This window comes from Sceloporus occidentalis, unplaced genomic scaffold (genome assembly GCF_023333645.1).
Source record: "Sceloporus occidentalis isolate IW3139 unplaced genomic scaffold, rSceOcc1.0.p SCAF_49, whole genome shotgun sequence".
Taxonomy (NCBI): domain Eukaryota; kingdom Metazoa; phylum Chordata; class Lepidosauria; order Squamata; family Phrynosomatidae; genus Sceloporus; species Sceloporus occidentalis.
This window is the reverse complement of record NW_028317029.1, coordinates 4,404,570-4,476,658: the sequence shown is the minus strand read 5'-3', so window position 1 is coordinate 4,476,658 and position 72,089 is coordinate 4,404,570. Positions and strand designations below refer to the sequence as shown.

At 40.6% G+C, this 72,089-nt stretch overlaps 2 protein-coding genes across 2 annotated transcripts in view; one reads left to right on the top strand and one right to left on the bottom strand.

The window, feature by feature from the left end:
• The window catches only part of LOC149288933 (centrosomal P4.1-associated protein-like), a 14,884-nt gene extending 13,651 nt beyond the window's left edge, over positions 1–1,233 (top strand). The window contains exon 14 of the mRNA XM_089491190.1: positions 1,041–1,233. Within this exon, the coding sequence (XP_089347316.1) occupies positions 1,041–1,233 (193 nt within the window). The remainder of the gene's footprint in view (positions 1–1,040) is intronic.
• Positions 1,234–19,191: 17,958 nt separating this feature from the next.
• LOC149288932 (RING finger protein 17-like) lies at positions 19,192–60,241 on the bottom strand. The gene is made up of 21 exons (XM_089491189.1): positions 60,168–60,241; positions 59,315–59,486; positions 56,289–56,365; positions 50,044–50,115; positions 49,618–49,898; positions 49,276–49,350; positions 48,050–48,208; positions 41,037–41,226; positions 36,272–36,437; positions 35,771–35,961; positions 33,646–33,784; positions 33,104–33,257; positions 32,657–32,746; positions 29,089–29,200; positions 26,476–26,682; positions 26,125–26,269; positions 25,175–25,293; positions 21,558–21,844; positions 20,780–20,946; positions 19,799–19,929; positions 19,192–19,276 (listed from the first exon to the last, which is right to left on the bottom strand). The coding sequence occupies exons 1-21, from the start codon at positions 60,239–60,241 to the stop codon at positions 19,192–19,194; spliced, it is 3,093 nt and encodes a 1,030-aa protein (XP_089347315.1).
• Positions 60,242–72,089: the final 11,848 nt, after the last annotated feature.

Below are 72,089 nucleotides of genomic sequence, written 5' to 3'. Positions count from 1 at the left end.
TAGATGCAATCAATTCCCCCCCCCTCCACATAAAGTTCCTTACTACTAGTGTGGGCGATAAACTAAATCCATGTTCTTGGCATTACCCTAGCCATGAATTAAAATCTTTAATTTATAGCATCTTCTATAAAATAAGGCCTGCAACCATAGGGCAGGGCGGCATGAGGTTGTGGGGGCAAATAAAGGTCACTGTTATAATAGCTAAGTATAGGCTGTGGGGTCATTGAAGGGTCAGGTAATTCAATAAAAAAAAAATAAAAAAAAATGTGAAGCTTATATAATTTTGTTTGCGCATGCGCTAGCGCTTTGCCACGTTTTTTAAGTGTCGCGTGCGGCCGCGTGCCTGCCTCGCGGGTGCTTTGCGCGGCGCAATGGGCGGGAAAATCACCTATAAATAGGTGGTTTTTGACGGACTAATTTCACTTACCTGGCTTTCAGCGGAGCCGATACTGCACTGACCTCTGAGTCTGGTGAGCAGTGGCCAAGCTGAAGAAGCGATGGAGCAATTAATGAAGATGCGCCCTCCCACACTCCCTGTATTTTATCCTCTTCTTTGTCGTGGCTTTTGTCGGGGTATAGTTATCCTATAGCTTTAGGGTGAACTGTAAGTTTGTTATGCCGGCTGGCTTTTATGGCGGTTGGCAAGATTAAGTGATTTAAGTAGGATGCTCTGGGCTTGTGCCAAGGGCTTATTATGTTGTTACAATGGTTGCAAATCAGTTCGCTACATTTGAAGTTGTATGTTTGTTAAACTAAATAAAAGCCACGGCCTGTTTCATCCAAGCATGGTGTTTGTGTTTTATTTATATAGGAATAGTTTATTTTTGGTTATATATATATGGTTAATGTCCCTTACAACCTCATGTAACACAAACAAAATACCCATTAATCTCGATATGCACTCCAGTACTATAATCAATCCAGTTTGCCCAGGTGCGCCCTTAATAGTGGGATGATGTAGAATTCCAAATATGTTGCCTCTTATTGGATACATTTAAATAACTACTTTATATAAACTTTTTTTTCTTTATTTCTTGTAGTGATGGAACCAAAATTATAGTATTTGACAACGGGCAGCGTGAACTGCATACGCCACAGTTTAAAAAGCGCGAATATCCGGATGGAACAGTCAAAACCGTATATAGCAATGGTCAGCAAGAGACCAAATATGCTTCTGGCAGAGTGAGGGTTAAAGACAAGGATGGCAATGTTCTAATGGATACTAAAATGTGACCCATGTTTTCTAAACACTCATTTTATGGTTTGGTGTCAAGTAATCTGGTTACTTATTAACTTAATTTTATATCTGCCTGTGTATATACTTTGTATTTAATGTAAATATGAAATGTAGATATGTGTTTTGAATCTAAGAATGTGTCTAAGTGTATTTTTTCATTTGTTTTATATGGTGTAGCTTGCATAAAAAAAATAAACAGAACCTAAAGGTTTAAATGAACATTTTATAACTGTAGATGAAACCATCTACAGCTTCCAATAGTGCTCCCTTATGGCGGTAAAGAGGGCGACCACAGGGAAACTGAATTGAAGGGCAGCTAAACTAACAAGCGGCACTGGCATAGCTACAGGGGTACTGCGACTGTTAAATAGTTTAGAATGGGGCCTTCCGACCTTGAGCGCACAGATCGGAGGTAGTCTGCACGCGTAGCACAGATGTTCTCTGGCTGCTAGAGAGGAGGATCTGCAGCGCTGCGGGGATCTGGATTGAAGTCAGACCTTTTTGGGGTTGGATTATAAGACTACCTCGAATATGAGACAATGTGTATTTTATATTGGAGCACATACAGTACTTTGGCTTTTGAATATGGCTTCAAAAGAAAGCCCTACTTGTGCTGGGAAAAAAATTTTCTGTGGGTACATTAAAAGGGACATCGTGGACAATGTAACATGAAAATCGATCCAGTCCTGTAAAAAGCCCTGGTCCCTAAAGTGTCAAATAGGGGAATATGTGAATCTTGATAGGATATATTATAAAACCTGAGGTTTCATAATGCATTGTCCCTACACTAAGGATTTGGATCAGAAAACCATTGACGATACACTGTACAGCGCCTACCCAAGCTGTTCTTGCAATACACTTATTGGTGTATCGTAACTAAGGAACCAGAACTGCAACTTTAATGTTCAGTAACTATGCTATACTATATGGGTGCAAAGAACCAAAATGTTACATTATACTTAGAGCCAGGAGATTCCATAGTACTATTGTAATAAGGGGAACATGAAAAGCACAGTAACCAAGGGTGTTGGGTGCTTACAATTATTTAAGGGGAAAGAAGAGGGACTACTTTGGTAAGAATAGTAGGAATTCAGTGGTATGGAGTTCTTAAAGGTGGTGAGAATAGATGGTTTCTTTCAGAAGTTGGTTAGGGGTATAAGGAGCGTTGGTGGGATGCCTCTGATTAGGTGGAGTTTTTTTAGCATGGCTTGTACAGCTAGTATGAAGTTTTGGACAAACTGATGCATGTGAGCACACATGGTAGTTGAATGTATATATTTACTACAATTTATATATATATTTTTTTTAAAATAAAACATTCACATAGTATTTGATATTTACTAAAGGTGAACATTTCAGCTTTGATATCACTAGGGATGCAACTATTTTAATAATCGATTAGTTGGCCGATTTTTTTGATCAGATAAAAAAAAATGCATTTTTATTTAAAATAATGTAAAACTTACAATTTCTCAAACTAGGTTTTAATACAAAGTTATTAGAAAATAATTCATATGTTAACTATTTTTCATATTTAATATATTTACCAAACTGCCCCAGTTATGCACATCTGACCCTCAGATATGCCTTATACCTCCTACATGCCAGAGATTCCACTGTGCCCCCTATATGCCTTATAAGCCAGTGATATGCAACTGAGCCCCCTGATATGCCTTATACCCCCTATATGCCACTGTGCCCCCTGATATGCCTTATAACTTTCAATATGCCACTCGCCCCATTTGTGCCTTATACCTCCCTATATGCCACTCCGCCCCCCCATAAATGCCCTGCACCACCCTGTAATTCATTATACTCCCTGATTCACCACTTTGCCTCCCCAGCTATGCCATTCTGAAATTCATTATACCCCCCCATACACCACTAACGCCACCAGATATGCCACTCTGCCTCCCTGAAATTCATTACACTCCCATACACCACTCTGCCTCTCCCCCCTCCCATACACCACTCTGCCTTCTGTCAGCAATGGAGGTTCACAAGACACCAGGGGTCAGGTAGAGGCAGAGTGGTGTATGGGAGGGTGGCTCCCATACACCACTCTGCCTCCTCCCCCTCCCATACTCCACTCTGCCTCTCTCCCGACTCCCTGGTGTTTTGTGAACCTCCGTTACCGACAGGCACTTTCACTGGAGCTCGTAGGAGCTATGCAGATCTATTGTACTTCGGCACTGAAGTGCAGCGTAAGTGAAGGGGAGGGGAGTAATGGAGGCTGTCTGTGCGCATCGCGCAGACACCCACCAGCTGACAGAGGATCATCCTCTTCAGGAGACCTCGATTCTCTGTCAGCCGGTGGGGGTCAGCACAATGTGCACAGACAGCCTCCGTTACTCCCCTTCGCTTCTGCTGGGGCTTCTACGTCATGTGATGCTGGCGCTGCATCGTAAGAGCCCCAGCGGAAGTGGAGGGGAGAGGCGGAAGTTGTCTGTGCGCATCGCACGGACACCCACCGGCTGACAGTGAGGGGAATCCAGGTCCCCCTGCAGTGTTACGGGGGATCTGAATTCTAGTGTTATAATCCGATCTCTGTTTGAGGTCGGATTATATAAGGAGAGGAGTTTTTCAGAGCATTTGCTCTCAAAAAAAACGATAATATCGATTCGACTAATCGATAATGAAAATCGTCAACTATTTTCGTTATCGATTAGTTGTTGCAGCCCTAGATATCACTATAAATAAAGGGTGATCCCTAGTGCAAGTAGGGTTCAGCTGGCCCTGTGTAACACATACCTACCTCACTTAAGCATTTTAAGAAACTCCCATTACCTATGCATTATACAGGGCCAACTCTGACCTTGTTCCAGGTAAAGCTCATAGGTGTTTGCCCATGATAATTCTGTCAGTTCTTCCTATGATAGTTTTTTTTTTTGTTACATGAAAGCAAAACACCCCAAAAATACCTCAATACCTTTCATACCCTTATGGTTAAATGGAGCTCAGCCTTGGTAGTCTCCTTCTACTCACTGCTCTCACCCTCAAAGTTGAGCAGTACTGCAAGAGGGAAGAAGCACGCAAGTAATGCGACAATGAGAGGACAGATCTTGCACTTCTTCCGCAGGTGCTGTTCCAGCTTTGTATATGCGCACACACGAGCTGGAGTCAATCATGTACTGTGTGTCCTGCATGTGTCAGAAATGTCCATATCTTAGCACAATTATTTTACTTTGCTTAAAATGCACAATACATACCTTTTTCCCTAAATGCTGTTATTTTGGATGAAGTATTTTAAAGTTTTATTAAACAAACAAGGTTGAACTTGAAAAACACTTCAAGCATATTTTTTTATTTCAATACAATCTGTAAACACATTTAGTTTAAGGAACACTTTGAACATGTAGCAATTTGCAGTATCTTCAGTATATTTGTCAGGCAACAAAAAGGAATCATAAAAATGAACTTCTAATGATCCAAAAACAAGCAGGAATGGCTGTTATCTTCACAGCGATCAAGTTCTAAATGCTCCTACAGGGAAACAGATTAGAGCTCAATTATATACACACACACAAATAAGAATTTTTATTTACCATCTTAACCCAATTCAAATGCATATACAGGAATAATGAAATATCCTCATTAAAACACTGTGCAGTTGCTTGACCCACTATGGCTTGATGGCCTGTAAGAGGAACAAACACAACTGTGAGCCGATCTTGAATCCTGCTGCCAGGCAAGAAAGCACCAGCATGGGGGGCGCTTGAGTTCCCCCTGCCAATCTGGCAACAGATTTTAATTAAATTCTCTTTAGTTTGAGCAGTTCAAGGGGTTACCAAAGCCGCCTTCGGTATTATTAAAACCTTAAAAAGGACTTGGTAGTGGCAGCGAATAAACGTTTGGGGGTTGTGAGGTGAAGTTGCTCTGGGACCTGCAGGGAGTGCAGCAGGTGAGACTATGGGCTGGTTTTCACCATTAACAATTTTCACGTCCATGTCCCCCTTAACTTCACGGTGAGAGCCTGTTGTGTTATTTTTGGGGCATCTGTGACATCAGGGACTAGTGAAAGCATTCAGAAACTGGGCAGACTGGACACGCCGAATGGGTCTTATCTTCTGACACATTCTATGTTTATCCAAAACCATGGCTAAGCATAACATTAATAAAGTTAAACACTTCAGTGTTATTCTTCACACTAATATGCAAAGAAAAAAAACTAAAACATTTCATGCTGATTTGCCTTAGACCTCCCTCGTACAGTTTGAAATGAAGTTTAGAATACATACAAACCAACAATTACACACTGTACTTATTTTTGCAAGAGAACTCACTGCCATTTTAAAGCCTATAACAAAATATTATGAAAAGAAAAAAGGGAAATTTTCTACTTACATTTTTAACATATATCTGCCAAGCCCACTGATATTAATGGCTTGTAAACTAGTTGCTGATTTTCATCATACAAAAACACAGTGACTTCTGGTGAAGTAGTAGCCTATAAAATATAATATCACAAAATTGTTTTCTTAAATAGGCCTTGTGGGAACATTAAGAAGGCAACAAAAGGAACAATATACTATACAACAGACGAGTTACTGGAGCTCAAATTGCTGAAAAAGTTAATGCTGGTTCTGATAGAAAGGTGTCGGATCACACAGTGCATCGCAGTTTGTTGTGTATGGGGCTGTGTAGCCGCAGACCAGTCTGGGTGCCCATGAGCATAAGAACTGGAGCACGGAGCAATGGAAGAAGGGGGCCCAGTCTGATGAATCACGTTTTCTTTTACATCACGTGGATTGCCAGGAGAACACATGGCACCCGGATGCATCCATAAACGCGGCACCCAACTCAACAGACAGAATACATACACTATTTTCAAACAACATGTAAAATGGCTAGAAAAAAAAAATCATACTCACTATTAAGACCATTAGGGGTCAAGGTTTTTAAATCGTATACAAGATTCATTCATTGTACTTTGTTTTTTCCTAAAAACTAAAAGCTTAGGGTCACAATTATAACAAATGCGCCGATACAATATTCTTATTATATTTCATGTGTGTTTTTAATATGTAGGGATCTGGTGATTCAACCCACATTTTGAATGAGACGATTAAAACTTTTTTTGTTTTTAGAATGGCATGTTATGATATTTCTTATAGTGTACTGTTGACCTGTTGTAAAAAAAAATGTCTGGTGAAACTGAGCCAATTATCAATTCGATTTGGTTAATTGGTTGATTTAGTAATAAAGGGGGCCATTACTTTTCACATAGGGTCAAGTAGGGTTGGATAGCTTTTTTCCCCTTCTATACACAATATCATTATAAAAACTGCATTTCTGTTTACCCAGGTTATCTTTGTCTAATATTAAAATGAGTTTGTTGATCTTTAACATTTATCAAGTGTGACAAATAAGCAAATATACAAGAGGATCTGTCATGCATATCAGCGCATGTACACAGAGTGCTTCTGTCAGAAGCCCAATTTTCCAACTCTTATAAATAAATAAAAAAACAAAAAAAAGGCCTCAGGGATTAATTAGCATAAAACAAAATGCACTGGAATTCATGCAGAATAAATTGGACTCTCTCTTTAATATAAGCTCGAGTTTAGAGCTGGGTGAGTTTATGTGGGCTAGAGCCTTATGCCTGCCTCAGCTTCTGAGTAGTAGGTATCCAATCCAGATGGAAGGACCATTTGTCTCCGGTGACAGTGGCCCCAGCTCATACGCAGACTCTGTGATAATAGTTTTACTTGCCCTTGTTTGTGCTGCTTGCTTGCCCCTTTACAAATGTAGAGTCACACAAGACTCCAACATGAACTTTACTAGCTTTGATTACTGGAGTATGTTATGTCTTCAGAATAGTAATGACTACAAATATATAAGACGCTGTCTGTAGATAAAGGCAAATATAAAGAAGATATCCTTACGGTATGGGACGCAAACAGTTTCGACTTGTCATGAAGGAGATCCATCATCATATAAAGGGCTTTCAAGCTCCATTCATGGCAGTAGGGAATTCTATCCATTTCAAAATCCTTAACGGGTGGCTTAAATCCAGCCATTCTTACTTTTACCACTTTTGCAGGATACTTAATGAGATAAACTGGAATCTGGAATAAACTGAAAGCAAAGCAATTATATTTGTGATACAGGAAATAAATTAGACCATAAAAAAAGTAATGCAAACTGCTATTTGTGATGAGATCTATCCATCTATATCGATATCTATCTATCTATATAGATATATATTCATCTACCCATGATCATCTTCTTGTCATTCTTGCAACATAAGAACCTAAGATCATGGCTAATTACATCTTTGAACCTTAGACGGGCTTATAAGACTGTTGCAGCCAGTTTATTACACAAAAACAGAAGTAAATGTGGTTTAAGATTTCATACCTTTTAGTATCCACTTTTGCTGTAGACCCATAATCCACAAATTCCACTACAAAGCTTACTGGGTCATAACCTCCTACAGACTGAAGTTTTGCTCTGTATAACTGGCCATCAGAGTACCTTGCAAGACATGGCATTTCTGCAAAATCACACACACAAAATATTGTTAAATAACAGCAACATCAAAAGCATAATGTTCACACCAAATAAAATGCTTTCTGTATGAAGACACATTAAGGAATACCTAGACCGTTTTGCACACCTTTACAGTTGTAAAGTTTTATCCCCTTAGAGCCTTAGCTTATGAGCTCTAGGGCTGCAACAACTAATCGATAAAATCGATAATAATCTATAATGAAATTCGTTGCCGACGAATTTCATTATCGATTAGTTGAATCGATTATTATCGATTATAAAATGAGAGTTTTTTCAGAGCAAACGCTCTGAAAAATACCCCTCATTATATAATCCGTTTAGTCTGACTCACAGCAGCAGCTCCTACTTACCAGCCCCTCCCTGTAATCACTGTGACAACTTGCCCCGCCCCCTTCCTTCTCCCAGAAGGCCAGAACCACATGGCTGTGACACTCATCTAACTGTAAGTATAAAATTAATATTTGGGCTGCTGAAAGTTAGGGTAGGTGGGAGTTAATTTAGGGGCAGTTATGGTTAATGGGGTGTTTAGGGTTAATTTAGGGGAAGTTATGGTTAATGGGGTGTTTAGGGGCAGCTATGGTTAATGGGGTGTTTAGGGTTAATTTAGGAGCAGCTGTGGTTAATGGGGTGTTTGGGGTTAATTTGAGGCAGTTGTGGTTAATGGTATGTTTAGGGTTAATTTAGGGGCTGTTGTGGTTGACAGGGTCTTTAGGGTTAATTTAGGGGATGCTGTGGTTAATGGGGTGTTTAGGGTTAACTTAGGGGCAGTTATGGTTAATGGGGTGTTTAGGGTTAATTTAGGGGCAGTTATGGTTAATGGGGTGTTTAGGGTTAATTTAGGGGTAGTTATGGTTAATGGGGTGTTTAGGGTTGATTTAATGATGAGGACTGAGGGTTAATTTGATTAATTTAATAAAGTTAACTTAAGGTGCAGTTAGAGATAAAGGGGGGCCAAACTAAGGGGAATCTAAATCCTGGGGCAGTGAAGATTAACCCAGTACTTATTTAAAAAAGTATGATGTCAGTGTGATGTGAACGGGTCTGTGACTCTATGAGGGCACCATGAGATATCTGGGGGGTATAAGGCATATCAGGGGAGGACGGAGAGACATATCCGGGGGTATAAGGCATATACGGTATATAAGGCATATGTGGGGAGGGCAGTGTGGCATGTCTGGGGAGGACGGAGTGGTGTATCAGGGTGTATAAGGCAGATCTGGGGCCACAGTGGCATATCTGGGGGTAGAGTGGAGTGGCTTATCTGGGGGTAGACTGGAGTGGCATATGTGGGGAGGGCAGCGTGGCATGTCTGGGAGGTAGTGTGGCATGTCTGGGGAGGATGGAGTGGTGTATCAGGGGGTATAAGGCGTATCAGGCACAGTGGCATATGTGGGGGTGGAGTGGCATATGTGGGAGGCAGCGTGCAGTGGCATATGTGGGATGCAGCGTGGAATGGCATATGTGGGAGGCAGTGTGGAGTGGCATATGTGGGAGGCAGCGTGGAATGGTATATGTGGGAGGCAGCGTAGCATATGTGGGAGGCAGAGTGGAGTGGTATATGTGGGAGGCAGCGTGGAGTGGCACATGTGGGAGGCAGCGTGGCATATGTGGGAGGCAGCATGGCATATGTGGGAGGCAGCGTGGCGTGGCATATGTGGGAGGCAGCGTGGAGTGGCATATGTGGGAGGCAGCGTGGAGTGGCATATGTGGGAGGCAGCGTGGCGTGGCATATGTGGGAGGCAGCGTGGAGTGGTATATGTGGGAGGCAGCGTGGAGTGGTATATGTGGGGGGCAGCGTGGAGTGGAATATGTGGGAGGCAGCGTGGAGTGGCATATGTGGGAGGCAGCGTGGCGTGGCATATGTGGGAGGCAGCGTGGCAAGCCTGGGCTCAAACGTGCATAAATTGGGGGGGGCTGGTTGGGAAATAAAGACAAGAAATGTATTTTATCAAAGTTTTTTTTTATTCTGATGTTTGTATTTAACAATTTGTTTATTAAATTATTTTAAATAAATGAAAAATTTACATTCATTTTTTTATCCGATTAATCGAAAAAATAATCGGCCAACTAATCGATTATGAAAATAATCGTTAGTTGCAGCCCTAATGAGCTCCATTGAGCCTATAGCGGTATGGGACATCCCGACCCTCAGTTGAGATCACAACTGGATCACAGAGCAGGTAATGTTTATAAGCCACAAACCTGAAACTTGGGCAACAGGTTCATGGTTATGTACACAGGCAAATCTTTTTAATGCCAATAAAATGAGAATATTCTATATGTGCTGGAATGTGCCTTGTGTATATGCTCAGCAGACTCTGGAGCCTCCACATGAGATTCATCATGTTAGATCCCAGGTTTAGTAGTATGTATATTTATAAGAACATATTTAAGAATATTATTTATAAGAAATTAAAGGTGCCAAATATTCAACATATTAAAAATAACTGTAAAATTGTAATATTCACATGGTGTTTAATAAGCTACAGCCTTCTAAATATTTAAACAGAATATCAGAGTTTTTTGTTTTTTTTTTTAAATTAAAGTACCTGATCTAAAATCTGTCAAGGGTAGGAGTTCATCTGTATGAAGATTGATCATTTGAAGGCAAGACTCGAGTGTCACTCCACTGCCATGCTCACGATTCTCTGAGTCAACATTAACTGAAATAAACATCTAATAAAAAATAAAAACAACAACAAAGGTTGTGTGTCAATCGATAAGAACCTTAGTGCATTAACTTGGCCATCATGGTTTGGACCACAAAAACTTATTGAACGATGATCTCATACTTTGGTGGAAATAAAAAATGTTTAAGATAAGAAAGATTTCTTGTGAAAAAATACGAAGGAATCTATTAGAAGGATTTACTGATCCATGACAAGCAAAAATTGTGTATTCCTTTTCATTTTATAATTGTGTGTTGGAATTATGGATGCATTTTTTTATGCTGCTTTAATCTGAATGACATTGGAGGAGTTTCCCAAGAAAATAAATGTGCATCTTGATGGAAAAATAATTAAGGCCCCTCCAACAACAACACTAAAGAGCATGAAGTTGAACTGGACTTACTGTGTAAATACTTACTATGTTAGGTGTCTGTATGTGAGTTACAGATACCGGAAAAAGCTCTCCAGGGTGAGGGAGTGACGGCATGGTGTATGCTGGTAGTAATGGTGTTACACCAGTAGACAAAACCAAATCCTAACAAATGAAGAAAACCATTACAAACTAAGTGCATGCCGATCAAATAAAGTTAATGCACTACAATATTTCTGTAATCCCCACATAAGGATCAATTTTCTAGTATTTTCTTACTGTGACCCCCCGAAAATTATTTCAGACACCATAAACTGTTTATTTGTACTCTAAATTGACAGTTTTCATAATTACTCCATTGCCATTCATAAGAAAGAGTAATATTTTACAAAGCTGGGTATGTTTGATTAATTCTGTTCCTGCCTTCTGTGTGAAAAACATTCACAAAACCTATTTGAAATAAAGGAAATTGACACTTTAACAGATACAATCTTGCAATCGTAATAAGCAATTACGATAATTAAGAGCATATATTGTGCATATTCCTTGCTTGCAGAATTCAAAGCAAACAGTGAGGAAAAATGACTTATTCTGCCACTGCCCTCTTGTGAGATTAGACAAATAAAATACTGTATTTGCTTGATTATAAAACGACCCCCAACATTATTATATTAACCCCTTCGTGACAAAGGCTGATTTTACTTTTTGTACCCTTCGTGACAATGGCCGTTTTAACATTTCTGCGCTGCTCGTGTTTAGCTGTAATTTTCTTCTTTCCCGTTTACTGAACCCACACACATTAGATATTGTTTTTTTCAGGACAAGAAGGGCTTTCTTTAGATGACATTGTTTTGATTGTATCATATTATTTACTATTAAAAAAAGTATAAAATATAGTGAAAAATTTAGAAAAAAATGACTGTTTCTAACTTTTAGTTGAAAAATCTTTTACTCATCTATAAAAGGTAATAAAAAAACCTGCTAAATAGATTCTACTATTTGTCCTGAGTTTAGAAATACCCAATGTTTTTATGTTTTTTTGCTTTTTTCTGCACGTTATGGAGCAATAAGTACAGGTACCGTTTTGCTATTTCAAAGCCATTTTTTCCAAATCTGGTAATTCTTCCCCCCATGTGCCATTTCGGGTATCTTTGAAGCCGGCCAATGCAATTTACCCAATCAAGTCATATATTTTTGAAAACTAGACAGCCCAGGGTATTCCAAATGCTGGTATTTTAACCCTTTCCAAGCACTTATTCTACCATCAGCCTTTGTCAAACTTTATGGTAGTAATTTTTTTGCATTTGTTTTTACACACACATTTTACTTTAGGTATAAATAAACAGGTTCTGGTATATGTCACTATCAAAAAACACCCCAATATGTGTTTAGCAACATCTCCTGAGTACAGCGATACCTCACATGAATGATTTTGCCTGGCTGTTTGGGGGCAAAAGGGCCACATTTGGGGCATGCACATTTTTCAATGTTGCACTTTGGCGTATTGGGGGATCCACTGCCCATGCCCTATTTGGTACATCTTTGAGCCAAGCCATTTCAGTGTGCCCAATAAAGCTATATATTTTTGAAAACTAGACATCCCAGGGTATTTCAAATGCTAGTATTTTAACTCTTTCCATGCACCATATCTACCACCAGTCTTTGTCAAACTTTGTGATAGTCATTTTTTTCCATTTGTTTTGTCACACACATTTTACTTCAGGTATGAATTAAAAAGTTCTCGTATATGTCACTATCACAAAACACCCCAATATGTGTTCAGCAACATCTCCTGAGCGCAGTGATACCCCACATGAATGATTTTGCCTGGCTGTTCGGGGGCAAAAGAGCCACATTTGGGGCATGCACATTTTTCAATGTTGAACTTTGGCATTTGGGGATCCACTGCCCGTGCCCTATTTGGTACATCTTTGAGCCGGGCCATTTCAGTATGCCCAACAAAACCATATATTTTTGAAAACTAGACACCCCAGGGTATTTTAACTCTTTGCATGCACACATTTTACCACCAGCATTTTTTCAAAGTTTGCAGTAGTATTTTTGTGTGTGTATTTTTCCCACACACACCTACTTTATGTATGAATTTACAGCTCCTGGTATATGCCGCTGTCACACGACACCCCAATGTGTTCAGCAACATCTCCTGAGTATAGTGATACCCCACATGCATGGGTTTGTCATTTTTGGGGGGAACTAGAAGGCCACATTTGGTACGTGTGCATTTTTCTAATTGGAAATTAGATGTGTGGCCATCCTTCCCCCCGTGTTAATTGGGACCTTGTTGAACCCGGCCAATTCAATTTACCCCATCAAATCATACATTTTTTAAAAGTAGACACCCCATGGGCATTTAATATGCCAGTATTTTAACTCTTTCCATGCGAGAATTGTTTTAAGCTAATATGCTAATTTTAGGACTTGCTCACAAAAATATATTTTTTATATATATATATATTTTTTTTTGCCTTTTTTTTTATTTTTTTAACATTTTTTTTCAACTTGAAGGTTCCCCTGATAGTGAAATCAGTGGGAAATTATTTTTACATTTTACTGGTTTTTTACTATTTTTTTTCTAATTATTATTAATTTTATTTTATTTTTAATTTATTTTTTCTAATCACACTGTGATTAGAAAGCTGAGCTCCATTGACTTGCATGGTTGAATGCAGTACCTATATTCAACCTGCAAGTGGAGCCAGAGTTCTCTAGAGGGTCTGGAGACCGTCTAGCGAACTTTTTAGACTTTATTGTTTCTTTATTGAATTTTCCCGGACCGCCGCCATCTTGCAGATGGCGAAGATCACCAGCAGCTGCGCCTGTGACCGCTCTCCGGAGCGGTCACAGCCCATCCAAAGGTAAGTGTTTGGTGTCGCTGGATGCCTCCTGATCGAGGCATTCCAGCGACACCATTTAAGTTTAGGGAGGCGATCGTTGATCGCCTCCTAAACGCTTTTAAAACGGGCGTCCGCCGCCATACAAAGTATGGCGGATGTTGACGCCCCGGGGAGGGGCCAGAGATGGCCCCTTTGTGCCGATAATGGCGTTGCTAGAGGTCGAGGCATTACAGCAACGCCGTTTCGGTGCAGAAAGCGAAAATAGATCGCTTTCTGCACCCGTTTAATGACGTGCCGGTCCTGGCACGTCATTTGACGTTATCGACATGAATTTCCGTGACGTGCCCGGACCGGCAATTGTCATCAAGGGGTTAATTTAGGAAAAAAAGAAAAAGCCTAAATATAAGACTACCCTATGGTTTTACCAGTAAATATGAATTCACTTGCAAACTATTTTTCTTATTTAATCAAAACTATGATTGAGAATTTTTTTTTGTTTGTTTTTACTTCCTTTTATTTGCCAACCTGCCCTCAAGTTATGCACATCTGCCCCACGGCTTGCTACTCTGCCCCCCAGATATGCCTTATACCTGCCTCATTGATATGCCTTTTAACACCATTATGCCATTCTACCCCCCAGAGATGCCTTTTAACCCACTATATGCCACTCTGCCCTACCCCCAGAAATGCCTTTTAACATGGCATACAGCAGGTATAAGGCATATCTGGGGGGCACTCTGCCTCCATATGCCTTTTAACCCCCATTATGCCACTCTGCCCCCCAGAAATGCCCTTTAATCCCCTATATGCCACTCTGCCCCAGATATGCCACTCTGCCCCAGATATGCCTTATACCTGCCTATATGCCACTCTGCCTCCATGATATGCCTTCTAACCCCCATTATGCCACTCTGGCCCTGAGAAATGCCTTTTAACGTCCCATATGCCACTCTGCCTACAGGAATTCCTTATATCCCCCCCGTATATAATTCAGACTCCCTAGTGTCTAATAAGGGCAGCCGGGGCTTCTATGCTGGAGCACCGGAAGGTCATGTGAGCCAGCGTTCCTTCATAGAAGCCCCCAGAGGAAGTGCCAGCAGCAGCAGAGGTTACCAGAAAGGAGGATCCAGGTTTCCATTTGCTCTGAAAAAAACCTTGTTTTATAATCTAGCAAATACGGTAGACCAAAGCAATATACATTTGGATGGAATTCTGACAGAAATTACAATAATAAATGCTGATATCATCATAGCATTATAGTAATTAGATTCAGAACACAGGAGCATTTGCTCCGGGAGCAATATTGTACTGCGATCATTCATGGGTTGGCTCATCAAGTGGAGGTAAATGGTAAGCAAGAGAAGAGACAAAGCCTGTTTGGATCACAGTTGTCTTGGTATGCAAGATGTCTGATGGTTTGAAACATTTTAAACATCAGTCTCTCACTTTCTCAATGTCTGTTCTGGCTGTTGGCGCCAAAACAAACTTGGGGTTCGGAAATTTGTGGCTTGTCCTCCACTGCCACTAATCCAGGCATTATATTCATTTGAAAGTTACTTTATTCAAACAGAGGTACACAACCCAAATAAAACAAAAATACCAAAGACATATATATACACATTATATATATATATATATATATATATATATATATATATATATATACACATACACACACATATACATATATACACACATACACACTTTAAGTAGGTAAAAGCTGCAATAAAAAATTAAGATACAATATTTCCTAATAAAAAAAACTCTTGCCTGGAAACAGTTGGGGAAAATGTTATCTAGAGAGATCTTAATAACATCCTTCATTTCCTGAAAGAGATTTAAGAAGAGTGATTAGTTTTTCATAAAAAGGACAAACATATAAACATATCTACATTTACATAACCCATCATCAACTCAATCTCTCATGCATCACTTTCACAGATTTAAGCCTGAATTTTGAGTTTCACTTGTACTTTATATTTAAATGTAAGGGGATAGCTTATCTCAGCAAGGCTACCAGCCCTGGGAAATGTAGCATCATAATTAGTTTCCTGTTCTGAAGACTTCAAGAAATGTCAGCTCAGAATATACAAAGTGGAAAACTAAACTAAACCATCAGGATTATACTGTGGATTTTAACAGGCAAAACACAATTAGCAAGTGTTTCTATACCTTTTCTCTATTTTGTGCTTACATAGTAGTATTGCATTTTGGTGCAGATCCTGTATCAAGGTGCTAGGTTATTGACAAAAGATGTATTTGATTCAAAAATAAAACAATGCAACTCATACTGTACCCCTGCTTTCATATGGTAAAAAGTACCTTACAGTCAATTAAATATAAGATAATCTATATTTTATAAATTTTAGTATCTATAATAAACCTGTGTAATGATAATTGAGCATACTGAACTGTACAATATAAAGTGCGCTGGAACCACAGAGTTTCTCATGATTTGATTTTCTGATAATATATACTATATGTACGAGATGTAAGCAAGACCCTGATCATACTTACACAATCACTGCTATTTTCTTCTGAATCCTTAAAGATACACATCCTTTCCTGAAGGAAAAACATTTACATCTATTGTGAGCTGCAAAATCTAAAAAAATATTTCACTAAAAATGGTGGTAGGCAAAGCAAAGTATAATTACAAGCTGCAGCAAGAGAATTCATCACTAGAGGGTTTCTATTATGCTTGAGGAAACTGCTTTTGAGTGAGGATTTGTGCAAGTCTCTGGCACATTATTTTCAGTGTATTATCCTGAAGGACCTCTGTTTAATCTTGGCCACCCCATGGTAGTTGAGGATTACTACTGTGTCATTGTTGTAAAGGGTATCATCCCAACATAACAAATTTGCACATTTTGGTTCAACTGGCTGCCTGAAATTAATGGTAACAGTAGATGCAGAGGTCTAAACCAACCACCCAGAGTGCCAGATGGTCTTAGCCCCCCAGACGACCCTCCCCACACACCAACGGAATTTCCTCTTCTACTGGTGTTTTTTGGTGGCAAAGATGTTACAGACTAACCATTTGAGCCCAAAGATGGATCAGACGAGACGTTTTGTTCACATGCACGTAAAATACATTTTATATTATGGAAATTATTAGGAAGCCTAGGTAACCATGCTGATTTCAGATTTAATAATATACTTATATTATAATATACATACATTAATATTACCAAACCTGAGCAGTCTCTCCATTACCAGACATGATCAGTCGTAGAGATGTAACCCCTCTATTACCATAGTGAGCAGATTTTTCTTTTTTTTTTTTAAACAGAGGGAGGTTTCGGCTCCTTGAGGACAGCTGGGACCCTTACAATTGTAATGGTTTTACACCCCACCCTCCCTGATGCCGGCCCCGCAGACCACCACCTGCAGTATTTGCAGAGCCAGCGTTGGGGACAACTGGAAGTATTATGTTCAGTGAGATGTGTTTCATTTAGATGTTAAAAGCCGACTAGAGTGAGCTTATGCAACAGAAAAGGCTTAAGTGGCCCTTTCTAACACACAATTTCTTCAAAGCTTCCTTTTCGTTAAAGTTTCTTCAAACCTCTAAATTTAAAATAAGGTAATTACTTGTATTACTCTCTTGGTAAAGCACCTTTACAATATAATGCGTACCCTCAACATACGTCATTGTATCACAATATGTCTAAATCCATTTTGACTCTTGCACAAAAACCAGAGTCAGCTGCGGACTTCACTTACAAACCAAAAAAACAGTTCCTGATAAAATGTTGTAGTAGACGCTTATTATCCAATTAAACAAAAGATCTATATAAACCATCAATAATAGATACTTGTTAGGTATTATGAATAGGGAAGTTATGAGTCCATTGTCATACAGTACATACTATTTTGGACCTTTTTTCATTGTCTTCAGGAACGCAATGTGCATATTGTTCCAGAATTGCAGATACTGATGCTTTATCACAGTAGAGATACACTGAAGCAACAGCCCCAGGAAACTTAGGGGGATCCTATATTAAAAAAAACCCAAAAAACTGCGGTTAATGATTGTTTGAAAAAAATTAAATAAAATAAAGGAAACAAAATGTGCACAATAACATGTAAAACATTTCCTACCATTAAGTGTGCTGGGGTAGAAAAAAGTAAAACCGACAAAAAAAAAAAAAAAAAAAAGAATCATGGATGCAAATGGTACTTGCAGACTGGGACATACCAGGTACATCATCCCCCAAAAATGCCCCCACAATTGTGGTGATCGCGGGGATGCTGCTGCTGTCTCCCCCCCCCCGAGCCTTCGATCACTCCCACGGAGTGATTCTGTAGGCTCAAAACGCAATCAGCAGTACACCGGCAATCGCGTTTTCAGCTGCCACAGGGAATGGGGTTGTTTGTTAATTGGATACCCATTTTGTACGGGGCTCTGCTGCTGCTGGTCTGCCTGGAAGCCCAGCAACACCAAAAAAAGAGCCCTCACAAGCAGGGCCGGCCCAAGGCAAAATGCCGCCTGGGGCGAATTTTAAAATGCCGCCCCCCCTTATTTACCCTTCCTCTCCCTCCGTCCCTGCCGCCCCCCCCTTATCTACCCTTCCTCCCCCCCCCCCGCCACCCCCCCTTCTTGCACTTACCTTTCAGCAGTCCTGCGGCGAGTCTCCCTGTTCGGTCTCGGTGCCGGCTTGTAATGCTGAGCCCCCGGAAATCTTCCGGCACTCAGCATTACAAGCCAGCACCGAGACCGAACAGGGAGACTCGCTGCAGAGGAGAGAGAGAGAGGGGCGCCGAGCGGGTACTGACAGCGGCGCCCCTCTCTCTTTCGCTTAAAAAAAAATAAAAATAAAAAAAAATAAAAAGGGCTTGGGGCGGCGAAGTGCCGCCTGGAACGGTTGCCCCACTCGGCTCCATTGTCGGGCCGGCCCTGCTCACAAGCCTTTTGATCCCTCCTACAGGAGTGATCAAAGAGACTCCTCCCTGCAATCGCCAGTGTACTGGTGATTGTGTCCCAGGGGCAGCTGCAAGGACAGGGAGAAAGGGTTCTTCGGCCTCCACATGAGTTAACACAATGTATATACTATGTGTTTTACTTACCTGCAGTGGACCCTGCCAGCAACACTTTTGTTTGGATGACAAGGCCACTTTCATCAATGTAGCTATATACTGTACATCAACAATACAGAAAGAGCTTGCACTCATACCATTGCTTAACATATATTGTATTCAGCAAGTAAAAAACAATACAATGTAGATTACAACATTTGGGAGGGTAACTGCCTTGCATTAGTTTTCTTGTTTGTTTTGTATAGTGGTTCTTTACACAAGAACCTACTTGAGTATGTTACTGAAACCTTTTATAGGTTTCATGGGGCCAGTTGTAATGTTTATTTTTTTATGCTTTATTGTGTGATGTATATATATACTCTCTCGGACATACAAGAGCGTTAGTAAGACATATTGTTCTGACGTAAATATCCAGGGTTCTGACCTGCTGACCTTTTAGTGACATGCCCTGGGAAGACCAACCTAAATTGGGAAATATATATATATATATATGTGACATAATAAAAACGGTTACCACAAGTTGGACATCAACATGTCTATCTGTAAGAAGTTCTCTAAGTAGTTGTATGGCATCCGACTGCCACACTTCACCCACCTGATGAAGAAAAAACACAATATTCAAAACTTGCACAGAGCCCGTCACATATTACACATAAAAATGGATACATTTTACACCATTAAAACCGATAATTTAATTAATGGGCCTGCTATGCAGCAACTTTTCCTCCTTGCTCACTAATGTCACAGGGCCACAAAGGTCAAAAACTGATAAGCACATACACACACTGTATTGAACACGAGTAGATATGGCACTGACAACACTTTAGTAGTCCTTGTCTTTTAATATTAAATTTACCTGGGGAAATCCCCACCATCTAGTCAACACTGTTACCTGCTAAAACATTTTCTTTCACTTCTGTGATTACAAAAGGACATGATGTAAAGAAGCACTTACCTAGTATGTCATGAAGAAGAAAGTTATATTTAGAGATGATGGAAACTCTTCTAAATAAATCTCATAAATCCAAAGCTATACAATAAAACGTAACTAATTTACCACTTATGATACACACTGTAGAACGGTAGAATAATGTAGAACACACAAACCTTAATATACCTACTACGTACAGGAAGAATATTATGAAGCTGACATGGTATGCAAAAGCGTGGAATGTTTGGGTTGAACACAGTTGGGTAAAGATGGCACTTTGGAATTTTTTCAGTGTATCCAAAATCTTCATACCGTACCTGCCCACACAGGGGTTACATAGATTTTACTATAACATTACAGACAAAAGTAACTTTCCAAACTATATAAATATTATATACAATGTTACAGATAGCTTCAAAGAGGCCAGACAAGCAACATCCTTCCCTCTCATTAGGCAGCATGCTCTGTAAAAGGATTGTTGAGCCAGAATCATAAGGGGCCATTGTAAACAAAGTTCCATATTGCACAATGCTTGAAGTTTTTCCACAAAAGTTATTGGCGCAACATCCAACCAGGCACGCAAGCATATTAATGGTTGTCGCTTCATTGATTTCAATGGCAATGCTTTAAGCAATACGTTTGCATACTGTTTTCATTTATTATCTCCAACTAAAGAATACCTGTACCCATTTGCATGGAGTAAAATGCACTGAAGCGCATGCAAAATGTAGTCAACATATTAAACAATACAAATATATTTTGTTCATTAAAAAAATGCTATAGGATTGAACAAACTATTTGTTCCTTTATGCAACTAGCTAATTCTCATACCATGAAAACTACAGATGTTTCTTGCCTCCTGGAGACATATAGAACAACTAACCTGGAACAGGGGATGAAATCTGTGAGCAAACTTCTGAACTACAGGTATGTCAGTAGTTATCAACCTTGTCACTAGGACCTACCTATTCCACACGATCGAGATGATTGCAAACACTAACCATAATGTGGGCCACCAAGATAACAGAAATTATACTCCCTGACAGAGTTAACTTTTACTACCGTTCTGATTAATAGAATTATAAATGCAAAATAAATAACATCAATATAAAACGCATATTTTACAAAAATGTTTAACTTAACACTTTTGTATGCACAGCTACTTACCATCATCGTATCACCTCCAATAATTTTAAGAACTTTCCCCCGGTAAGACATGCCATCAGATCCTTTAATGAAACAACCTTCTCCTGTCTTCCAACAATAAGGCGCCAGTAGCCCCAGACCTCTGAAGGACTTTTGAATATCTTTCATAAGTTTATCCAGATCATTTTCTAGAAAGTAATTATAGTAAGGAGTTAAAAGTGTTTTAAGCATGAAACAGTTTACATTTAGTTAAAAAGTTACTTTGCAATAATCAACCCTCCCCAAAATCAATTTTACCGACTTTTTATTGAAGGACATTCAAATGCGGGAATCACTTACTTTAATTTACTATGTATCTTAGAAGTATTCCATGTGATGATTAAGACTGGAGGATATCACCTGCCGTTTACAGACCTACATTTTCTTTTTTGTTTTTACAATTAAGACCCTTTGAGTAGAGAGAGCAGTACATAAATAAAAAAGGGGAAAAGATGCTAAGATTGGGAAGCATAACCCAGATTCTTGGGGTACCCCCCTTGGGTGCATAAGCAGTGGGATGAATTAACACTACTTTCTATTTGGCCTGAGCAAGAAAAGGACTGGGTCCTAAAATCAAGATGATTAAATGAAAGAAAAACTACTTTAGCGAGAGGGGAGTGGACAGTTGGAACAGCCTTCTGGGAAAAATGGCAAAGGCTAATAAAATGAGAGATGTTAAAACACACAGGATAGGCGTGAGGCTAAGGTGCATGCCGACTTCAAAACCAAACCAAAAAATACATTCCACACTAATAGGTACCTAATGATTTCGGGATAACATAAATAATCCCATCTTCTGCCACATGGCTGACTTTTGCACTAAACAGCTTTGCATCAGGAATGAGGGGTGGTAAATACGGTTCATTAATATGTTGGTCAGCCAAAGGCTCACAGGTTTCAGGGTTGTCAATTATATCAGCACTCAAAGTATGTTCTTGAGTAAGCTCTGCAACACCTTCGGGTATAGGTTCATTTATAGATTGTTCTACCCTTATTAAGGTCTGTGTATCTTCACTGGCTTCACTCACAGCCTCTGGTTTATTTGGACTATAAAAGAAAATCATGGAAATTACATTTCAAAACGCAAAACTACACACACTATATAAATACACAGATGCATTAGAACAGTTATTGAAATGCAAAGAAATTTCTAGTATTCTTTGGCGGAACTGTGTAAACATGCACAAACAGCAATTCTTGTTACTGTATAAACCATAAGATGCCATTTGAGTATTCTGTTACACTGCTTCAAAATATAAAAACTCAAAATCAAGAAATTGCAACAAACCCAAACTTTCTTTCTTTAAGCGCTAAACCCTTTTTTATAAGGAAATCAGAAATGTCAACTAGATGGCCAACTTCATCTTTACACTCCATTTTAACAGGCAGCGGCCACTTCGATGCATTCTCCTAAGGGAAGACGAGAGGAAGTTGAACATTTAGATTACAAATGCAAAGGTAAACTGAATTCAGACCTTAAAAATAATAATTCTAACAGCCTAAAGTGTAATACTACGCACTTGGATACGATGCTCAGTTAATTTAGAGACATATATCAGATGGATATAATCTAATTGGAGAAATTAACATTTCTGTGAACCAGAAAGTACTCTGTACTATGTAAACTGCAACACACAGGAAAACATTAACCATGATCTCCATGCAAGATTCGTTTGACATACTTTTTGATCAGAAAACGTTGTGAAGAATGTTACAAATACGCAAACAGTACAGCTATGCTACTGAATGTTTTACTAACTCCCTACTAGAGAAAGAGAGAAAAATAAGCACATAGCCAAAACATACTCTGATAATGCAAGAAATTCAGTTTGACTTATGTAATTATTTTCTTTGTTTTTATGTATGCACATAAACACATCAACCAACTATTGCTAATGCCACAGAATAATGTAGTGTTTAGGGGAAATACTATCCTTCATATACTTAAAAGGGACAATGCAGTCCTCATCTGCACTTAAATACAAATATACCCACTTAGCCACCTCCAGAGCTGGCTCAACAAACACCGCAGGTGGGCTTCTGTTTAGACCTCATTGGCCATGTCTGAAAAGATCACCCAATTGTTTCAATTGGAATCACTATCCTGCTACTGACTGCTGCAAGAAGCAAATCAGCAGCAAGAAAAGTAAGACTACTGAGGAGGGCAGCCTCTTCTGGGTGAGGTAAGTCATTTAAATTCTTATTTAAAACATTAAAATTCCAGGAAACTTTTACCGTCCCAACTATATGAACTTTTTTTGCAGGCTAAAAAACATGTATGAACAATGATACAGTAGATACATAACACATGTAATAAAATAAATACATTCTTTTCCTCCGTAAAGTATATTGACTAAAACCAGGTTACTGTCCAACCACTCCAAGCTATTTACAAATGGAAATCTACAGAAATATTATCAGATTATGACCGTACTAACTTTGATGACCATTGTAACAACAGCTCCAGTAAGATAATACGAAAGGACATCACATGCTGTTGCTGTCCAGTTCTGGCTTCCTCCTGCTGGTCTAAAAGCAGAAAACAATGCAAGAAAGTAGAGAGGGGCTGATAAAGAACACTTGTAAAGGTATAAAAATCAATGACAACATGGAAAAGCTGTCTCATAGGTATAACTAGAGATATTAAAACTATAAGACTAGACCTATTTACCTGGCATAAACACTATAACGGAACCAACGCAACCTTCCCTGCCACTTTACAAATGAGAGACATGAACTCAGACCATTAAACCAAAGAGTGACTTAATTTGGGTTTAGTTGCCCTCTCTCATTACTGTTGGTGAAGTACTGGTACTCAAAAATAAATTTTCTATATCCATAAAGTAAACTGAATATGAATTAGATTGATTCTATTGAATATTTAAAAAGAAAGCTTGAATAAACCAATTAAAAAAATAGACACCAGACTAGGGTTAAAAATATGTATCGTTATAGACACACACTATAAAATCAAAATGAAAAAACAAATATGTGCACCCTCCCAAATTGAATTTTCAGGCTTCAAATGTGTCCCAAATAGGACATAGGGACAGGATTACCACATCTGAAAAAAATGGTTTTGAAATAGGAAAACACTACTTGTAATCTTTGTTTGCCTCCTAAGCTCTTTTAAATCAGGCTTCCACCACCATATTGTATATGGCAGACATTGACGACCCAGGGAGGGAACACGCAGGGCCCCTGCTGCAGTTTTCGGTGTTACTGAATGCCTCCACATGGAGGCATTACAGCAACATTATTTAAGTGAAGAAAGCTACATTCTCTAAGCTTATTTAATGGCATGAAATGCCAGGCACAACATCGGTCATTAGGGGGTTAAGTCATTAATAAATACAATTTGGAATATTTAAAGTTGGATTTAATAAGAAGATTTATTTTCCTCTGCCACATCAAACCTATCTTAAAATATCCATCACAGTTCACTTTATTATGTACTGCTTGGATGGCAAATTCTTCAATATCAACCAACAAACTAAGTTTTTGTTTCAATTCAACTTCATTATGCAGGCCAATCCAGGGTTCACCCTTCGTAACAGGGCCAGACTGGGAATTAAAACCAGCCCTGGAAATAATTGAATACCAGACCAATACTTCATGGTACTATTTTTGGGCAGACTGCACATGTATTCTGGCCCCAAAGTTTTTTTTATTCTGCCGTTTGTTTTTAACATCCTACGTTGCTTTATTAAATTATTTTAAATAAATGAAAAATTTTAATTTTTTATCCGATTAATCGAAAAAATCATCATCATTAGTTGCAGCCCTATATTAATCCCTTCTCATCCTTTATTTCCCCATCATATTAATACCCTTCTCTCAGCATACTCCTCGTTCATATTCATACAATATTCAACAATAGTGTTTATTAATTCATACCATTTAAGGCATGGGGCCTAACTAGAATCCACACAGCCCTGGAGCCTCCCTGACTTCCCAAGCAACATTTCCCACAGCACCACTTCTGCCCAAACAGTTGTGAGTGCCGCTCCTGTCCCCCAAATAGCTTGTCTGTGCCACAAGCAGCTTACCAGTGTAATCTTTGCAACAAGTCTCCCTGTGCCCCCAGTTTGTCCAGGCCTCCAAGCATAAATCATATACATCAATTGTGATGTATGTCCTTGATTTAATTACTATATATATATATACTATATATATTAACTCAAGGCAAATCCATGGCATTGACATTGATTGGTTAGGTGAGTGCTCAATCTAGAAACTAAATACAAAGTAAGTATTGAATGAACAATACAACTGCAGCCAGGAAATATACAAACCAAAACAAAAAGTGGTTGTAAACAAAATATACCAGTAATAACAAATCAAAGTTTTGTGCAATTTAATTTATGAATAACATACTGTATATCCATCAGTGAGCATTCAAGACACATTGTTCCATATGTCTTCACACTTTCATCAAGCAGTCTAATATTGTTGATATCAGTCACTTCTCGATTCCCAAAATCATAAAAGAAAACCTGAGGGTGAGAGCAATCTGTCATGAGGCATACTATTTTGGCATTTTTCTAAGCATGACTATTCATTTTTAATGTGTATAATGTAGTCACTTGTGTCATTCTCCACATAAAGGTAGGCCAGATACAATTCAGATAACTAACAATTTACACTACAAAGGGATAACAATAGCTTTATACAAAACGTCCGACATTAGGATGAGAAACATTGTTTTAAGCAGAACACAACAAAGGGTAGTTGAAATGAAGCAAGAAAATTAATCAGATTATTAGTGTTCTGAACACCCCCTCAAGAACTGATGGAATATAGCGATCTGTTTGGAAGCATTTACAACAAACGGCACTCAAGTAGCCTCTTTGTCTACAAGAAAAAAATCCCTTTTATAAACCATACTGTGCAGGACAAGTTTTGCAATTATGATGCAAAAGAGTAGTTAATAATGTGAGGGAAAACATTAATTTAGGGGTTAATTGTTGAAGAAAGGATTAAGTTATTATACATTTCAGTTATTTTCTGTATAAAAAGAGAAGGGGTGGTCAACTTTGTTAAAGGCTGCAGAGAGGTCGAAGTGAATGAGTAGTGAGAAGTGGCCTTTTGCTTTAGTGGCGAGTGCAGTCTCTGATGAATGCTGTGGATGGAAGCCAGATTGTAGAGGGATATTTTAAAATACTGAGGCATCATTCATATAAAACATAAGGTTGAAAAATTTCAACATGACCTGCAAACCTTCTACTTAGAATGGACAAATGTGTTATTGTTTGCAGGTAATATGCATACATATTTTATCAATGGATGGCCTGGCACTTAAATCTCTAAATAAGACATGTATTTACCTCCACAAGTGTTTCAGAAATAATGTTTTTTATTATTCCACGCTTCCATTCTTTTAATGGTTTAACTGCAACATACATTTCAACACACCACTGAATCTTTTCTGGCTGGGTATTTTCATATTTCTGGCACATGGTCACCTGCAAGCTGAAAGTAATAATATACACGAAACATTTATTAAATTGACACAACATATTATAAATTATTTTTAGGAAAAAAGATACAATTTAGAGACTAAATAAATCTCACTGTATGATGCACACTATCAAAGAGTCTTATTTCTTTTTTTTACATTTGAGGCAGAGGAATACATTTCTCTTTCAGGAAATTTAGCTTCTCATAACAAAAAATACCTTTTAAGTAGGTGCTCGGTGGACAACCACTGCACAAATATTCTGCTGGGAGATTCAACATAACTGACACGTACATCCAGTTCTCTTTGTTTCAGCAGAGCGATTGCATTCATTCTTTCCTCAAACTGATTAGGGCCAGACAGTGTATCACTAACTGGATCCCACACTTCCCTATCACAGGAGCGATACTTGCGAGATCCATGTTCGCTAAAAAGTTATAAAAATAAATATTTTAAAAACGATGTTAAAGACCAAAATATTCCACAGCACTGTAAAATGGCCAGATACACAACTATTCCAGGTTTAGGAAACCTTTAGAGCTGAAAGAATGTAACATTAAAATAACTTGATAACTAGTTATGCAAACATCAAACCTTAAATGTAAAGGAAATCAGTCAGGGCTTAGTTACAACAATGATTATTGCACATTTACCACTTTGCCCCTGGAACCCCTCTTTATAAATTAGGGTCAGGGTTTTAAGGATAGAGAAGAAGTGGCCACTTAGCACGCGTTGCTACTTTAGATTTTCCACACAAGAGTAAATTCTACTTTTTTTAACATGCTATAGTCTCTATTTTAATTCCGTTCAGTCAATGCTCCAATGACTAACAAAAGGTGAAACTGGTCACATGTTTCTCTAACCATCTGACTGAAAATGATTTAGATATGTGATCTATGATTTAGATATCTTCTTTATCTATCGTAACATTTCTACAAACAGTAAAGATTTTGTGTTAAAAAAAGTATCAGTTTTATACCGCCCAGAAAGAAAGCCTATCTCCATGTACCGTTTGAGGGCTAACATGTCCTTATGTTGTTTGACCCTACTGCATTTGTTTAGCATCCACATTGGTGGTGTGGCACATTATGTCTAGCCTCCCAATGATTTTTTATGTTGTCCACATGCACCCTGATAAGGTGCATCAAAACTGAAACTGTATTATGGGGGGGGTTAACCAATAGGCTGGCTTAATGTCAGAAGGAGGCGTGGCATTGAGGATTTAAATTCATGAGCTACCTGCATGTTTGCCACTGACAAAGCGAATGACAATGGAGTTATATGGTTTGTTTTTTACGCAAACCTGAATAAAGTGGATATTCCTATCATGCTTTTCTTAGTTCAAAGACATTATCTAAGGGTTATCCCCTAGTCCAGGGGCGTCCAACATGCGGCCCGCGGGCCAAATGCGGCCCGCGTGACCTCGAGGTGCGGCCCGCGTGAGATCGGCAGCCAGGATCACATAATCACAAGCCCTGCCGCGTACTTGTGGGAGGGGCTATTCTCAGTCCTGCTTCCTCTGTGGAGAGAACGAGGGAGGCCGCGCCCCCTGCTGAAGTCTGTGAGCGGCATCGAGAGCTCTAGTAGGTAAGGGGGTGGGGGAGGTTGTTTGAATGAGAGCCTGTGAGGGAATGAATGTGTGTGTGATAGCATGGATGTGTAAGTGCTGGAACCTAAGCATGATGGGACTGTGATTGCTGTTAGCAATCACACTCCTATCATGCTAAGTCAGCCAGTACATGCTGAAACCTGGCTAGCTGCCCCCCTTGTGTATTGATGCTGCCAGCAGTATGGGGTCTGCACTTACAGCCACCCTGTACCAGCATGTACTGGCTGACTTGGCAATCACACTCCTATCATGCCAACAGCAATCACAGTCCCATCATCAGGTTCCAGCATTTACTGGTTGCCTGGGTATAAAAAGAGTGTGTTTGCTGTTAGCAATCACACTCCTATCATACCAAGTCAGCCAGTACATGCTGAAACCTGGCTAGCTGCCCCCCTTGTGTATTGATGCTGCCAGCAGTATGGGGTCTGCACTTACAGCCACCCTGTACCAGCATGTACTAGCTGACTTGGCATGATAGGAGTGCGATTGCCAACAGCAATCACAGTCCCATTATGCCTAGGTTCCAGCATTTACTGGTTGCTTGGGTATTAAAAGAGTGTGTTTGCTGTTAGCAATCACACTCCTATCATACCAAGTCATATTGTTGATTTTTTTTGTCCAATTGTGGTGTGTTACTTTTAATAAAAGTGTGGTTACACACTAAAATTGGACAAAAATTACTGGTACAATGCCCAGCCAACCAGTACATACTGGAATCTGGGTATGCCGAAGATTGCTGTTGATCATAATATATCATTTTTTTGTACAATTTTGGTGTGCAACTTACTTTTATTAAAAGTATGTGGGGGGGTCATTTTCAGTTTTGGCTAAGTGAACCCTGAATTTTCGGTTTTGGTCCAGAATTTTCATTTAGGTGCATCCCTAGGATAAATAGAACTTTTTCATTTTAACTTATCCAGAATTCTGAATTTGTAGTCACAAAACTTTCTAGGCCCAGAAATCAGTGAGAGGAAAAGTAAAGGTTTTGTGTCATTTACTTTATTTTAATCTGCATATCTTATTAAAGGCCATATTTTCACACAGTGAAAAATGAGTGCGGCCCTCGCACGTATACAATTCTGGTGAAGTGGCCCACTGCAGAAAAAACTTGGGACACCCCTGCCCTAGTCAGTGACTGGATGACATTATGTAAATAGCTTCATCTACATTGAGATTCAATTGTTAGTTGCCCCCCCCTTAATGCAGTGATTTAGTTGCACTTACCCAGATATGAAGGAGGCAACTTTTTCTTCCACCAACTTAGCATTTATGCTAACGGGATTTCCGTTGTCAACTTCAAAAAGTTCAACAGACAATTTATCATCTAACAAAATGCCTAAATGAAAATGGGAAAAAGTTAAAATATTAACCGTAAAATATTTCCACAGCACAAACTATAGCTCAAAATTGTATTAAAATGAAGCCACTCACAACTATGCAAGTTGAACTCCCTCATTTTCGATATGGAGACGACCAGCTACAATTTAACCCTAAGACGTTCCATGCCTCCATAAAAAAAAAAAATGTGCATGAATAAAGCAGCTGGTTCCTACTATGGTTCACGGGGCTTGGATACAAGACACTTTCACTTTTACTGCTTGTGGTCCAATGTCTGATTTAATAGTTGACCACTAGGTGTCGCTATTATAGAAAAACTATTTTACAGCTTGTGGTTCAATGGTGGATTTTCTAGTGACCACGCTATTATAAGGAAGAATTAGCCATATTAGTACACAGTGATTCTGAAACTGTGGAAACCATCCAATCCAGATCCCTTATCAATGTGTCCAGTGGGTTATCCCAGTCTCGAGGTTAATCGTGTGTCGGGGTAAAGGTTGTGTATGTCAGCAACACCGATTATGCTTAGGAAGCAATTGCTAAGCTGTTTTAGCCGGGCTCCGCTGCGATCGTTGATGGCGGACATTTTTCTTTGTGGGGAGGGCTTTCCTCCCCTGATCCATGGTCAGCCTCACTTGTGAGGCTTCCGTGGATGCTGCAAGCCCGTCGATCGCGGCTGCACTGCAAGCACGTCCATTTATGGGTTTTGTCGTTAAGGTGTTAAGCTATTTTGTGAATTTTGCCACTTAGGGGGAAACATTTTCTACCTCTACTCCAAAAGGTAATCCGATTTCTCCTTGGATCAAGAAGCTCCTAAAAATTAATGTTATAGCCTATCATTTATAGCCCTGCATGATAGGGCTCTCCCTCACCTATTGTTTTACACTCTTATTTTATTTGTCGGATTTTTCATCGTCTCATGGATAATTGGAATTTTATGGCAATCACCTAATTTTAACAACATTAACAATATATAACAATATTTCCATCTATTAAATCTCACCAGTAATATGTTGTAGTTGCTAATGTGCAGATACATTGGAGTACTTGTCTTTTAAATTGTTATTAGTACTAATACAACCACATATGCACTAATTCTACCACCAGCCTTTGTCAAAGTTTGTGGTAGTGACTTTCTTTGTATTCCTGATAATCAGGGGATGTTGCTGAACACATATTTGTGGTGGTGTTTGACAGTGACATATACCAGGTGCTGTACATTAAGTGTGTGTGGGGGGAGCCACACACAAAAAATAATTACTACCACAAACTTGGTAGTAGAATTAGTTCATGCAAATTGATAAAATACCATTTTCAGAAATATCTGGTTTGATGGGGTAAACTGAATTGGCCGGCTTGAAAAATTGAAATGGACACAAGAAGTTAATTTAAAAAAAAAAAAGTAAATATGTTGCAGCAACATCTGGTCCTTAACTGTATATTTTTTTCTGTGACCTGCCTAGCACGTCATTGGTCAGTAACTCCATCTTTACATTTCCACTACGTAAACATGAACGGACCACAATTGAGATCTCCAGAAAATAAAATCCGAGCAGTGCCTGGGAATTTAATGCACTTAGCTTAACATGTAATAACAGGCCAAACGTGCATTATAAAAGGACCATCTAGTGTCCCATGCAGCTTCACCAGAGAATGTACATTTTACATTAAAATGCATTCTTTCACCAGTAACACCAATTCAGTGGACCTGTTTTTCACACCGCTGATATTGGCAGAAAAGATGTCCAATTGAAATCAACATGATTTCAGTGTTTGTTTTTTTAAACCCATTTGCTGCACAAATTATCAATTTAACTGTTGCCAATACAGAACAGCACTTAAAGAATAACATTACATTTGCAGCGTTTACCTATAGCAGTGCATTTCAGACGTTTGTCGGCAACCATGCTTTCAAAGAGAACACGCGCTTCACAACTCCACTCTTGTGTGTTACAGGGTTGAATAAAAGCAAGTCTGCAGCAAATGGCCTGTAAATTATTAAAATGAAAAAGAAATATCAAAATGGAAAGATTAATACAGGATAAATGTTTGACCTATCAATTTATCAGACATGCTGACCACTGTGGAACCAGCTGGGTCAGGAAGACATACGTTCTGAGGGGTCAGTATTAGAAAAATAAAAATGTTAGAAACCGACAGGCAGGTATCTTGGAATATCCCATCCTTGTCGGGTGTTTGAAGAGAGATCTGCATTTAGCTATGGCATGTATATCTGACTTTTGTAATGATGACAAGCTTGGTGGAATTGTATGCTGCTTTTAATGTATGTTTGACAGAAGTAATTGCCTACACAAGACAGTTAAACAGGTAAAAACAGATTGAACTGTTGTAGGGCTGCAGCAACTAATCGATAAAATCGATAATGAAAATCTTTGCCAACGAATTTCGTTATCGATTAGTGGAATCGATTTTATCGAATATAAGATGAGGGTTTTTGCAGATGAGGGTAGTGCATAACACTAAGATCCAGATCCCCTGCAGCGCACCTAGATCCTCCTCTGACAGCCGGCGGGCGTCTGTGCAATGCGCGCAGACAACCTCCGCTGCTACCGGCACTTCCACTGAGGCTTCTATGTGATGCCGGCGCTCAGTCATAGAAGCTCCAGCGTAAACGCCAGCCAGCAGCAGAGGCACATGGGGGCAAGTCGGGGGGGGGGGGGGGGTATATAAGGGGCACAGTGGCATATCTGGGTGGTATAAAGCATATAAGGCCTATCTGGGGTGGTCGGAGTGGCATATCTGGGAGTATAAGGCTGAGATGTGCATAACGGGGGGGGGGGGGGGGCAGGTTGGAAAAGAAAAACAAGAAATTCATTTTTCTCAATGTTTTTATTCTGATGTTTCTTTTTAACAACCAGTTATTTTAAATAAAAGAAAAATGTACATCACCGACTGCACACTCTCCCACGCTCTCTTAATGTTTCCCTAACTTCTCTGCCGACGGTTTCAATGTCCCCGTCTCCTTTTCTGCAACTCTGCTTCTCTTGTCTCTTCTTGTTCTGTCTTCATTCTTCATCCACTTCTCCCCCAGTATCAGTTCTGGTGGCCAGGCATTCCCAGAGCCCTTTCACAAAAGGGTAGAGCTTCTACGCATACCCTTCCCCCAATCAGAGGAGAGTGCGTGTGAGAGCGAGTGGGCAAGTGTCAGAGTGTGAGTTAAGAGTGAGCTTCTAAACTACATATGAAAAAGCATTACATACATGTATTTCTTACCACCTCTGGTATATAACATTGGCTCAAAATATTTAATTACTCTAAAACACACAGTCTGGAAGTTATTACAGATAAATTAGATCTGCTGAATTTGCTTCGGTACTCACGGCAGAAGATAAATATGGACAAAAGCAGAAAAAAGGTGTATTACATTAGTGTTACACAGTGATAACTAATTAAATTTAAGTATTTACCTGACATGGTAACCTTAAAAATTCACCTTTGACTTTCCTTAATTTTCTTATACTGACTCTGGCAACATTGCCAAAGTCAACATATTTGACATCTACTTCTTGATTACCAGGTAGCCCTGAAAGGAAGAAAGGCAAATACAAAACAAAATGTAAGTACACACCAACTAATACCACTATTCTTTTGAAAACGTAATACTAAAATAAGCTGACATGTTCTAAAACTTAAAATACAGTGTATTTATATGTATATATTACATTAGGTAGAAAACGAAGGAAGGAAAACGAGCATCAAATGACACACAAATGTCATAATTAGTATTTATGTATTGTTAGCTTTAAATTAAATAGGTTAATGTTATTCATGACTAGAATTATAACCATAGGTTTGCCACAATTATTGTGCAGTATAAAACCAGTTTAATAAGTTAGATACGTTTTTGAAATAGACAATTAAGAGGAAGTTAAATACTTACCAATAACCTCTGCCCTATACCAGTCTTCATCTTCATATTTTGCAATGCATGGCTCACCTATTACTGGATAGAGGATTTCAAAATCCTCTGCGTCTTCATTGTTATAAACTTTTTGAATTTTATTCACAATGCTCAAATATTCTGATGAATCAAGCTAAGGATGGAAAAGGCAAACAAAAATTAAACACCTTTATGGGAGTACATACAATATACAATTTTGAGGGCAAAACTAAGAAATGTTCCAACCTAGATGCTTGAACAAAGCCCTTCTCATTAATAATCCCACTTTGCAATGTCCCAGACCACAACATAATTCTCAATGTGACATAATAATGCTGTTCAAAAACAGTACAGTTATAATACAATGTTTATTAATTGCAGATAATCTGGCTCAATTTCCTAGACAAGTATAAGAATAGAGTGATCTAACATTATTAATCAGCCTATAAATATTAGTTCTTGTATATGTAAAGTGTCTAGCCAAAGCAATGCAAGATGTTTAGGCGTTATTCTTAAACTTACAGTCAAAAGATCAAACTTACTACATGGATGTAGAAATCTGATGGATCATTCATGTGGCACACAATAACATTAACCTCTGTTTTGTTCTTAGGCTTTTTCGGCATGACATACTGCATGACTTTTCTATTTAGCTCTGCAGCTGGGACTTGGGAACGAAACCTATAAAACCAAAATACATCAATATATATACACACACACATACACATATTTATATATACATACACACACACAAATAAACATACACACATAGATAGATCAATGTAAAAAATAGCACATAAAGCAGGGCTCGACAAATCCCAGGCGCCAGGTCGCCATGGCGACAGAGAATTTTGTCCTGGCGTCTAGGTTTTGTCAGCCTCTTACATCCAGAAAAAAATTGTGGATGTAAGAGGCTGAGTCACCACACGGGGGCGCTGCTGCTGCTGTCTGCCCAGGAGTCTGGGCAGACAGCACAGCTACTCAGAGCCCGCCCCCGAGCCCGAGATCCCTCCCACGGAGGGATCCTGTAGGCTGAAAACGCGGTTGCTGCAAAACCAGCAATCATGTTTTTAGCTGCCACAGGCAGCTTCAGGGAAGGGGGTTGTGTGTTGATTGGGTCCCCACACAAGTGTGGGGACCTGACCCAACATCCCCCAGCTGCCTGATTGCTCCATGAGAGCGACAGTGCAGCATTAACCCCTTCAATGCCGCGATTGCGGCATTTAGGGGTTAATTCCCGTTTTGTACGGCAGACCAGCAACAGCAAAAACGAGCCCCCACAAGCCCTTTGATGATTCCTGTAGGCATGGAAGCCTACAGCAGTCATCAGAGACTCCCCCCTGCAATGGCTGGTCTATAGACCAGTAATTGTGTCCCAGCTGCCAGAGGCAGCTTCAGGGACAGGGGAGAGGGTTCTTTGGTCTCCACATGAGTGTGGAGAGCAGCCCCAACCCTCCCCTGCTGCCTGATCGCTCCCTGAGAGCGACAGTGCAGTGTTAACCCCTTCAATGCCACAATTGTGTATGACACATTCGTGGCATTGCAGGGGTTAACATTTGTCCCCACAAGCTTGTGGGGACTAAATATCAGTCAATGCTGTGCTCCAATGGAACATCAGCATTGAAAGTGTTAAAAAAAAAAAAAAATTTTATAACCCCCCCCCCCCCCAGCACTGACCTGAAAGTCCAGGGTGCTTCCAGGTCAAATGCTGTGAGTTTAGTAAGTGGACTGATGATGATCAGATCACTCCTAACCAACTGTTAGTTTAAAAAAAAAATCCTGGCTCCTAACTTTTTTACCTGGCGCCTAGATTCACAACAAATTTGTCAAGCCCTGATGTATGTATGTATGTATGTATGTATGTATGTATGTATATATATATATATATATATACACACACACACACACACACATATATATATACACACACACACACTTATGCATATTTGTATACATACACACATGATAAAGGTCACACAGAAAATGATTACTTCAAGTTATTGTTGCTAAAGGTGGTTCTACAAGCTAAAGAATCATCAGTGTAGAGGACTGCACTGGGAGGCAGGTCCCGCGGGACCCGCCAAAAAACTTGCGGGCGGTCAGGCACTGTACCTGCGGGTCCCGGTAATCCCGCGCAGTCCCGCAAGGCTGCCTTCTTGCTGCTCCCTTACAGTGTCTCCTAGCTTGCTCCGCCCAGGAACAAAACCGAGTCACGTGATGTGAAGTCACTTCCTGTGACTCCGCCTTGTTCCTGGGCGGAGCAAGAGAAGAGACGCAGTGAGGGAACAACTCGAGGGCAGCCGCGCGGGACTGCGCAGGAAATCAGGTAAGGAGGCGGGCATGATTGGCCACAAATGTGGCGGGAGCGGCACACCCACATTGTGGGAGCGGGATTAAAAACCGCGGGAGCGGGCGGGAGTGGGATTAAAAAAGTAATCCCGCGCAGGGCTCTACATCAGTGTACTTAGTTTTTCACATATGGCTTCTCCATTTTGGCTTTACTTCTGTTAAATAAATCACGACATGGTGTAATATGCCATGTGTTTTCGTTCATCTCATGCTGCACATAACATGATACAGAAGCATCTCTCTCTCTCTGCACAGGTCATACGCACAAAATAAACATACAGATAAATCCTTATTCACAGTTTAGAAAGGATGATTCACCTGGCTAGCTCCAGAAAAACCAACGCATCTCGCAGCGAGACAGGCATATCACTACTAGTTTTGTTTGTAGGAGGTTTTCTCAAATCCACAATGAACTTGTTGTCCTCCTCTCTGAAGACCTTCATTGTAACACATTTCTTTTTTACCATCTTGATAAATTCATCTTTGGCCTCCTTAGTCCAGCATTCATCCTAATGAAAAAGAATAAACTGCAATTACCCATGTAGGCAACCCAACATTAAAGTTGTCTATAACTACTAACACTACTTAACAGATGAAAATACACTCATGATTTACTATAGAAACATCAACCTTCACAGTTTTTTTGTAGTTCAGAGTGAGCAAACACTAAAGTTGGTGAACTGAGGTAAAAGCACGTACACAATGGATCCAGGAGCAAGATTTTCAATGGATCATTTTGAATTCACATTGTACACTTGGTGGTATATGTTAAATTAGTATTCAGTACCCAACTGTTTATGACTGATGAGAAAAACTTACTGAATTTTGAGGGACAATGTCCACTAGCGAGCACTGAAGAGCAAATGGAGGCATGCGACTCAGCTCTGAATCTGGATGCAACTTTCTCAAAATCTGACAGAAGTCGTTCGTTAAAGTGCGACAAACAGACACATTCTCATTTTTGCTAATATGTGCTCCAGCAAACCTTAAAAGGGAAACAAAAACTATTAATAGAGACACGAAGGAGAATCTCTGCAATTAACCGCTTAGCTACCCTATTGACGCTCAGGAACATAAAAAAAAAGTTAAAGCAAAATGTCCATTAGGACATACTGTTACGTCCGGCATTTTTTCCAGTGGCGGAAATATATCTCTGTGCCTCTGCATGGGAGATCAGGCTGTCTGGACTATCCCATCAGCAGAAGCCAGCATCGCGTGATTCCTGCTAACAGAGTAGGTATGAAGTAACAAGCTATACCATAGCGTTATAACAAGAATGCCGACACCTGCAGGAAGCACTCTGAAGGATCTGGCTGATTGCACACATTGCAATCAGAAATGCAAAGTGTGATCATTGCAGGGAGATGAAATTATATAAAATTAAACTATATAGGTAGCTCAGTGATGTCACCGAGACAACACTGGCATCCATAACATATAGCAGACACACACATATGGATCTCTATTTATATTGCACTATCCCTCGGGGATAGATGACTCAGGTGAAGTCAAGGCAAGCAGTACATTATTGCCATTAAGTGTGATCTTGTATATTCCACAAAAAAAAAAAAAAAACCCACCCCAAACCATTAGTATTAAAAACAGTACACTACAGCGCTTTGCAAAAATATTCATCCCCCTTTTTTTCCTACATTACAACATGGAATTAAAATGGGTTGGCTGACTGTTTGTATCATTAGATTTACTCAACATCGGTACCACTTTGAAGATGCAAAATATTTGGTTAATGTGAAACAAGAAATAAGAAAACAATCGTGCATAACTATCCTGCCCCTCAACAAAGTCAATACTTTGTAGAGACACCTTACAACAATTACAGCTTGGCATATCTAGCCACTGTGATTTGATAAGGCATAATTGCTCTAGCTCCTCCAAGTTGGATGGGCTCCGCTGGAGCAATCTTTAAATCATACCACAGATTCTCAATTGGATTGAGGCCTGGGATTTGACTAGGCCATTCCAAGACTTAATTCCCCTTAAAACTACTTGAGTGTTGCTTTAGCACTATGCTTATGGTCATTGTCTTGCTAAGAGGTCCTGTCTCAAACCCCTGTAAGACTGAAAAAGCTTTCTTTCAAGAATTTCCCTGTATTTATTGCCATCCATCATGCCTTCAATCCTGAAGGGGGGGGGGGGTGAGAAGTGTTGGGTTTGGGTCTTATGGACAGATACGCCAGTCTCCGCTGTGGAGCTCTGCAGCTCCTTCAGAGTTATCTTTGGTCTCTTTGTTGCCTCTCTGGTTAATGCCCTCCTTGCCTGGTCCATGAGTTTTGGTTGGCAGCCCTCTCTTGGAAGGTTTGTTGTGCCATATTCTTTCCACTTCTTAATAATTATTATTATACTTTATTTATAAAGCGCCAACAGATTCCACAGCGCTGTACAAGGTAAAAATTTTACAGATAAAGACAAGTACAAAATGACAAGCAATTGACATACAGATACAAGAGGAATGGAGGGCCCTGTTCCCGCAGGAACTTACTGTATTTCCCCAAGTATATATATTTTTGGGGGACAAAATTAAAAAAAAATATATTACATAAAGTTATTGTACTGGCTGCCTGGGCATGATACGAGTGTGATTGATGTTGGCTGCTAGCAACTGTTAGCAATGGCACTCCTATCATGCTCAGGCAGCCAGTACATGCACATCACTTTCAGCCTCCCTGTGCCCCCTACACACAGATCCATGCTAACATACATACATACATTTACTCCCCAAACTTACCTGAACTGCAGATCTTCTGCTGCTGCTCGCCGACTTCGATGGGGGCCGCTGTTTCCCCTCTGCCTTGCTCGTCGCGGCTGCACAGGAACAGGAACTGAGCGGAGTCATGTGATGCACTCCACTGGGTTCCTGTGTAGCCGCGGCGGATGAAGGTAAGCAGCAGTTAGTTAAAATAAAAAAAATCCACCACCACTGTATAAGACGCACCCAATTTTTAGACCCCAATTTTTTTCCAAAAAAGGTGTGTCTTATACATGGGGAAATACAGTATATTCTAGGTGGATAAGGTGTGAGAAACAGGAGGTGAGGACTGCGTGGTAGTGAATGATGTAAATGTAGGGGGAGTTTATGTCAGTGGTGGACTTCCCTGAAGAGAAAAGTTTTTAGGGAGTGTTTGAAGGAGGATAGCGTTGGTGAGAGTTGGACAGCATGCGGAAGAGAGTTCCAGAGGGTTGGTGCTGCGTGAGAGAAGTCCATGGCAGGGGGTGATGAGTGAAGATGCGAGGAGCAGGTCATTGTTGGATCTTAGAGGGCGGGCTGGAGTATATTTGCTGATGAGGGAGGATAGGTAGAGGGGAGCGGCGTTAGTGAGAGCTTTGTAGGATAGAGTGAGTATTTTGAATTTAATTCTGCTATGGATGGGGAGCCAGTGGAGGGACTCGCAGAGAGGTGCGGCAGATGCAGTGCGTGGGGTGAGATAGATTAGCCTGGCATTGAGCACAATAATTGATTTAATGGGACTCTGTGGGATGTTCAAAGAATTTTATGTGATATCTATGTGATAAAGTATTGGCTTTGCCAATTAATATTAATAACCCCATTGCTCAGTGGTGTTGCAGGCTTTATTTAATTATGTGACTTCTGAATGTAATTGGTTGCAGCAGATCTCTTTCAGGGGCTTCATAGCAAAGGGGCACACATGCACACACTTTTTCCTGTATTTTTTAAAAGAAAGTTTTCTTTTCACTATTTTAAACTATTTTGTGTATGTTCATTACATGAAATCCAAATAAAAAAAACATTTTAATTCCAGGTTGTAATATGACAAAATATGAAAAATGCCAAGAGGTTGCATCTGGATGCAGTGCAAAGCACTGTATATTGTAATATAAAAGAGTTGTATATAGTCCTGTAGAAAGAAACAAAAAAATATATACGTGAGGTATGATGGGATGGGATGCTGCTTAACAGAAATTAAGTGTTCGGCAATGTCAAATTTATACTGGTACATCAAACACAGAGAAAGGTAATCCTGATTAACCCCTTCAGTCCCCTATAGACGTACCGGTAGGGTCATTAAACGCATGTAAAGAAACACATATGGAAGCACATCCCCCCCAGTCAGCAGAAGCCAGCATCGCTGGCTTTCTGCTGCCCAATCTCCTGTAACAGCTTCCGGCACAAATGCCGGAAAACTGTTAGTTTTAAATGCGCAATCGAGCTTTCCCTTCCGGGTCACATCACTGCCGACGTCACCAGGAAGGTCATCGGAGGACAGAATATCCCCTGCATATCACTCCGATGAGGCACTGATCACAGACGCTGATCTCTATGCAAGTCTGTGGGGACATGCATAGAGATCACTGTGTGATTCCAGGGAGGAGAGTGAGAAACCATGTTTCTCACTCTCCTCACATGCTGAAACACAAAACAAAAGAAAAAAAAAAATCTTAGTGATTTTTTTAAATAAAAAATATCATTAAAATACAATAAATAATTAAAAGTGAGCTAAGTGATGTCATTCTGACATCACTAACAACAACCTGTTCAAGGAGTGCCTAAGAGGACCTCTAACCATACTGCACTGATGATAGCGCATTTAAAAAATTTATAATATATATATATATTAAAAAAAGAAAAAAATCTTACATCCCATTGCCCTAACACAACATCTAAAAAGTATAACCCTCCTGCCCCGTTCACAACCCCCAAACCTGTTACCGTTAAGCCATAAGTATAAAAAATACTACCCTATAGGGTACTATATGTAAGGGATAGATATGACCCTCTAGAAAGAAAAAACTAAGGATGTGGGGTATTTCCGCAATTTTGGCCAGGTTTCTCTGCCATAACACATAACTATTGGTGAAAAAAGCACAGGAAATAATTTCTGCGGCCACCTTTAACAGTGATTGGTGGCCAAATAGCTGCATGAAGAGTGCCCAAATACCCCTGATATGATTATCTGGATTGTCTGGTTTACAGAAATATATACTTTTGTGGGCATTTTTGGTTTGTATTTGTTTAAAATTAGAGTTGCAAACCCATCATACCTAATGTAAAAATTCTACGAATAATGTACACCTTATAGTATGTTCCCTATAAGTGCTGGGAAAGTATGGAAATTCTATATAAATTAAGTATTTCTGAAATCAGGACACGTGCATTGATAAGCTTGGAGGGGATTTTCCATCATTTTACCTAATTTTGTGAGGATTCAGAAGGAAAATAAATAAAATAAAAAAAGTAGGTTTTTTTTCTTAAAATTTTCCCTAGTTTTTACAAAATTTCTCATCCTAAATTTTTAGCTAATCATCTAACTGTGGTATCAAAAGAAAGCTATCTCTACTTGAAAAAACAATATATAGTTTACATGGGTACATTATTCACAGGAAAGAAGAATAAATCGCTGAACCTGCATACCGCAAAAAATGCTCCAGGCTTTGAGGTACCAAAACCCCCTGGGACTGAAGGAGTTAAAGCAACATATGGTGAGAATGGAAAAACAAATATGGTACTGAATGGTTTAAGAATCTGTGAAATATTGACAAGTTTTTGTGAGCTCCAGGTTAGTGTTATCACCTTGACCCAACTGATGCATATTATGGCAAATCATACCTTGACGCAATAAAAACTTCTGACGTTCCATAGTCGAGCAAGAATACTGTCATCAGAGATACATCTTCAATTTTATATTTTGTTGGCCCACAAGGCTTTCCTACATATTTGCTTTCCAAAGGAATCAATTCGGTTATCTTTCCACGACACCATAAATTCTGCTCTGTACTTTTAAATGCAATTATTTCACCTGCAGAAACATTTTAATGAGGAGATGATGCAAATAAGTTTGTAACTCACATAAGGAACATGCACCTTGCCATTTCTGGGGACCAAAACATTGGCTACTATATTGGCTAGAGCTCCCATTTTATATTAATTTGTATTAATTATATGTCTAGTTTAAAACTATAGGAGCTGGGCCTTTCCCTTTCGTCCAAAATAAATCAGTTGTAATTTCAGGGTTAAATTGGGGAGGGAATGTGTCATAACAGATTATAGCAATATGGCTGCATCTCGCTACTTATTGCCCCATAACATGCAGAAAAAACATAAAAACATTGGGTATTTTCAAACTCAGGGCAAATATCTATTTAGCAGGCTTTTTCATTGGCTTTTACAGATGAGCAAAAGATTTTTGAAGTAAAAGTCCTTCTTTTCTCTCTCAATTGTTCACCATATTATATTTTTTTATAGTAAATTATATGATACAATGAAAATAATGACATCTAAACAAAGCCTTTCTTGTCCTGAAAACCCCCCAATATATAACTTGTGTGGGTTCAGTAAACGGTGAAGAAAATAAAAGCTAAATGTGAGCCCCGCAGAAAAATTAAAACAGCCACTGTCACAAAGGGTACAGAACTTAAGAACCCACCCTTGCATCCTCCATTTAAAGCCATCATACAGGAGCATTTGATGCTCCATAAAGCGTAAGAATCTCAACATTTCTTTTTCCACATTCATTGGATTAATTACTACACTATAATATATACTTGCTAGTTATTGAGTTCTGGAATTAAGCATAATTGAAGTTGGATTATCACGAAAATATGGGTAAGTATTATTGTGTTACCCTTAATGGACGCTCGCTACTACCTTCCTTTTATCTTGATCCGGTATGTTTTTATGCTCACATACCATGCATACTTCTATTGTAGGGGTATCTGGCACATTGGCCTGTCCTTTTAACCCCTTGAGGAGGAGGCTGTTTTTTTCTTCTTTTTGTACCCTTTGTGACCAAGGCTGTTTTTTGCAGTGCTCTTGTTTAGCTGTAATTTTCTTCCTCGTTTTTTTTTTTCTTTAGAAAAAAACATCTTTTCTGACTTTAATTTGAAAAATCTTTTACTCCTCTATAAAAGCTATTGTAAAAACCTGCTGAAAAGATTCTACCATTTGTCCAGATTTTACAAATATCCAATGTGTTTTTTTGTTTATTTATTTGCAAGTTAAAGGGCAATAAATACAAATAGCATGACATCTTTAAAACAGTTCAATTTACCCCAATCAAACCATATATTTTAGAAAACTAGGCACCCCAAGGTATTTAAAATGGATATTTTAACCCTTTGTCAAACTTTATGGTAGTAATTTATTTTGTGTACTACGGGTAGAAATTTACAGCTCCTAGTGTGTGTCGCTTCAAAACACTGCCCAATTTGTGGTCAGCAACATCTCCTGAATACAGTGATAGTTGGGAGGTGTGCATTTTTCAACTTGGAACTTTGACATCTGGTCATCCTACCTCCATGTCCTATTTAGGACATCTCCGAAGCTGGCCAATTCAATTTGCCCCATCAAATCATATACTTTTGAAAAAAAGACATCCCAGTATATTTGAAATGCTAGTATTTTAACTTATTCCAGGGGGGGAATTTGGGGGGTTAAAAATAATTTATCCACACAACAATAACAAAGCTGCTCCTTTAACCCTGAGACTTTAACCCAAAACCTGAGACTTTCAGCATTTTTTTACTATACTTCCTTAACAATGATTCTCCTTTTAAGTTGTTCATGCACCACACACAAACTATACTGTGTTTGCCCAATTATAGGCTGCACCCCCCCCACACTAAGTCTTTAAAGTGGGGTAGCAGCCTATAATAGAGGTGTTACAAACGAGGTGTGTATGTTAAATGTGACACGTCTATGAATTATAACATGCGTACCCGCAGCTCCTCCTTAGTACTCCTCACAGTACTATTGAAACAAGTGTAATGTATACAGGTAGGGAAGCGCAGGGTTAAACGATGTGAAAAAAACATATCCAGGACAATCTAAAATGCAGCCCTTTCCAATGATCTGTATAAAAGAAATAATACTATGGCACAGTAATGTAAGTAAAAAGTGTGGCCCCTATTTATTGGAGCAACTTACAAGAGGTGATGGCTCACAAAATGAGCTACTACAGCATAAAAGCAAAGGCAGTCCACGAGGAATTTTCTGGTAAGTGGTGATATGAAGATAAAATCAGCCTCTCTACGCGTTTCACCAGGTGCTGTCCTGGCTTCCTCAGGAGACAAATTTGCTGACCAAAAACAAATCAATAATAGTAGTCTACTTATAATAGAGGTGTGACAGAATGACCTGTCATGCAGGGCCCCCAAGGTACTCAGAGATGGCTCCAGCCTGGCTGCAAACAAAAATAGCACAGGTAGGAACTTCCTTAATAGGATTGCTGCCAGGGGAATTAAAGATTTCAGAGACGACAGGAGGATGCATCTGGGTGATCTCTGGGAGTTACTACAGCTCTCTTGGTGAATCCATTAGATTGGTGGCAGTGGCAGGATTCTCCTAGCAAATGTCCCAGCGGGTATACCAGCAGCAAGCTAAAGATGGATACAGCACTACAGGACGTGTTGGTGCGCAGGAGAGTCAAGAGCTGCCTGAATGCCTGGATGGAGGCTCTCCGAGTGGACCAGGGTGTCTGGGGAATAGTCCTCCCATCCTCCAAGGAATGGTACGTCCTACAACTAGATTGTTGAATGCCGTACATGAGAGAGCAGCCAGACGTGGTGGCTAAGTTGGAGAAGTTGCTTCAACTTGAAATGACTGTGGATTGTGGATACAGGGCCCTGGACTGTCAGGCCGCAGAGTGGTGTCCAGAGCCGAAGGATGACTCCCTGCCAGAGGGCGATGACTTCGGGATCGATAATGTAAAGCCTACAGGAGGACCGAGAATTTGGGAGCCAATGGAAATATCGGTGCAAGGAAATACAGGAGTTCAGGGAAGGGATTCTCGCAGATGTGCCCTGTTACCTGCGGGGTGATTTGGATTATTTGGTTTACCAAGAACAGATCCTGGAGCAGGCCTACCGAGAACTCTTTGACCGTGCTCAGCAGTGTGCCCCAGGGGAGGTGGAGCCTGTGAGTATTGTGCCCCCACCAGAAGCACAAACAGCTGACACCTGCCCTATCCCTTCCCCCAGACACTTTGCCCTATCCACCGCAATATGACCCAGAAACTGACCGAGACCCGCGCTGCATATCCCAGCCAGATCCCCCAGCTGAACTGCTGGCATCAAGGCAGAGCGCTGCTGGCTTCTGCCCACCCCTAACCCCTTGTTCCAAAGCCTGACCGCAGCAACCAAGGAGGGTCCGGTCAGGCAGCCCCAGAGTTGGTGGTGCCCCTGGATTTTACAAATGCAGCTGAAGCACTGCCCTCTGGGAAGAGTGCCGCTGGCCTCTGCCTGCTCCCCTCTGCGACCCCAGCTCCATTAGCTTTACCCCTGCAATGTTTCCCAGACGCAGTGATTTCTATGGATCCTGTAATCCCAGCAGAAGTTTTGGCAATAGGAGAGAGGCAGATCGACATTTCTCCCCAGCAGGTGGCTTCCCTCCCCTCGCAGTTGGATTAGCAGAGTGCGGCTGGATGAGTACTGCTCTTTTTCTTAGAAAAATTGTTTTGGGGAGTACCAATTTGTGGCTGGCAGTGGTGGTCCAGATCTACAGACCGATATGATATTCTTGCAAGAACACAATCTTACCAAATCACAAATCTGTTCAGAACAATGATTATGTACTTACATCACCGAGAGGCTAGCACGTCATCTGTCTGGAATCATCAGCTGGGGAAGCACCGACGACCAGAGAACCTCCTCTGGAAAGTACCAACACTGTATAGGCGTGCACCCCTATACAGGTAATCGAGGCTTCTGATTAATCGGGATTCTCTTGCTTTGTGTTCACTGCACAAGTCAGAACCTTGCGAGTGGCCTTCTTCCCAAGGACATGAGCCATGCAGTTACAAGACGCTTCAGACCATACAGGCAGTACGCCTAGTACTCCTTTATCTTGTCCTTGCACTCTTAGTAAAAATTATGTTGATTCTATTTTCAAATATCTTGTCCTTGCTCACACAAATAATTCTCTAATTTGCACATTTAGCTTACAAAGAATCATTCGTCAAATGTATCTATACAGGGGTCTTCTCAGATGTCGGCCTCCCCCAGGAAAAGGAGATATGTGACTGAGTGCGTGACAGAACTGTCCATCACTGGGGGCCTTGGAGAGGACTGAAAGCAAGCATGCTACCCTGTTTATCTGTTAATGCAATTCTGTGAGGCTATGTTTTACAACAATAAAATGTTCATTAATGCTGTACTCAATTCAAGGTAGTTGTGGCTAAATTTAACCCCATGATCAAAGAGATTAAAATTTAGTATCCGCCATCATAGCTATATGATCACTGTGGTAACATTGGCTGCCACAGTGATCATTTAGCTAGAATACTTAACTAGTTAAACTAGTTTATGTTTAGATAATTTAATTTGGGGGTCTCTAAAGGCAGATAAATAAAGATCAAAATTGCCTAGAGACCCCCCAAATAATTTTTTTCACATTTTTATTTTTTTAACAATATTTTTTATTCTTTTTTTACAACCCGTATAACATTGGAAAGGTGAGGCGATTACCTTTCCAACGGTATATGTTGGGGGTCTGTAGCTGCTTAGATGCTTGAGATACAGGTATCTAAGCAGCCCCCATACCTCTTTAACTGACTATTGTCAGTTGTTAATAAAGTTGCGCGGGGACGTCATCGCACGTGACATCACCAGACGGATTGGGTGGCCCCGGTGATGCCCTTCAGTGTGAGGGGCAGATCGCCGGGGTTGGTGGTGATGGAGGTCCACAGACCTCCATAAAAGGTAGGGTAGTGCTAGCGACGGCATGGTGCCGTCGTTAGCACCTGACTGGGACTGCCAGCGACGGCACCATGCCGTCGTTAGCAGTCAAGTGGTGAAATATCAAATTACCAATTTTGAATTTGGCGCCCACTATAAGATCCGAAACGTCCATACTCAGTAGCATGATCGAACCTTCAGTGAAATGCAGCGCTACCCGGCGGTGCGTTCCTCCACTGTACACATGCTCCCACTACATGCCGTATATATCTTTTGCGAAGGAGATTTTATCACCTGGTGAGCACTGGGAGGAAGGCTACCCCCAGACAACATCCCGTGTGCCTCACCTCTGGACTACCATCCATCCCCGAAGGGGACAAGAGAGAACCAAGGATAGTGGGTTGGAGCACATACCGTATTTGCTCGATTGTAAGACGACCCCCAAAAATCTGAATATTAATTTAGGAAAACGAAAAAGCCTTTAACTAGTAAATAAATAATCATGTAAATTATTTTTTTGTTTTTAATTTCTTTTTATTTACCAACCTGCCCCCAGTTATGCACATCTGCCCCCAGGCATGCCTTATACCCTCCTATATGCCACTCTGTCCCATGATATGCCTTTTAACCCCCTATATGCCACTCTGGCATATAGGGGGTTAAAAGGCATATCATGGGACAGAGTGGCATATAGGGGGACACTTACATACCCAGACACTAATATACCCACCCAGACACTTCACTCATCGCGATGCCTCAGCAGGCGCTTGCTGCAGCTCCCACGGGATTACGGCATGACGCTGTGTGACCCCGCTAGGCCCCGGCTCCTCCAGAAGATTGAAGAGGTCTACCGGATCTGCTTAGGGTCCCGGTCCTGCTTCTGGAGGAATCTCCCCAACCGGCTCTGCTTCCCCGCAGTGGGCGGGCTATCCCGGGAGCAGGAAGGTACGCGCGTACGCAACCTCGGCTGCTGCCGGCACTTTCGCCGGCGCTCAGTGATAGACGCCGGCAGCAGCTGTGGCTATCATACAGGAGGATCCAGGTCCCCTGCAACGATGCGGGGGATCTGGATCTTAGTTTAATAGTCAGACCTCATTTGAGGTCTGATTAGAAGACGAGGGGTATTTTTCAGAGCATTTGCTCTGAAAAAAACCTCGTCTTATAATGGAGCAAATACGGTATTAATGGGCGAGGAGGTGATTAACCTTTTCATTTAGTTTTACTTGTCCCCTAGGAAAGAGCACACCCACGTGTACTGCCACTATATGAAGGGAAAAAATTAAATAAATTTGAGAGTGGTGTAACTTGATGAGTTAGTGGGAAGTCGCAGTTGAATAAAGGCATAACAAAAATATAAAAACTGCTCTGGTCCTGTAGCGCAAACATCAGAAAATAACCTTGGTCCTGAAAGGGCTAAGAAGCTATTTGGCTTCATTTATTTTTTTCTCGCTTTTGAAAAACCGTCCCCTCATTGAGAAATCCAAGCGAAGAATTCTGCCCTGTACAGGATATAATGAATTTGATGCCATACAATATCGTTACACCTTTTGTGGGTATTTCCAGACCCACTACAACAAAGCCTATCAACAACACAGAATCCCCAAAATTTAATACAACGGGAATGCATGCTCTAAAAACAAAAAATGCCCACCCAGATCTATATATGCCTACAATATAAGCTATATGAAATTCCAGGTCCCCCTTCAATGCACCGATGAAACAGAATGTGGTACTGAAAAACTATGTGCAAATATAGTACATTTATAGTAAATGTATATAGCGACTGCAACTCAACCAACAAGCTACCTTAATTATGATGTGCGTCCCCATCTTCCTATTCTAGCCCACTTTGCCAAGCACAATAATCTTACGTGAGTGACACTCAAGCTGAAACATGTTTTCCCCTTTACCTCAAGAAAAACCTAATAATAGTAATAATAAAGTAATTACCAAGGACCAGGATATCATTAGGAGAACAAGGACCGGAGGTGTTGCTTGACAAGCCCAGCATTCTTTCAAACATTATAAAGTGTTTTTTTTCTGAAAGCCGGTGAACAAAGAAATTGCAAGGATTGATCACGTGGGTGAGATATACATTTTCTTGAAGGTCTGCAAATAAAAGCAAACATATTTACTCCTTAAGGAAAAATGTACATTACATTTATATAAATGTACATTATTTATATATAAAATATATGGTTATAAGAATCTACGGGTGTGCCAAAGCTTTTTTCTCCCGAACTTTACTACACTTTTTATTTTCCTTTTTATTATTATTATTTTAGTATTATTTGTTTGTACTTATTTTCTTTAAATCAGATTAGTGATCGCTTTTGTGTCTTTGTAGATTCTCTTGTGTAACAAGAAACAACTCCAAGTCACTTACTCTGAAACGCATCAATAAAATGAAAATCATTGACATAGAAGGTGAAACTACCTTTAAAATCACAAATACGTACGTTAGAAAAAAATTAATAAATTCATGTTCTTACCTCTTTTTTGTCCAAATGACAGACTGTGGCTAGGCCTTTTTTGACAACATTTTCTACTCCTTTGTTTATCACTCCAGGCTTCTAAAAAATAACATTAAACAAATAAACTTGAACATATTAAAAACAGACGTGAGGTACATATGACTGAATTGAAAAAGGATAAACTACTACATATGAAATACATGACATTAACAGACTTTTTTCTATTAAAACAGTTTCTCTAAAATAGTCATTTGTTTAATGTCATGTCATTAAGTGACTGTTATTCCATGATGTGCTAGGCATGTCACTGGTAGTTAAGGAAATGTGTTTATTTGTTTCTAAATATTTTACTGTATAGATCTTTGGAAAATGGCTGGTGTGGTCACCTTAAATAAGACCATAAAAGGTTATCATAAAAAGGGTCCAAGGTGACAGATAAAAACAAAAAAACTTTTAAAGTTCACATGCTTCCATATATAGATATATATATATATATATCTATATAATTTTCTTTTTTATAACTAGTTCTAGTATTTGAGGCCACAGAAAAGCCTGATAGCGGGTAAGTGTTTGTAGGTGAAGAAGATCAGCTGTAGAGGAAAATAGAGCTAGCTTGTAGGATGAAGGTGCAGGTTAAATAGGTTTGATAAGTACCAGTAAAAGTAAACAAAGAAATTACATTAAAATAATTCTGAAATTTACCTTTCTTGAGCTCACGCATAACATGCTCACATTTCCAGCGCAATTCTGTTCCGGAAGATTGACTTTCATCTTTTGCTGGGGATTAAAACAGTGAGACTACTTAACTGTTTAAGATCTTTACAAGTTTTGGCAAACCCACACAAGAACACAAGAAGATCAAGCTACAAAAGTTTAAACCCCAGTTTACAAAGAAAATTGTTAAGAACACTTCTCGCATAGCAGTCTCTCAAATGCTCTTGTTGAAAGTAATTAATGTAGTATGGTAGACAGAAAGGGGAGACACACAGTGTCAAACAAAAGCCTTGTATGAACGCAGCTTTGCTAAATTATCAACACACTTACATGCTTGATCATCATCATGCTCCTCTATTATTTCTTCGATTATGACATCCGGATCAGATAAGGAATGAGTTACAAATGCAACTACATTTTGCGATGCTGATGATCGCAATTCTTGAAAAGCGGTGTGCTTTGCTTCAGAACATAGGAGATGTGCTTGTTCAGCTTTGAATTCTTGTACAATCCCACTTTCTGATTTGAAGGTTTTCTCTTTCTTAGACTTTCTGGTCTCTGGCAAGTCATGGTGGCATTGACTGTTGTCAATGGACAAAACAATATTTTCACTGTGTGAAAGCAAAAAAAGCAAAGAACATAAATACAATTATAGAAAGAGGTAGTAAGACTACTGTAATTAGTATTACCCAACCTTAACTGCATTATAGAGCCTATGAGTCAGCCAAGATGTGAAACAAGGAAAATGATACTTACTTTGCAAATTTACCACTGCAGATTTCTCCAATTTCCTCAAATACTTTAACAATATCATTGTTAATGTTAAACCTAAGGATTTAACAAAAACGTTTTTACATATATACATATATAAAAAGTACACTGTAAAACTGACAATGGGAGTCACACACACTGAACTACAATGCATACAAAACAAATGAACATACTTTCAACTTTAACCCATAAGGACCAGGCTGTTTTTTATTTTTTGTACCCTTCGTGACCAAGGCTGTTTTAACACTTTTGTGGTGCTTGTGTTTATTTTTTCTGAGTTTAGAAATACCTAATGTTTTTTTGCAAGTTATAGGGCAATAAGCACAAGTAGCGTTTGGCTATTTTCAAAGCCATTTTTTCCAAATCAGGTAATTATTCCCCCATGTGCTATTTGGGACATCTTTGAAACCAGCAATAGCAATTTACCCCTATCAAATCATATATTTGTTGAAAACTAGACACCCCAAGGAATTCCAAATGCTGGTATTTTAACCCATTCCATGCACTGGGCTGCAACAAACGATTATTTTCATAATATATTAGTTGGCCGATTATTTGCATTAAAAAATATATAATTTTTTTTATTTATTTAAAATAATGTAATGAACAAACTGAGTGTTAAAAACATCAAAATAAAAAAAAAAAAAAAACTTAATTGACATTAACGTGTCATTAACCCTTTTATCTCTATCACAATGGCATTTCCCCAGTTCCCTTCTTATTTAACTGACATAATAATAAAAGCTATATTTTAAAGGTGCAAAAATCCAAACACAATATTTCTCAAAGAAGGTTTTAATTCATATGTAAACTGATGATTTTAATAAAAACTGATTGAGAAAAATGCATTTCTTGCTTTGATTTCCTTTTATTTGCCAACCTGCCCCCCAGTTACGCACAAGCTTACCACTGCCCCCAGATATGCCTTATACCTTCTATATGCCACTCTGCCCCCTACATGCCACTCTGCCCCCTACATGCCTTATACCACCTATATGCCACTGTGCCCCCCCGATTTGCCTTATACCCCTATATGCCAATGTGCTCCTCCCGGAATGCCTTATACCCCTATATGCCAATGTGCCCCCCCCCCCGATATGCCTTATACCTTCCTATATGCCAGGGATCGACAAATCCCAGGCGCCTAGGTGTTTGTGAGCCAAACCGGTGGCCGAAACACATCTTCGGCAAAATGCAGAAATTAAAAAAAAAAAAAAAAAACGGCCGAAAATAATCCCTGCAGGGGCCGCACTGCTTACCTGTGTGTTCTTACTGTGCAAGCAGCGTTTCTTGTGCTGGCCACAGGAAGCAGGAAACCAGAGGAGTCACATGACTGCTCCGTTCTCCTCCCAGTGGGCGGGACAAGAAGTTTGTGCAGAGAGACAGAGAGAGAAGCAGCAGGGCCCCTATGGAAGTCTGCATGTGAGAGATCTGCAGTGCAGGTAAGGGGGTGAAGGAGGGTGTATGAATGAGTATATGAATGTGTGTGTGATTAGCATGGTTGTGTAAGTGGGGGGAGGAGCATGGCACATGGGGCTCTAAGTGAAGTGCAGCATCAATACACAAGGGGGGGCAGCAAGCCAGGTTCCAGCATGTACTCCTATCATGCCAAGTCAGCCAGTACATGCTGGAACCTGGGTATGTCTGGGCAGGACTGTGATTGGTGTTAATCAATAACTCAAGAGTGAGGGCTGGGGCAAAGTGTGAGAGTGAAAGGGCTGGGGCAAAGTGTGAGAGTGAAAGGGCTGGGGCAAAGTGTGAGAGTGAAAGGGCTGGGGCAAAGTGAGAGAGTGAAAGGGCTGGGGCAAAGTGAGAGAGTGAAAGGGCTGGGGCAAAGTGAGAGAGTGAAAGGGCTGGGGCAAAGTGAGAGAGTGAAAGGGCTGGGGCAAAGTGAGAGAGCTGGGGCAAAGTGAGAGAGCTGGGGCAAAGTGAGAGAGCTGGGGCAAAGTGAGAGAGCTGGGGCAAAGTGAGAGAGCTGGGGCAAAGTGAGAGAGCTGGGGCAAAGTGAGAGAGCTGGGGCAAAGTGAGAGAGCTGGGGCAAAGTGAGAGAGCTGGGGCAAAGTGAGAGAGCTGGGGCAAAGTGAGAGAGCTGGGGCAAAGTGAGAGAGCTGGGGCAAAGTGAGAGAGCTGGGGCAAAGTGAGAGAGCTGGGGCAAAGTGAGAGAGCTGGGGCAAAGTGAGAGAGCTGGGGCAAAGTGAGAGAGCTGGGGCAAAGTGAAAGTGCTGGGGCAAAGTGAAAGTGCTGGGGCAAAGTGAAAGTGCTGGGGCAAAGTGAAAGTGCTGGGGCAAAGTGAAAGTGCTGGGGCAAAGTGAAAGTGCTGGGGCAAAGTGAAAGTGCTGGGGCAAAGTGAAAGTGCTGGGGCAAAGTGTAGGGCAAAAAAAAAGTCCTGGCTCCTAACTTTTTTAGCTGGCTCCTAGATTTAAAACAAATTGGTCAAGCCCTGCTATATGCCACTCTGCCCCAGATATGCCTTATACCTCCCTATATGCTACTCTGCCCCCCCTAGATATGCCTTATACCTTCCTATATGCCACTCTGCCCCCCCCCCCCGATATGCCTTATACCTCCCTATATGCCACTCTGCCCGCCCAGACCGGTGAACCTCTGCTGCTGGCCGGCTCTTTCGCTGATGCTTCAATGAATGAGCACCGGTAGGTCATGTGACCCAGGTGCTCCATCATAGAAGCCCCGGCGGAAATAAAGAGCAGTAGTGGAGGTTTTCTGCGCGCATCGCACAGATGCTATTTTGGTCAGTCTGCGCCTATGCCTTATTTAGGACCTCTTTGACTCCAATTTACCCCATAAAATTTTTTTTATTTTTTTTGTGGACACCCCTTGGGTATTTGAAATGCTAGTATTTTAACTCTTACCATAGATACAGCACTTATTTGAGCACTTGATCAAAAATAAAATCGTTTTAAAATGTTTATTTTATTGGGACTGGATGGTTTCCCTGATGGTGACAACTATTTTTAAATGTTACCACGTTTGGTTTTCACATTGTGATTAGAAAGCTGGGCTCCATTGACGTGCATGGTTGAACCAGTATTCAACCCACACACACACACTATCTATCTATCTATATATTAGGGCTGAAACAACGAATCGATAAAATCGATAATAATCGATAACGGAAATCGTTGTCGACGATTTCCGTTATCGATTAATCGAGTGATCGATTCGTTGTTGGAGCACTCGGCTCCTTTTACTTACCTCCGCGAGCGTTCCCCGCTTCCGCTGCACTCTCCGCCTTCTTTTAGTTGCGTGTGGCTCCGGTCGCACAGAGCGGTTCGCTCTGTGCGAGTGGCTCCATTCGCACAGAGCGGTTCGCTCTGTGCGAGTGGCTCCATTCGCACAGAGCGATTCGCGGGGGTGGGGGTGGGGTTTCAGGGGATGCAGGGCAGAGTGGGGGTGGGGGGGCAGGCCAGGGTAGGAGACTGAGTGCAGGGCAGAGTGGGGGTGGGGATGCAGGGCAGGGTGTGAGTGTGGGGGCAGGGCAGGAGACTGGGTGCAGGGTAGAGTGGGGGTGGGGGTGCAGGGCAGAGTTGGAGACTGGGTGCAGGGCAGAGTGGGTGCAGGGTGTGAGTGTGGGTGCAGGGCAGAATGTGGGGGCAGGGCTGGGTGCAGGGCAGAGTTGGAGACTGGGTGCAGGGGCACAGTGCAAAGTGCTGGGTGCAAAGTGCCAGGGCTGGGTGCAAAGTGCCAGGGCTGGGTGCAAAGTGCCGGGTGCACAGTGCCAGGGCTGGGGCAAAGTGCTGAGTGCAAAGTGCCAGGGCTGGGTGCAAAGTTCTGGGTGCAAAGTGCCAGGGCTGGGTGCAAAGTTCTGGGTGCAAAGTGCCAGGGCTGGGTGCTGAGTGCTGGGTGCAAAGTGCTGAGTGCTGGGTGCAAAGTGCTGGGTGCAAAGTGCCAGGGGTGGGGCAAAGTGCTGGGTGCAAAGTGCCAGGGCTGGGTGCAAAGTGCTGGGTGCAAAGTGCCAGGGCTGGGGCAAAGTTTCTTGAACAGTAATAGTCCACCTCTTTTCAGAATGTTTGGGGTTATTTTGTTTCATAAATATTGTGTTTGGGTTTTTAATGTAAATTTTAAGTTGTTTTTTAACATTCAGTTCATTAAATTTTAAATAAACATTTGCATATTGTTTTTTTTTATCCGATTAATCGAAAAAATAATCGGCCAACTAATCGATTATTAAAATAATCGTTAGTTGCAGCCCTAATATATATATATATATATATATATAGATAGAGCTGGCAGCAGAGGTTTGTCTACACGCATAGCGCAGACAATTAGACAACAGGGAGTCTGTGAGGCAAGTTTTTTTTGTTTTTTGTTTGGGGGGGGGGCGCAGAGTGGCCTACCAGCAGAGCATTCGGCCTATCTGGAGGTATAAGGCATATTACGGGGCACAGTAGCATATGGGATATAAGGCATACCTGGGGGGGCAGAGTGGCATATAGGGGGGTGTAAAGCATATCTAGGGGTGCTGAGTGACATATATATTTGTCAATATGTAGGGGATGGACGTGGCCCTATAGAACCTAAAACTGTATGAGGGGGTATTTTGGTAATCGGGCGCCTACTGTGTAAAAAAAAGCCTATGTAAGATGCCTCACACCCAACTGCCATTCATGTTCCCCCCTGCCGTTGTGACCTTTCCATTATGAATGGAGCCTCGCGTTAATCAACACGATGTTTCATTCATGTGTGGTGAGTGCTACCTATCAGTCAAAGGTTGATAATGAACCACAGAAAAGTTAATAAACAAAACTAAATAAAAAAAGTGTTGCTAGCGAATCCATAGAAGAAAAATTTTGTTCAGGGAATCAGACATTATGGCATAGCCACCCTGTTCCCACCTGAAAATAAAATAGATGCAGTTACATGTAATCTGTACAAACAATACTAAGAAAATGTCATGGCTCCCTTTGCCACTAATTGTGACCAAATGATGCTCCTAGTGAAATATCCTGGCTTGTCTTATCTCCAAAAAAGATGTACTTTTGCAGGGGGGGGGGGTGTTTTCGGTGCATGTTTTTTTTAAAAAAATTCAAGACACTTACATTAATATATTTTCACAGTAAAACGTTATAAAAAATGTTTCATTATTTTAATGTATTATTTGGTCTATAATGCTCCTAATATATCAGTGACAAATATGGCTGTTTGTCAGCTGGATGAAACTGTATTAGTAAAGGAGAGAAAACTTATGAAAATTATATACCGTATTTGCTCGATTATAAGACGAGGTGCTTAGTCCGGGCTGCGTGTAGAGCTCTACGCGATACAATCGCGTAGAGCTCTACATGCTGCCCGGACTAAGCACTGGGGACTCAGAAGCACCGGTAAGTTGGAGGGGGGGGGGCATAACACAGGAGGATGCAGGGGAACTGGATCCTCCTGTGTTATGTCCCCCCCCCTCCAACTTACCGGTGCTTCTAAGCCCCCGGTGCTTAGTCCGGGCAGTGTGTAGAGCTCTACACGATTCGCGTGGAGCTCTACATGCTGCCCGGACTAAGCACCGGGGGCTCAGATGCAGGGTAAGTTTGGAGGAGGGAGGGGGAGTGTTAAATGGGGGGGGGGGGGTGTAAGGCATTTCTGGAGGCAGAGTGCTCTGTGAAATGCCTTTTAACCCCTTTAATGCCACTCTGCCTCCTGAAATGCCTTTTACCTCCCTATATGCCACTCTGCCCCATAATATGCCTTTTAACCCCTTAAATGCCAGAGTGGCATATAGGGGTATAAGGCATTTCTGGAGGCAGAGTGGCACATAGGGGGTCAAAAGGCATATCATGGGGCACAGTGGCATATAGAGGGTTAAAAGGCGTATCATGGGGCACAGTGGCATTTAGAGGGTTAAAAGGCATATCATGGGGCACAGTGGCATATATGGGGTATAAGGCATTTCTGGGGCAGAGTGGCAAGCCTGGGGGCAGATGTGCATAACTGGGGGGGGGCAGGTCAAAAAAAAAAATAAAAAAAAAATATTTTTCTCAATCATAGCTTTTATTAACAAACAATTGTTCACATAAACTAACATTTACTGGTAAAACTTTTTTCCTATAGGGTCGTCTTATATTCAGGCTTTTTTTCATAAGTTAATATTCAGATTTTGGGGGGTCGTCTTATAATCGAGCAAATACGGTGTATATATATATATATATATATATATATATATATATATATATATATATATATTAAAAAAAGTGCCTCTTTAAAATGTTTAAACTGCTTACCTTACATGAGAACATAACTTTAGACTATCAGGTACCAAACAATCATTTTCAAAGGTAACTTTCAAGTCAGCAACAATCTTAAGAAAACAAATACAACACATATCAATATGTTTAAAATCCTACAGAACATACAAAATACATTCAAAACAAAAAAAACGGCAAATTGATGTACACATAGTTAACCTTGTCACTGAATGCACAAATCTGTTAATTCCAAATGAATCCAGAATGAGTGTTTACTTGTGAAAAGCTAGACTTTCCAGGCTGCATCATCTTGGCACGGGGACCTCTAGCGCGAGAGACACTTGACGGGTGTACAGTTTCATCTGTAAGTTTTTATTATTACACACTTCTATTTAACTTCATTTGTCTGGTCCAAATTTTGTAATCATTTTTTTAACCCACTTCCTAGCCACCTAGAGTTCTGAAGTTTTGTATAGTTACTTAATCAAGATAATGAAGCAAGTTTCAATTATTGGCAGCGTTAAACAATTTGTAAATATTGATAAAATGACATTTGAATTTTATTAGGGCTGCAACAACTAATCGATAAAATCAATAATCGATAATGAAAATCGTTGCCAACGAATTTCATTATCGATTAGTTGAATCGATTTTTATCAATTATTAAATGAGGGTTTTTTCAGAGCAGACGCTCTGAAAAATACCCCTCATTATATAATCCGTTTAGTCTGACTCACAGCAGCAGCTCCTACTAACCAGCCCCTCCCTGTAATCACTGTGACAACTGGCCCCGCCCCCTTCCTTCTCCCAGAAGGCCAGAACCACATGGCTGTGACACTCATCTAACTGTAAGTATAAAATTAATATTTGGGCTACTGAAAGTTAGGGGAGGTGGGAGTTAATTTAGGGGCTGTTATGGTTAATGGGGTGTTTAGGGTTCATTTAGGGGCAGTTCTGGTTAATGGGGTGTTTAGGGTTCATTTAGGGGCAGCTATGGTTAATAGGGTGTTTAGGGTTCATTTAGGGGCAGCTATAGTTAATAGGGTGTTTAGGGTTAATTTAGGGGCAGTTATGGTTAATGGTGTGTTTAGGAGCAGCTGTGGTTAATGGGGTGTTTGGGGTTAATTTGAGGCAGTTTTGGTTAATGGTATGTTTAGGGTTAATTTAGGGGCTGTTGTGGTTCATGGGGTCTTTAGGGTTAATTTAGGGGATGCTGTGGTTGATGGGGTCTTTAGGGTTAATTTAGGGGCAGTTATGGTTAATGGGGTGTTTAGGGTTAATTTAATGATGAGGACTGAGGGTTAATTTTATTAATTTATTAAAGTTAACTTAAGGTGCAGTTAGAGATAAAGGGGGGGGGCAAACTAAGGGGAATCTAAATCCTGGGGGCAGTGAAGATTAACCCAGTACTTATTTATAAAAGTATGGTCTGTGACTCTATGAGGGGACTATGAGATATCTGGGGGGTATAAGGCATATCTGGGGAGGACGGAGTGACATATCTGGGGGTATAAGGCATATAGGGTATATAAGGCATATGTGGGGAGGGCAGTGTGGCATGTCTGGGGAGGATGGAGTGGTGTATCAGGGTGTATAAGGCAGATCTGGGGGTAGAGTGGAGTGGCATATGTGGGAGGCAGCGTGGAGTGGCATATGTGGGGAGGGCAGTGTGGCATGTCTGGGGAGGATGGAGTGGTGTATCAGGGTGTATAAGGCAGATCTGGGGGTAGAGTGGAGTGGCATATGTGGGAGGCAGCGTGGAGTGGCATATGTGGGGAGGGCAGTGTGGCATGTCTGGGGAGGATGGAGTGGTGTATCGGGGTATAAGGTGTATCAGGCACAGTGGCATATGAGGGTGGCAGCGTGGAGTGGCATATGTGGGTGGCAGCGTGGAGTGGCATATGTGGGAGGCAGCGTGGAGTGGCATATGTGGGAGGCAGCGTGGAGTGGCATATGTGGGAGGCAGCGTGGAGTGGCATATGTGGGAGGCAGCGTGGAGTGGCATATGTGGGAGGCAGCGTGGCAAGCCTGGGCTCAAACGTGCATAAATTGGGGGGGGCTGGTTGCGAAATAAAGGCAAGAAATGCATTTTATCAAAGTTTTTTTTATTATGCCGTTTGTATTTAATATAATTTGTTTATTACATTATTTTAAATAAATGAAAAATTAACACTCTTTTTTTTTTTATCCGATTAATCGAAAGAATAATCGGCCAACTAATCGATTATGAAAATAATCGTTAGTTGCAGCCCTAAATTTTATATATGGAATTTGTAAACAATAAAGTTGGCTGCAAATGATTTTCTTCGAAAGTTGAATGTCTTTTGAATTTAGATTTATTTTTAAATGTTTAAAACCTGATGAAGGCAGCAAGAGGTTTTTTTTTTTGTGAGTTAAAAAAAAAGTCAAACATTTTTTAATGACCTTGCTGAGACTTGCATCCGAAACCTTCGGATTGTAGGCGAAATAATTTTCTAGAAAACGGCTTATACTTCACAAAATTCAGAAATTTTCAAAAATTGTCCACCAATACACTGGGTAATTGGTCTATTATTATTAAGTAAAGAAAATTAATCCTTTAAAAAATGTATGACTGGCAAGAGAGTGAAATATCAATTTCTAAATTTGCTAATACTAAAAAGTATAAAATAAAATATATACAAAATATCTTTAAAAAAACCCACACATTTAAGTGCACTAAAAGGGAGAAAAAAACAAAACCTTTTTTCAGATAAGTATCAAAACATTTTTGAATATATGTGACTAAAAATAAAAGTGTGGAGCCTCAATGAAATATTGAACCATTTCAAAATTTCAGGTTTTTAGTGCACTTAAATATATTTTATCAAAAGGTTGCTAGGAAAGTTAATATTTTAAATTTTAAATGCAGCAGAAAATACGAGTGAGATTTTTACAAGCAGCAACTACTGGGTCTACTGCACATGCACACATCACTAAGCTCAGCATAGGTGGACTGAAAGCTGGAAGATATATCTGCTTAAAAAAGCATATACATTGACAGGGAATTTAAAAAAAATAAACAGAAAGAACCGAATACTGACCTGATCCAGATAACAATATGTAGTCAATGATGGTGACTCCAGTAATGATTTGGCAAATACAGCTTTTGTTTCCAAGTCTTTTTTCTTTTCCTTGATGTTCTCAATAGCCTTTGCTATGTTTGCAGCATATACTTCTCTGTTTGCTCTCAGTTCAGTTAGTAAACAAGACTTCCTAGGGACAGAAATATCAACTTCTAATTTATTCCAAATAATGCAAATGTTCATGCCTACCGATGTACTTTTTATAATTTTAAAAAGGCTCACTGTGGCTTGCATTAAAAAATACAAGTTTGTTAAAAAGGAGCATAGATTGGAAATCTTCAGTGGCTTCACTGGAACTATACTAGTAATTAACATTTATGGCCGTAGAAGCTTATAACCTAAGAAAACACATGCAGCAATGGTTATCAGAAATACACCCATGTAGAAGTAAAAGAAGCATTACTGTGCTTTTTGTAGTGATTTTTTATCTAAAAAGGATTCGCAACTGTCTTTAATAGGCTATAGAACACCTTAATGCAGGCTGCTTCTACCTATACAATTTTAAGGACCAGGATGTTTTTATTTTTTGTGCCCTTCTGGACAGAGGCTGTTAACACAAGAACCACAAAAATGTTATCTAATTTTATTCTCTTTAATTTAGTGAACACGTTATATATTGGTTGTTTTTTTTATATAATATATATATTTTTTACTTTCCATTTTCTGGGAACTGGATGCTTCCCCTTCTGATGTCATGGTTTTTAACATTTTTAAATGTTGCTGCATTGTTATTAATTCTTTAAAATTGTTTAATATTTTCATTCTTTTAGATTTTCAGGGCTTGATTGTCCTGCATGGCAAATCACAGTACCCTCTTGTTAACTTTTTACTGTCGTTGGTTTTGGCCAGAAGGGCGCTGCCATCTTGGGAAAAGACATGCTGCATTCCAATATGGCGCTTGTGACCGTTCCAGAGAGCGATCAAGCTGAGCCCTGGGATTTTTTTTGAGGTTTGCTTAACATTGCACCAACACTGGCGCAAAGAAAATGGACACTGATCGCTTTCTGAGATCACCGACAATGACGTGTCAGGCAAGTAGTTTGTCCTTAACTGCATGTTTTCCATGATGTGCCTAGCATGTCAATTGTCCTTAAAGGGTCCATGCACATCAGAACAATCTTATTAGGGCTGCAACTGATTATTTTCATAACCGATTAGTTGGCCGATTATTTTTTCGATTAATCGGATAAAAAAATGCATTTTTTTTAAATTTAAAATAATGTAATAAAAAACATACAATTTACACTTTCATCTCTTTATTGCAATGGCCTCTCAATTCACCTTCTTATTTTACTGACATAAAAGCTACAAGAACCCAAACACAGTGTTTCTCAAACTAGGTTTTAATACAAAGTTATTAGTAAATATTCATATGTTAACTATTTTTCATATTTAATAAAAAATAGGAAAAAAAAGCCTTGTTTATATTTTCTTTTATTTACCAACCTGCCCCCAGTTATGCACATCTGACCCCCAGCTTGCCACTCTGCCCCCATATATGCCTTATACCGTATTTGCTCGATTATAAGACGAGGTTTTTTTCAGAGTAAATGCTCTGAAAAATACCCCTCGTCTTGTAATCGGGGTCGTCTTCTAATCAGACCTCAAATGAGGTCTGACTATTAGACTAAGATCCAGATCCCCCGCATCGCTGCAGGGGACCTGGATCCTCCTGTATGGTAACCTCAGCTGCTGCTGGCGTCTATCACCGAGCGCCAGCGAAAGTGCCGGCAGCAGCCGAGGTTGCATACGCGCGTACCTTCCTGCTCCCGGGATAGCCCGCCCACTGCGGGGAAGCAGAGCCGGTTGGGGAGATTGCTGCAGGACCGGGACCCGGCGGCACTGTGCCGTCCCAAAGCAGATCCGGTAGACCTCTTCAATTTTCTGGAGGAGGCGGGGCCTAGCGGGGTCACACAGCATCATGCTGAAATCCCGTGGGAGCTGCAGCAAGCGCCTGCTGAGGCATCGCGGTGAGTATATTAGTGTCTGGGTAGGTAGGTAAGTGTCAGAGTGGGTAGGTAAGTGTAAGTGTCTGGGTGGGTATTTTAGTGTCTGGGTATGTAAGTGTCCCCCTATATGCCACTCTGTCCCATGATATGCCTTTTAACCCCCTATATGCCAGGGTGGCATATAGGAGGGTATAAGGCATGCCTGGGGGCAGATGTGCATAACTGGGGGCAGGTTGGTAAATAAAAGGAAATTAAAAACAAAAAAAAATAGACATGAATTATTATTTACTAGTAAAACTTTTTTCCTATAGGGTCGTCTTATAATCAGACTTTTTCTTTTTTTTCCTAAATTAATATTCAGATTTTGGGGGTCGTCTTATAATCAGGGTCGTCTTATAATCGAGCAAATACGGTACTTCCTATATGCCAGAGATTCCACTGTGCCCCCCGATATGCCTTATACTCCTTATATGCCAGTGATACCCAACTGAGCCCCCTGATATACCTTTTACCCCCAGATATGTCTTATGCCCCCTGATATACCTAATATCGATATGCCTTATACCCCCTATATGCCTTATAACTTCCAATATGCCACTTGCCCCCATTTATGCCTTATACCTCCCTATATGCCACTGTGCACCCTGATATGCCACTCCGCCCCCCATAAATGCCCTGCACCACCCTGAAATTCATTATACTCCCTGATTCACCACTCTGCCTTCCCCAGATATGCCATTCTGCTACCCTGAAATTAATTATACCCCCCATACACCACTCTGCCTCCTCCCCCTCCCATACACCACTCTGCCTCCTCCCCCCTCCCATACACCACTCTGCCTCCTCCCCCCTCCCATACACCACTCTGCAGGAGACCTCGATTCTCTGTCAGCCGGTGGGGGTCTGCACGATGTACACAGACAGCCTCCGTTACTCATCTTCACTTACGCTGAGGCTTCTATGAACGTCAGCAACGGAGGTTCACAAAATACCAGGGAGTCGGGAGAGAGGCAGAGGAGTGTATGGGAGGGGGGAGGAGTCAGAGGGGTGTATGGAAGTGGAGGGGAGGGAGGGGAGAGACGGAATTTGTCTGTGCGTATCGCACGGACACCCACCGGCCGACAGTGAGGGGAATCCAGGTCCCCTGCAGCGTTGCGGGGGATCTGGATTCTAGTGTTATAATCCGATCTCTGTTTGAGGTCGGATTATATAAGGAGAGGAGTTTTTCAGAGCATTTGCTCTGAAAAAACCTCTTTTTATAATCGATAAAAATCGATTCGACTAATCGATAATGAATAGTTGTCAACGATTTTAATTATCGATTAGTTGTTTCAGCCCTACTTGCCACACTGCCTCCCCACATATGCCTTATATACCCTAAATGCCTTATATGCCACTGTGCCCCCTGATATGCTTTATACCCCAGTATGCCTTATACCTCCCGATATGTCACTCCGTCCTCCCCAGATATGCCTTATACCCCCCCAGATATCCCATAAGTGCCCTCATAGATTCACAGACTAGTTCACAGCACACTGACACAATACTTTATAAATACAGGGTTAATCTTCACTGCCCCCAGGATTTAGATTCCCCTTAGTTTGCCCCCCTCCTTTACCTCTAACTGCACCTTAAATTAACCTTATTAAATTAACCCTCAGTCCTAAAGACCCCATCAACCATAACTGCCCCTAAATTAACCCTAACAACCTCATGAACCATAACTGACCCTAAATTAACCCTGAAGACCCCAACAATAACTGCCCCTAAATTATCCCTAAACACCCCATTAACCACAACTGCCTCTAAATTAACGCCCACCTCCCCTAAGTTTAACCAGTCCAAATATTAATGTTATACCCACAGTTAGATAAGTTGCTGAGCCATGTGGACGCTATAGGAAATGAGCGGGGCCAAATCGGCAGTGTGACTGCAGGGAGGGACTGTAACTAGTAACTGCTGTGAGTCACACTGAATGAAAATTATAAAACAAGGGGTATTTTTCAGAGCATTTTTTCAGAGTTGTTGCAGCCCTAAACCTTATGTAGTGTATAAAAAAAAAATCAAAATATATAGATTCAAAAATGTGCCTCAAGAGGTATGTCAAAACAACTAACCTAGTATTAAGCAGAAGGTGTATTTTGTTGAATTCCTCCTTAATCATTTGAAACACACTTTGTTCTTGAATTCGACTTCTATCTTCCAGATTTTTTAAAGTCTGTATAATCAAACAAAAGAACATTTTGAAGCATACATAAGCAATAATGATTGGCATAATGTCATTAGATAAGTTCCAATACACGTTGGGTATTGACCGAGGACATTTTTTGGTAGGAAAAAATAGCAATATAAAAATATGGACAAACTTTGTAAACACAATTGTTTGAATTATGTACATGTGTATTGTGTATGTATGTAAATTCATGCATGAAGCACAAAATACTGAAACACAGTATCCTAGCACAAAGTAATGAACTACCTGCAAAGCGGTATTTAGCTGCTCAAAAGCACCATTTGCAACAACCAAAGCATCTTCGATTTTTTGGCAAAGGTTGTCCTACAAGGAAAGGATAAAAAATAAAAGAAACATGTCAAAATGAACTTTACTTCCTACACAGAGAGTGTGTAGACAATTATATGTTTTTCAAAGATACCTTTTTAAAATTAAACAAAAAAGATCTAAGTTTAAAGAAACTGTTCCATTTGCCAATATATCAGCTACTTTTAGAAACATACTAAGCCAATAAAGCAGATGCCATTTTATTACCGTATTTGCTCGATTATAAGACGACCCTGATTATAAGACGACCCCCCAAAATCTGAATATTAACTTAGGAAAAAAAGAAAAAGCCTGAATATAAGACGACCCTAAAGGAAAAAAGTTTTACCAGTAAATGTTAATTCATGTAAACTATTTTTTTTAATAAAAGCTATGATTGAGAAAAATATTTTTTTTTGTTTTTATTTCTTGTATTTTCCAACCTGTCCCCCAGTTACGCACATCTGCCCCCAGGCTTGCCACTCCAATATGGCACTGTGGCCCATGATATGCCTTTTAACCCTCTATATGCCACTGTGCCCCATGGTATGCCTTTTGACCCCCTATGTGCCACTCTGCCTCCAGAAATGCCTTATACCCCTATATGCCACTCTGCCTCCAGAAATGCCTTATACCCCTATATCCCATTCTGGCATTTAGGGGGTTAAAATGCATATTATGGGGCAGAGTGGCATATAGGGAGGTATAAGGCATTTCAGGAGGCAGAGTGGCATTAAGGGAGTTAAAAGGCATTGTATAGAGCACTCTGCCTCCAGAAATGCCTTATACCCCTATATGCCACTCTGGCATTTAGGGGGTTAAAATGCATATTATGGGGCAGAGTGGCATATAGGTGTATAAGGCATTTCAGGAGGCAGAGTGCTCTATTAAATGCCCCCTTAACGCCACTCCAGAAATGCCCTATGCCCCCATTTAACACACACACACACACCCACCCTATACCCCCATTTAACTAACACACACACACACACACACACACACACTCTCCCCTCCCCTCCCCTCTCAGCCCTCTCTTACCGGTGCTTCCAGCCGGGGCAGCGGGTTGACGTCGCCTTCTGCTGCAGCCGGAAGGAGGTGGAGTTGGCAGCGGGGGTTTGTCTGCGTCCGTCGCGTATACTTTCCCCGGCTGTCAGAGATCAGAGTTCCCCGCACCGGTGCGGGGAACTCTGATCTCTGACAGTCGGGGAAGGTTTGCGCGACGGACGCAGACAACCCCCGCTGCTAGCCACACCTCCTTCCGGCTGCAGCGGACGTTGTCTACGCGGATCGCGTAGACGTCAACCCGCTGCCCCGGCAATACAGCAGGAAGCACCGGTAAGTGTGTGTATGATGGGGGGGGGGGGGGGGGGGGTGAGACAGAAGGATCCAGGTTCCCTGCAGCGGTGCGGGGGATCTGGATCTTAGTCTCCTAATCAGACTCTATTTGAGGTCTGATTAGAAGACGACCCCGATTAGAAGACGAGGGGTATTTTTCAGAGCATTTGCTCTGGAAAAAAACCTCGTCTTATAATCGAGCAAATACGGTATTTTAATATTTAAAAAGGTTTAGTAACATAATAAAGGGTCATTCAATAAGTATTTTACCAACGACATATCAGCTTGTTTTTGTGTCATACGGCAAATTAAATAATTACCGTATTGGCTCGGATATAGGCCGCACTTTTTTCCCCCACTTTAAGTCTTTAAAGTGGGGGTGCGGCCTATATTCGGGGTCTAGCGCCCGACGCCCGGGACATGCAGTCCCGGGCGCCGGGCAGGCAGCGGGGTTAGGATACAGATCCCCCGCAGCGGTGCAGGGGACCTGCATCCTACTCCCCGATATGCTCAGACAGCCTCCCCTGCCAGCACTTCCCACGGGGCGGGTGCCGGCACGGGAGGTTGTCTAAGCGCATCGTGCGGTTGTCTAACCGCACGATGCGTTTTACCTCTGGCACATCCGGCACCGGAAGTTGTATACGCGTATTGCGTAGATGTCCCCCGCCGGCCTCGCAAGACACCCGGGAGTCAGCTCCGGTAAGTCGGGGGGCAGAGGAGGACAGTGGCAGCATATCTCGGGGGGCAGAGGAGGACAGTGGCAGCATATCTCGGGGAGGGAGGAGGACAGTGGCAGCATATCTCGGGGAGGGGGGACGGACAGTGGTAGCATATCTCGGGGAGGGAGGACAGTGACAGCATATCTCGTTAAAAAAGCACCAAACTTTTAGGGTGCGGCCTATATACGGGGGCGGCCTATATCCGAGCCAATACGGTATTTCTGGTAAGGCTTTCAGCATTTCAAAAGCTCTGGGAATAATGGTTATAATACAACATCCAGTTAATTAAGTTTCAAATACTAGAAATTAAGGGACATGATTAAAAATGTATAGTTCCACCTTCTGAATATAACTGCTCACAGATGACTCCTAAATCGTGCAAGGTAAAGTGGGGTAGCAGACAACAACAAGGATCATATAGCAATACAAAAAATAAAAGAAAACACAAGTAATGACTACACGAAATGCAGAATATTGAAATACAACGGAGAAAAAATAAAAGCATCACCTTAGGAGTTGTATTATCAACGTTACTGATTTTCTCATCTCTTGACCTTTGTTCTTAAAGCGGAAAACAAAAAAACAAAAAAAAAAAAAAACAGACATTGGTTAACTACTTATTTACCTATACTCTTAACTATCAGCTTATTTGAAATGGACTCTAGCAGATCAATAAGGATTTTAAAGTTGCGTTTTAAGTTATGTCTGCAAATGTTTTGCAAAATTAATGCACACAAAAGACAAAAGCGAAGGGCCCTTTACTGCTTTTATTTTTCCTCTCTTATTGAACGCAGCTGCATCAAAGATGTTGGAACAGTTGCCAGCCTATTTGAAGAGAGCAATTTGGAGTTTTACCACGAAAAGGGTAATTTGAAGAAATTCCCTGACATTAAAAAGGACCAACACCAATGAGGGTTGGCTTCAAGTAATCACTTGCATTGACCATTATTTTAGACAAAAGGAACTAGAAACCATGCCTCAATGTTGGGGCGTTGGACTAAAAGAGTTAACAGAAAACCAACTCTCAGGCTCACTCATTACTCTAACTGTAAGGAACAGAGCAACGCCTATCCCAGACATGTTCCCCTCACAACCCAGAATTACTCTTTGCCACCAGGTTATGTTTAAGGTTTTACAAACACTTAAGCCCAAGGAGTTACAGAAGTCTCCTTAAGAGATAGAAAAACGAAGTTAACCCATATTATAGTTTTCTTATTTTTTAACCCCTTAATGACAAGACCGTTTCTCACTTGTAGTACACTTTGGGACAATGGCTCTTAACATTTTTCAGCGCTGCTGTTTAGCTGTAATTTTCTTCTCTCGTTTTGTGCACTCACACGCATTATATATTGTTTTTTTCAGATATCATTTTTATCATATCATCTAATTTATATGGTGATTTTGTTATAAAAATGACTCACTTTTTAAAAAAAATCTTTTACTCATCTGCAAAAACTCATGAAAAAAGCTGCTAAAATAGATTCTACTATATGTCCCGAGTTTAGAAATACCCAATGTTTTTATGTTTTTTTGCTTTTTTCTGCACGTTATGGGGCAATAAGTAACAGTACCGTTTTGCTATTTCAAAGCCATTTTTCCCCCAAAGCTGGTCATTCTGCCTCATGTGCCATTTCGGGTATCTTTGAAGCCGGCCAATTAAATTAACCTCATCAAACCACATATTTTTAAAAGTTAGACACCCCAAGGTATTTCAAATGCTGGTATTTTAACCCTTTCCATACACTAATTCTACCACCAGCCTTTGCCAAACTTTATGGTAGTAAAAACATTTAGAATTTTTCTCACCCACGTTGTACTCAGGTATAAATTCTCCGCTCCTGGTATATGTCATTGCCAAACACCACCCAAATATGTGCTCAGCCACATCTCCTGAGCGCAGTGATACCCCACCTGCATGGGTTTGTTGGGCTGTCCGGGGACTAAAAAGCCCTTTTTGAGATGTGTACATTTTTCAAATTGGAGTTCTTACATGTTAAAAATTCCGCCCACACCCTATTTCGGGTATCTTTGACGCCGACCAACACAATTTACCCCATCAAACCATATATTTTCGAAAACTGGACACCCCAAGGTATTTCAAAAGCTGGTATAATATAATTATGCTTAGGAAGGGATTCCGAGCGCTTCCTAAGCCGGGCGCCATTTTTTTTTTTGTGGGGAGGGCTCCCCGGACCCATGGTCAGCCTCACTCGTGAGGCTTCCGTGGATGCTGCAAAGCCGCCGATCGCGGAGATGCAGCTGTTTAACAGCAACCAGTACACGTACATGCTTTGTCGTTATTGCATTGCAAGTCCGTACAGCTTTATTGTTAAGGGGTTAAAGTCAAAATTAGAAAAAAAGATTAACATGCTATCCGTGAAAGCTATGAATTAAAAATTAGAGCACATATAGAATTGATTTTTATTTTATGACAAAAAATGATCACAGAAATTACTAAATATGATAAAAATACAATAAAAAAAAATGAAGACTCAATGTATCAAAGAAAATCAAATCTATCCGAATCTCCAGATATTAAAAAGTCCGCTGTCAAAAGATATTTAAGAAATCCCCAGTGCTTACCTCCCCTTTTTATAGGAATCACCTTTCCTAGTCTCAAAAGACAGTCCATTTGGTGTCACATGGGATGGGAGTGTGTTGCACAGGCAGTTAAAGACATTGTTTCTAAGACTATATTTCTAACAGAAGTCTGAAAATCCTAGGTGCTGCGTCCCTTTTTGTGACCTCAGTGCTTGGTCTCTGATACGGTATGACATTCAAGACATATCTGCCATTCGTTGAAAATACCCTGCTTGTAATGCTCTTCTGATTTTATAATGGAGCTGTCACGGTCAGGACTACTTGCCAAGCCGTGACTGTGTGGAGGGTGTGGGCATGAAGGGGTTAATAGCACCAGGCCTCTGGATTTACTAACTTGACCCCTTAATAAGGCATAAGCTATACCAAATTAACCCCCAAATCCTGCCTGTATCCCGCCAGGTAGTCTGCCACCACTCACGATTTTGATACCGGATTCGTGAGAAATCCGAATTAGAACCTTTATCTCTATATATATATATCAACCCACCCCGGGCAACTAACATATATATATATATATATATATATATATATATATATATATATATATATATATATATATCCTGTAAAACTTAATAACAATATGGTAACGTGTTATCCTCTCTTAGGGTTTGTGGATATCAATACTAGAGCCCAAAGACAGACTTAGATTATGAATATTTTAATAACAAAAAGACAAAGATTACACAGTGCCAGAATTACAAAAAACAAGACATACAAAATAAAAACGGCAAACAGTTCTTAAAAACAAAGGGACTTAAACACAGGACCCTCACTCACGAGTTTCTCCAATAAGCAGGCCTGTGGGAACTCCTTAAGTCCAGATGGATTCTTACGATGTTGTTCCGATCAGAGTGTATCATGGAGTTCTGCTTTGAGGTCGCTGCATTGTCCCTAAATCAGACTCTGTTTCAAGAAAACACCCCTCTGACCACATGTCCAATTATATGACCCCATCCCCAAGAATCGGGTCCCCATCTTTGATGTGCCAATTAGTTATGGTGGGGCAAAGGTGATGGAAACCCCTCCACTTAAGATAGGAATGGAATTCCTATAACTTAGGATCCTTATCTGTTAGGCCATGAATCACCACAGGAGTCCTTTGGGAAGATGACACCTCTAGCCAGAACAGATACAGAGGGCATTCACAAAGAAACACATTAAATCAACCTCAGATTAACTCATTGAGTGCTGAAACAAAGAAACTAACCACCTCTGCTGGGTTACCCTTCCATGCATCCACTCCATTATATGAGTTAATCATGACAGGAGCCTGCACAGGTTTCTAGATCACAAAGTCTGTGGCAATCTCTATCCCAACAAAGATTTTATTTTGGTATACATGGAAGATGGTCTTTTTTAATTCTTCGTGTGCCCTAAATATAGGTAGCATCTTTGGTATATTTGTAACATATGTAATAAGGCAGTAATTGGCCCACAAATCAGGCAGCCCAATATGCCTGCTAGCTAACATATTGTGTACAAAAGTTAGAAATCAGACCATGGACCAGATAATAGTTTTCTATATGAGCAATTAGACCTCCCAGGAGTCCATCAGCTCAAAATGAATACCTGAAAGTGCCTACAAAAGAAGATCTGAGATCCCATAGAGGTACCAGAATCATATAAGGGAGGATGGAGGTCTCCTAGCTTGCATTGCAGATGTCCTCTACCTAAGCTGCAGCTGCTATACTCTTGGACTCAGTTGGCTTTGTCGCATATGAAATGTATACAATAGTCCAAGAAATCTTGATCTTTTAGAATAGGTACAAGGAAGTTTCAACTGCCATCTTCACCAAATCTGCAAACCTTACCAGTTGTGGCCAGTACTGGATGTGCTTCCTTGAAACGGATCTTGCAGAGAACTCAAAGCACCAGTATCAAGGAAAACATGTTATCAGGTATGAATTTTGTGTTTCCCTAATTACTCCCGGTAGCACAGGAGATATAACAAAACTTATATGGAGGTTAACTAATAACTGCTCCAGGAGCAGAAATTCTATCATATTGTAGATTAATTCCTTGGTTCCTACTCTTTATTAGTATCCACTACCCTCTTCAGAGAGCCCACCCTGGCTTAATCTTTCCCAATCAGAAGCCGTGCTCTCAGCTTTAGGTAGCTTGTAATTCTGTCGGGAGACCATAAATTCTAGCACTGGGATGCCCAATGTGTTGGTAAACGGGTGGAAAAACCTCTGGGTGGATGCAACTTGCCTGAATTGATTGGTTATCAACTAAAAAGTTTGCCTCCGTTGCTCGCTCACAATATAAAGAAAACTTACATTTCTGGAACGCTTTCCCCTGCCCAGTTGAGAACCATGGCTGCCCAGTCTGCTGGTTTCGACTCTTTTCCTTCAAAGTCTTCATGATCTTGTGTTTCCCCCTGTCTTTAGTCCTTCAAACAAATTCCTCAAGACCCACTTCTTTAAGGACATTTACAACATTCATGCACACCACCACCCAACGGTTCAGAGCAGTGTTAGGGAACCATCACATACCTTCTCGGTTTCCGAAGTCTTGTGCGATCATGTTTAAAGATGGTTAACAAATAACGTAAAATGGTGTTGGTTTATTTAATAACCTCAGGAAAGAAGGTATTAGCTCAATTTGAAAAATAAAGAGAAACTACTAGAAATATCTAGGGCTGCAACTAACGATTATTTTAATAATAGATTAGTTGGCCGATTATTTTTTCGATTAATCGGATAAAAAAATGCAATTTTTTTTAATTTAAAATAATGTAATAAAAAACGTACAATTTACACTTTCATCTCTTTATTGCAATGGCCTCTCGCTATTCACCTTCTTATTTTACTGACATAATAATAAAAGCTACAAGAACCCAAACACAGTGTTTCTCAAACTAGGTTTTAATACAAAGTTATTAGTAAATATTAATTCATATGTTAACTATTTTTCATATTTAATAAAAACTGAGAAAAAAGCACATCTGACCCCCAGCTTGCCACTCTGCCCCCATATATGCCTTATACCTCCTATATGCCAGAGATTCCACTGTGCCCCCGATATGCCTTATACTCCTTATATGCCAGTGATATCCAACTGAGCCCCCTGATATACCTTTTACCCCCAGATATGTCTTATGCCCCCCTGATATGCCTAATATCGATATGCCTTATACCCCCTGATATGCCTTATAACTTTCAATATGCCACTCGCCCCAGGGGTGTATGGGAGGGGGGAGAGAGACGGAAGTGAGAGACCGGCCGACAGTGAGGGGAATCCAGGTCCCCTGCAGCGTTGCGGGGGATCTGGATTCTAGTGTTATAATCCGATCTCTGTTTGAGGTCGGATTATATAAGGATAAAATCGATAAAAATCGATTCGACTAATCGATAATGAAAATCGTTAACGATTTTCATTATCGATTTTATCGATTAGTTGTTTCAGCCCTAGAAATATCTTTCAATCAGAGATGTCGTCACTGGAAGGCTGCCTTTTTTGGCAGGCGTTCACCGGCTCATGTCCGCGGAGATGCGGACAAAGAAAGAACACAGAAGACCGAAGACGAAGATTATAGAGAAGAAGCTGAGCTTCGAGAGGTGGAAGCAGTCAGCACAGAAGGTATGTGT

Coding starts and splice junctions, on each gene's coding strand:
- LOC149288932 (XM_089491189.1), bottom strand. CDS start 60,241: ATGCAGCATGTCTTTTCCCAAGATGGCAGCGCCCTTCTGGCCAAAACC. Junction 48,209..49,275: donor TATGCGTGAGCTCAAGAAAG/GTAAATTTCAGA, acceptor TTTTATTTGCAG/ACCTTCAAGAAAATGTATAT. Junction 32,747..33,103: donor GTATAGGGCAGAGGTTATTG/GTAAGTATTTAA, acceptor TCTTCCTTTCAG/GGCTACCTGGTAATCAAGAA.